The 61,487-nt window shown below is 47.1% G+C and overlaps 3 protein-coding genes and 1 long non-coding RNA gene across 4 annotated transcripts in view; 3 read left to right on the top strand and 1 right to left on the bottom strand.

Annotated features, from left to right (window-relative positions):
* Positions 1 to 5,526: 5,526 nt before the first annotated feature.
* Positions 5,527 to 23,037, top strand: LOC119450466 (fatty-acid amide hydrolase 2-like). The gene is made up of 5 exons (XM_037713910.2): positions 5,527 to 5,824; positions 8,908 to 9,027; positions 9,512 to 9,666; positions 10,584 to 10,679; positions 22,234 to 23,037. The coding sequence occupies exons 1-5, from the start codon at positions 5,743 to 5,745 to the stop codon at positions 22,828 to 22,830; spliced, it is 1,050 nt and encodes a 349-aa protein (XP_037569838.1). The 5' UTR covers positions 5,527 to 5,742; the 3' UTR covers positions 22,831 to 23,037.
* On the top strand, positions 13,384 to 15,811 carry LOC125944748 (uncharacterized). Its single transcript, XR_007466440.1, has 4 exons — positions 13,384 to 13,825; positions 14,709 to 14,780; positions 15,067 to 15,143; positions 15,341 to 15,811. It is a non-coding gene; the product is annotated as an uncharacterized LOC125944748 (long non-coding RNA).
* A 5,745-nt stretch (positions 23,038 to 28,782) lies between the features above and the next one.
* LOC119450467 (uncharacterized) lies at positions 28,783 to 29,887 on the bottom strand. The gene has a single exon (XM_037713911.2). The coding sequence runs from the start codon at positions 29,744 to 29,746 to the stop codon at positions 28,889 to 28,891; it is 858 nt and encodes a 285-aa protein (XP_037569839.1). The 5' UTR covers positions 29,747 to 29,887; the 3' UTR covers positions 28,783 to 28,888.
* A 22,787-nt stretch (positions 29,888 to 52,674) lies between these two features.
* The window catches only part of LOC119450465 (fatty-acid amide hydrolase 2-A), a 25,091-nt gene continuing 16,278 nt past the window's right edge, over positions 52,675 to 61,487 (top strand). Inside the window, exons 1-3 of the mRNA XM_037713909.2 lie at positions 52,675 to 52,913; positions 57,119 to 57,338; positions 59,906 to 60,115. Coding sequence (XP_037569837.1) covers positions 52,725 to 52,913; positions 57,119 to 57,338; positions 59,906 to 60,115 — 619 coding nt within the window. The 5' untranslated portion in view covers positions 52,675 to 52,724. The remainder of the gene's footprint in view (positions 52,914 to 57,118; positions 57,339 to 59,905; positions 60,116 to 61,487) is intronic.

The raw sequence follows: 61,487 nt of genomic DNA, 5'->3' as shown, positions 1-61,487 counted from the left end.
TAGAATACCGTGAAATCAGGGACGTCCTGCAGAAGGCATTGAGAGCTCGGTATAAGTGGAAAATAAAAAAGGAGTACCTAGGAGAAAGCTTTAGCTCGGGCCCACCCCAACACGGTCTATTCAAATACATGTAAAACGCAGAAAAACGCTTTTCTGAGATAACCCCTGGCCCGATTTTATTGAAATTTATTGAATTTGAGATAGAAAGTTAAATTCTAGTATTGTTGGTAGCGGAACTTCGATTTAGGGCTAAATTTTGTTTAAAAGTTTCATAATTCTAATGAATGAATGATAAACCTTATTTGAAGTAGTGACTTGCAGTCGAGGTGGGAGGGTCCCTTTTCCAGGAACCCTCTGGCTTGAATCGCCTTCCGGGCCCCGGCGACTTTGCGCTGGTCGACCAGGTCCGGCTTCGAAAGTTCGAAAAAATATATATAAGCACAAGGCTCACAATTTAATAGCTCTGCCTCAAGTGCAGATATCGCCGTTTTGTAACGGCATCCATTAGATCATTCAAAGCGGACAAATTTGAGGTGTCAATTTATATCTTACGCGAATTTGTTACGTTGCGTACAAGGGTTCTGCAAAATCTGTATTTCCAGATTACTATTCTTTTGAGATTCATGTGTAGTACATCAATTTTGTCCGCTTTACATGTGCTGTTAGATGCAGTTCTCAGCATTGTAATATCATTTTTCGTTGCTGAGTTAGAGTTGCAAAGTTGATAGTTTCGTTTTCTGATAATTTGCAATTTTTTGCAATTTTTAATAAACAATTTATGACATAAATCAAATTTTGAAACCAACAGTCACTAGATTTCAAGTTTTTCTTTTAAATGCAACAAATATCGTCAATTTGGTGCAGCGGTTGCCGAGAAACATTGCTATCGCAATAAAACGTATTCTCCTTTTCAAGTATTTAGATAGGAGCACTCGAGCTAAAGCTTCCTCTGAACTATACTTTCGCCACTCAACTAAACTTTAAATTACGCTGTACAAACTGTAATATCCGCTAGTAAGACGTAAATTATTTACCGAAACGTCTCACGTTTGTCTAGGCTCCGCGTTAGTGAGGAATAAACACTGAATTTACCAGCAGTGTGTTGTGGCCATTTACTTTACTATTCTACTTTTACATAACAGAGGATGATAGCTGAAATTCGGCGTTTACCCTGAGATTGTGATGTTGGAAATGCAGCACGACTCAAAAGGACACAAACACTATGATTTTGCTAGCACGCAAGGGCCCTTGACCCCACATTAAACGCTCACAATTTTATATTTCTCGGCACTTCTGATGCTCAAGGTTTCATGTCAACATGGCCATGACAATTACGTTATCTTTATGCAGGTCAAACACTAGGCTTTCGTCCTTGGTCAAACTGAAAGCTCTTCGCAGTAATAATTTGTCCAAAACCCATTGGATAAGAAAGCAGTGTGTTTAGGCTTACGTGAACGAGCCCAGCGGCTCCGATTTTATACGCCCATTGTACAGACGATCTAGCTTATTATTCGCTTGATGCGATCAAAATCTTATAATAAACTGTTAAAATGTCCACGAATGGAACGTATTAAGATTACTTTGATTAAATTATGGAGTTTTACGTGCCGCACCCACGATATGATTATCAAGCATACCATAAATAATTTTGACCCCCTGAGGTTCTTTAACGTGAACGCAACGCACAGTATACACGAGCGTTCTTGCATTTCGCAGCCATTGAACTTCGGCAGCCGCAGAAGGGTTTCATCCTGCATCCTCGGGACTAGCAGCGCAACGCCAAAGCCACTACGCCACCACGGCGGGCAATTGAACGAGTTTAGTGAAATTGCAGAACACGGAGCATTAAGAGCCCTTCCAATCGGTTTCGTAAGCAGTAATAAAAAAATCGTTTTTTATCGGTTTTAAAAAAAGAAGCATCAGTTGCGATAGCAAATTAGTAGAGAGCTATACGGAGTAGGATATTAGGTTATCGGCTGTATAAACTTGGACACATTCGCTTACTAACTGAATTAACAAGCATGGTCTCAGCGCGCAGAAGCAACATGAATAGATCACGCTCGATGACCGCAGACAACCACTGTCAAAACCGCTAGCGTGAACAAGCGCGGCTGGAGCACCGAGAGACAGTTCGTGCGGTCTATACTTCAACGGAAACTGAGCGGCGAAAGCACAGCGCATACAAAGTGAGGAGCCGTGTGCAGATCGCTTTCAAGATACGGTGCACGCGACCGCCCGCAGCCGCGCAAAGTACAAGTACACAGTTGCTGGCAGAGTACAAGCCGCACCCCGTCTCTACCGCGCTGCCTTCCCGCTTTCCTTCTTTCGCATGCGAGATTGAATCACCAGTTCCCCTTGCGCCCGGTCGCAAGATACGCAGTTGGTGCCGCAGCTCAACGTCGCCCACGCTCCCTCACATTCCCCGACGGCCTTTCGCGCGACAGAAGACGTCGCGTTTGCTCTCCGCTGCGCGTTCACTCTCCGTGAAAACGCGCTTCCCTCGCGCGCTTTCACTCGCACATACAGCATACGGCGCGCGGCGACGATTTTATCGCCCTTGGACTTTATACGGAACCTGACGGCGACGATGACGCCGACGGAAGGAGTCGGCTTGGAGGGTCGATATAATGGCTATCGCAATAAAAACATGTATTTTGTGAGCGCATCTGGGAATCCTATGAAGGCAATCATGGTTACAGAGCCCACGCATCATACAGCCAATTTCGGCCGCTCGCGTTATGCGTTTAAATAATAACGTGCGTTCGCGAAGGGTATTTTCGAAGCAAGTTTGAAGTCACTAAAATGTCGCCAATTGTTATGTCATATCGCTAAAAAAGTCGCCCGTCGCTAAATTGAAACATTTGTCGCTAAACAGACAAAGTCGCTAAACCTAGTGCCAAAATCACTAAAATGGCAAAACTGGTTATTTTTGTAAGTTGTTTATAATTGCTACATACAAAGAAAAGTCATTCAAAATTCCACTGACGGCGCGTGTTTTTTACTTTACATTTGCCCATTCTATTAAAAATGCCAAACGAATATTAGTGCTCACAATCTCAAAGTGGCTTTAATTTCAGTGGTACCCCTCTTTACGGCCAGCGAACTGACGTCTGTGCGGTGCCATTACATGTGCCCTGCATGGCGTGTTAAAGTTTATAGGGTACCAAGTGAAGCGGAAGGGTGCCGCATTAAGTTCACGCGCAACGCTAAACCTTGTCATCACCGACATTGCTTCGCAGTTCGGGCGAAACTGCGAATTCTTTTGTGGACAACTGCCTCCTGTTCGGTAATTGTGTGTCACCGGAATTTGAGAAGTAAAAAATTTGGGGCAGCTTCACACTAAGTGGTGTGAAGACTGTGCAACAGTGAAGCTGGTGGCCCTTCCCTAGCTTTAACTTTGCTTTCCTTTGCTTAACTTGGTTTGGCTTGGCTGGTTCTTAGCCAAACTTAGCAAAACAGCGAAGCTTTCTTCTAAAGGCCGCTTTATAGTCCGACGTAGCGCTGACGCGCGAGCGCGCTCAGCACGGCGACGCCACGCCAGCGAAAGCATAGTCTGGCGCGAGGCGCGGCCGACGTATCCGGCGTTTGTCGGCGTGCCCCGGCTGCAGCCGGCGTCGAGATGTGACATGCTGCATTTCGTGCCGGCCTCGTCACCCAGAATGAAACGCATCCGCGTCTCGTCTAGCAAGATGGGTTCGTCGATACTGGTGGCAGCACGTGCAGCGAGTTCGCAGTTTCGTATCATCCTGAAACTCCTAGTTTCGTATAAAATGCGCATGCGTGTAGGCGGCGCGGCGCGGCGCAGACGTTGGACTATTGACCCTTTTCGGGGAGCAGTTTGTTCTAGAGAAACGAGATGGCGCTTTCGGCGGAAAGCCGTACGTCGCCTCAGCGACCGCACGCGAATACGAAACCATTACCACTTCTACCTTGGTTCTGTGCGATCAGCTGTCGGAAATGCAACTGAGTTTTCGCTAAAGCACTGTGCTCCAATCATGCTGGATTTAAGACGTGTGATGCAGTTGCCTGAAAAATAGCGGCTGGCTTATTAAAGAAAGTAATTAATATGTGCGGCCAAGTTCGCGGGCCACTGCTGCAACAGTCCGTACGCTGTTACCGGCACTTCGAGATGTACCGCATTCCTCGAGATACATAAATTTGCTCATCAGCCTTCAGTATTGCTAGCCATCAGTATTGTTAACCTTCAAAGAAAGGACTTCAGCCCCGGAACGTGGGCAAGAGTGAGTACCGCTCGTTAAACAATGACGAAGGTAGTTGCGCCGTTTCCTGTCATAGTAGGCTATTGCACAGAGTATCTACGCACATCTACCCCAACTGGCACGGAAACTTACGCCCACTCTTTCGCTAACGTGTCGAGAATACGTGAATGGGCGCACGTTTGAATCTATGCGCACAATAAATGACGGACTACACCGATAGCGCACGAATGGTCTAAGCTAAATGTTTCGTGACAGTCCACAAGAGTGAGTTACTAACCATAATACATCTTTGCTACCAGGTATTGCAATGTACAGAACAGCTACGTTTCAAGCCTTGTGCGCAGCAAGAACAAATACATCGGAACTGAGCACACCCGCGAGCGATTAGGCAGAAAATAATCAGACAGTACCGCACCGAGGAACTTTACTGATTCAGAAACATGAAAATCCGCTGCTTCAAAATATTTGCCAAATAAAGAACGAAGAGCCAAACACACTAATCCTGATTCAATTCATGCGGAAAGTTTTGATATCTTGGAATATATATTTAGCCCCACTTTTAGAGCAAGCACCATATACGCTGCTCGCGCCGTTTGGACGCAGCTTAAAGCTCCGAAAGCGCTTTTGCATCTTCTCTGAAGCTGTGGCCAAAGCTTCGTGTCGTCCACCCAGTCACCGTCTACGATATCTCCCGGAACAGAGGTTTGCTAAGCCGCACCGGCGCCGTACACATCCAGTGTAAATACATGAGGCAACGGAGGCAGCTGAGGCACGCAATGGACGCGTCACCACGTGATCAAACACGGCAGCGCCCACGGGATCGCCGCGAACTGGGTCAATAGCGAGGTCGGTTTTCGCGCCGCCCTAACGTGACGAACTTGGCGTCGCCAACCTCCACTGACGCTGGCTGACGCGCACTCTGCATCGGACTATAAAGTGGCCTTAAGCCTCTCTCTGGTAGCGGCACGCTTCCTCTTCCTCGGGAGTGACGATCTTCTTCGGCTGTGTCATAATCAGGGCGATGTGCTCGGTGCGGTGGTGCGAGGCGTACTGTCGCCTCGCCGCGGTGACACGGAGCTTTTATCCTGTGAAATGACGTCACATCCGCAGTTGCGGCGCGGCTGTTCAACACCACCTAGACTAGAGTTTAGGTGGTGCTGGGCTGTTGCGGCGCGCGCATGTGGCGAGGGTGGTCGCTGGGAGGCTCCGCAATGCTTGGCTGTGGCGAGGGTAACCTGGGAGAGGGTGGTAACCTCGCCGAGCAATGACGTCACGTGCATCGCCTAGCAACGCCACGTACGTGACGTCATCGCTCGGTGAGGTTTTCAAGCGTACAACTGACGGCAAACGCCCAGGTTAGACAGCTTCGCTGTTAAAATGTGTTCGCCTCGCAGGTTTGCGACAGGACGCGGGCTCCCTTTTCTGGCACGGACGGCGAGCCGAGGAGGACGCCCCGAGCGTGGCGTTGCTCCGGGCAGCCGGAGCCTTTCCATTGGCGCTGACCAATGTACCAGAGCTGTGCATGTGGGGCGACTCTCAGAACCTGGTGGACGGCTGCACGCGGAACCCACACGACACGCGCCGAAGCCCCGGTGGAAGCAGCGGTGCGTACTTCTTCAGCGTCCATTCATCCTTTGGGAAAAAAAAGAGGACTCGACGACGCCTTTGGCCGCCAACAGCGCAGTTCCCACTTTGAGGAATACTTAGAAAACGTAGCAGCCTTCTCCTGATATGCTGTGCTAATCCGGGTATTAAGTGTTTTATCAAGCCCTGAGCTCAAGATTGACGTTTTGTGGTAACCGCCAGCAGTAATCTTATTTGACTACAGGCAATGGCGCAGTGTTTCCGTTGACCAGATGATTCCATGCACGTTACTGACGTTCTCGTTAATTCATCCAGTCGGTGATTTCTAGATGTCCTTTTAGGTATATAGATCAATCTAATTTTTATGTCAGACATGAAGCTTCGTAAAGATACCTGCCGCACAACGTCAACGACAGATACTGCAAAAAGGACATCGGGACTAGACAAAATAAACGGGTAAAAAGTCGGCCTTGTTGGCACGACATACTGTAAGCGAAATGCAAAATACAAGGACAGACGAAAGGTACAGCACATGCGCTAATTTCAACAAATGATTTATTTGCAACAGGGAGGGAGCATACAGGATGTTTGACGTAACTTGAACTACAGGCGTATCTACTGGGTGGGCAGGCAGGCACTTGACCCCCCCCCCCCCCCTCCGCTCTCAGAAGGGAGGGGGGGGGGAGTCAAGCTTACCACTGCCCACCCGGTAGATGCGCCTGTGGTTCAAGTTACGTCAAACACCCTGTACAGTCACACACGTGCCACTCAAGTGGTTTAGGTGCCATGCGCGGACTTATCAGCATTTAAAACAGGTAACTCTGTTTCTTACAAAGATATGGAGGGGATGCTCACACACTGAGAACCAAGACTATGAATTCTTGCAGTCTGAAATATTAGTCTAGTTAGAGCGTCTTTATTTCTTGTCAGAGCGGCGCAACTCTGAAATGGCGGACCCCCCTTAAACGTGCGGCAGTGCAATGCTAGCTAACCATCTCGACCATTTTTTACGTTTTTGTTTTGTCTCTGAGCCCGTCGTTTAGGCTGTGACCAGACTACCATGCGTAGCATTCGCCACAAGAGAGCAGGATTTGGCATACTACGTTCTATTTACGGGTCACATTGCTAATTGTGTGCCATTTGCTGCACAGTTGCCTATTGCTACTACATGGCTTGCTGATATTGCACAGCCTAGACAATTTTGGAAGGGGAGGAAAACACTACGTTTAGGTTTGAGCGTTTTGTTATACCTTCTTCAAGCCGGGTGAAATTTTGTGCAGGTATGGCACAACCGCAATTTGTTCTCGGGCCCTAGGAGCGTTCATAGCATTATCGGGCTCATGAGAAAGCGCTTGTTTAGCAAACATTCGGCTGTGCATAGGGTAAACCTGCATCCGAGAGACGATCAGATTGCGTGAACAAACTGTCATTAATGCAGTGACATCAGCATTTCTTCAGGGCATTACCAAAGCACAACCTAACAACACTTCGTTTTACGACCTTCGAGTGCGCCGACTTGTGGCCAGTCGTTTGAGTACTCGAAGTTAATAGGAGCAACAGGTGCGATCGGCCAGAAAATGAGAGACGATATCTAAAAACTTCGGATAGCCTCAGTGTGTGAGAATCTTTTTCACATCTGTCGAAAATAGAGTAATATTTTTGAAATGTTGGTTAGTCCACGCATGACATCAAAGCCACTTCAGTGTCACTTGTGTGTAAATATATACGCGTGCCCTGTTTCAAGTAAATCATTTGTTGAAGTTTGCGCATATGTTGTTCCATTCGTCTGTCTCTGCTTTCTGCGCTTCATTTGCAGTACACAAAAAACTTTATTGTCATTTTACGCATTACACTCTTATTTCTGAACTGACAATGTTACAACCAACCTGCTCCGATTCTACCTTCCCGTTGTTGCATTTAAAACAACAGGGGGAAATCTTAAGTGCGCGCCTGATGCTCTGTTGTATAACGAGTATACGGCTATAGCGTTTGAGATAGCTCACTCTGCCATATTAGTATAATCCATCGAACTCAAACCGCTGCTAATTAGGAGCTAAAGGCTTATAATTGCACATATAAGGTTCACGCTTGCTCCGTTTGGATGCCGCGTTCTACCCTAGCGCCCAAACACCCTCTTCAAAACACACGGCCCACTACGAATGGGGCGCGAGAACGACTGCAACATTAGATCGTAAACTCCTTACTAGATGCCGTATAAGCTAGGCATGTAAACACCTTTGATGCATAAGAAACGTAAGTTGTGTACTTGGTTACGTCATTTATGTACAATATAGCCCCCCATACACCCTCTGCAGCACGCAGAAGACGTTTCACGTACCCCACTACGACTGCGTCCCCGAGCTAATCCCGTAGCTAATTTACAAACAATTTTTAACAGCCAAGCCATTCTAGCTAACCGTAAAAAGTGGCGTCTGCTGTCGCAAAACCTCGCCGAGCTATGACGTCACTGCGTTGCCTAACAACCACCTCGCGGAGCGGCGTGTGCCTCGCCTCCTCTCCGAGTCGTGCACATGTTGCCTTGACATGGAACGTTAAGGAGATGGTATAAGAGCATGCACAGGGCGCGCGTAATGCTTGGGAGAGGGAAAAAGAAAATGAGAGTGAGATAGCGAGAGAAAAAAATTGTAGCAGCACCAACGAGGCAACGCGCAGAGCTGCTGCCGACGCCACCCGCGTTGCCTAGCCGCGCTTGCTCCGAAGCAGTAGCGATGACGTCACCTCGCGTTTCCTAGTAACCGCCGGCGCAGGTGCGCGCTCGCTTCTCCCGACACAGACACGGCTCCTGCCTGCCTGCCTGCCTACGTTTGTGGCATGCCAGGAACGCTGTCACTCGTAGGCGCCGACGCGTCCAGCGCTGCAGTCACGCGAAATGTCGCGAAGGGAAAGGTCCCTCCGAAAATGATCGCTCGAGAATAACTTAACTACATGCTTAGTTAAGTTAAACCAAGTTAATTCCTAGCAGCAACCAAGTTAATACCTAGCAGTAGCAGCCAGTAAGACTTGAGGATTGACACTTTCGCTGTGCCTAAGCTTTGCACGACCGAGTGCAAACTTGCCCGCTTTTTTTCCCCACAAATCGCAGGTGGAGAGGCAAGCCTCCTGGCTGCAGCTGGCTCACTGATTAGCCTAGGCACAGACATCGGCGGAAGTGTGCGAATACCAGCCGCCTACTGTGGGGTCTTCGGCCACAAGCCTACAGCCGGTAAAAAACTACAAATCGATCTTTTGCAATTGATGAATACAGTCATCTCTTTTCATCTACCCACCGTGATAGCAAATTGGCCATGACACCACCCTCGGGAGCGCGAAGTGGCATGTTCAATTCCAAACCTCACCTGCGACATTTTGACGGGGCGTGTGGGCAAGAACGCCAGCGTGTTGAGATTTTCGCAAGCGTTTGTGGCCCAAGAGGGTTACAATTAAAGTGACCCCGAATGCGAATACAGCTTTCGTTTGCCAAAGGGTTGATAATCAGCAACATATCCACAACTTCTTTCGTCACCAGTCCTCTCTCCTTTGCACATTACATAATTTTTTCTCCTGCTCGCAAATGGCCCCGAGCTTGCTCCAATCACGCTTTCGCTGTTAGAAGGAATGTTTTACATTTCCCAAAATGTGTTTAGATGGACGCGATGATGGTGCTACTATTGTTATGTTGAACTCTGCCCTTCTCACGCTAACCTCAGGAGTGGTGCCCAACACTGGACTACTGCCAGATGTTGGAGAAAATCTGGAGCAGTTCAACTGCGTGGGTCCCATGGCAAGGTTCGCGGATGATTTGCCGCTGATGCTCAACGTCCTGGCGGGAAGTGCCACCCATGGGCTTAGACTAAATGAAAAGGTGTGTAGATGTATAGGGTGCTGTCCTAGAGCGAGTGAACGAGCCGCCGTTCGTATGCACACAATGGACACAACAGTGAGCAAAGCGAGAAATACACAGGGTCGCTTCGTGCAAGAAATGCATGCAGTTGTCAGTGTTTAAGGAATAGAAATATTTATTGTGAGAGTACTATAAAACAAGCAGGCCAATCTAAAGCAATGAAAGAACTCTGATCGAACACGAATACGAGTGGAGAACTTTTTATTTCTGCTTGAATTTATTGTTATCTTTGCGGGATGAGTGCCAAACGCAAATGAGCCAAACTTGTCGATAGGGAAAAAGCAAAACAAACTTGACCCATCAGTATCCCTTCAAAACTACTATGAGTAAAAAAAAAAATAATGCAATTTTTTTTCTGCAAGGTAATTTCTTCACCCCCCTAGACGCCTACTCAATGCTTTGAAAAAGTGCTGATCGAATGCGAATATTTATGTAGATGAGACAAAAAAAAAGAAGAAAGGTAAGATTGCGTATCGAAAAAAAAGAAATTATTTCATGAATGACTCACCAAAAGTGCTTTATTTTATAAGTCGGGGAATCAGTGCGACATTAGCGTAGGTAGCTTTCTTGTCCTTCCGGCAACTAATTTCTCCAAACTTCTAGTTTAACTCAACTTATAGAGGCAGCCTCCAAAATGCAGATCATAAGGCAAGGTAGGATAGTTCAGTCCACGATTTCAAGAAAAGGAGGACACCGACACTGAGAACTTGCTAAATCAACGGCAGTGCATTTCTATACATTTCCTAGTAATTACTGATGAGGGTTAACGTGCATAGTTTTTATATAATACGAATGCAATATCGTGTCACCAGCGTATCTTGCATAATAAATGAAAGATCTTTACACCAATAAAATGCAAACGATATTTTTTTCTGCAGGTCAATCTGAAGACGCTTAAGCTGTATTACATGGAAACAGAAGGAAGCGTTTACATCAGCCGTGTGACCACTGAGGCTCGCCGGGCAGTTAGACGGGTATGTGCTTTTATAAGTTCTCCACGCAGAAACTTTGAACATGTCACCAGAAACAAAAGGACACGAGTGTTCTGTTTTGAGGGTATTTGGCGTGACATCGAACGGAATGACTGCCTGGCGGAGACCGACTGAACCACGCATAGTGTAGATGATGCCTAGCGATGTCTGCTAGCCACTACGTGTTCCCGTGTGCGCGTATGGCGTGCATATTGTCTACAGACTGTGCTTCCGTGGTTGTAGCCCCCCCCCCCCCCCCCCCCCCTAATCTTGATTCTTCGACACGTTTTAAAACTACCAAGAGAGAGCGAACATATATTTGGACCATCGAAGTCGTTGCTCTTGAGGTCGAGTGGGTGGTGTTCTCAATCCAGGACTCCACTAGGCCAAGTGATAGTGAGACGTTCTTACAGGTTCAAGTGGAAAACTGAGAAACTCAAGTGGTACTGGACGAAATCTTGAAAAATTCTGGTGAACTTCAAAAAGTTCCCCTGCAATCTGAAGCATTCATTTAGCAGGAACGTGTACCTTAAACACCGTCATTCATTGGCAAACAACACATGCAAGACACGTCCGGTTAGCGGCTACTCTACGAGGAATAATATGAGGAATCTTGGCACATGACATTGTGCATCAGTGAATCCGCGAATCTCGTTGACATATGCAGCACAATGAGAACGCCGTCGGAGCGAAGAAAAAAAATTACGGCAGAGCTCATCTCAAGCTGAATATCGATGTGAATGCGATTAGCACTGAAGCGATGTAGCGATCGACACACCGTGTCGCCACTACCGAAACGCGTTATCTATGAGGGCTGCATGCAGCCGTGCTCCTCCATCACCCTATGGACACGCTGCAAGCGAAATTTGGCGGCAGCACCGTCATGCATGCGGGTGGCGCGTATGTAAATATATATTCAGACAAGATATCCTGATTACATATGCTGTGGGTTTGATTTCGCCTAGCACCGGTTAATTCTTAAAGAACATTTTTGTCCTTGAAGAGCGACACATAACGAGTGACGGAATGTTGGCGTCAAATACTCATCGATGAGCGGCACGTACCTACTGCCATATACGCCCAGTGCTACATACGCCGTGCCACTTGCTCAGTGACACACGCTGGTGTCAAAGAGTTTCGTTGAAAAGAGGCACATGACCAGTGACCCACGTTGGCGTGAAATAGGTTCATTGGAGAGTCGCACAAGCCCTGTGATTCAAGTTGGGCCGATGGTTGATTTTGAACCCGGTGCCCTCAGCGTAGCAGCCTGATGCTCTACTCGTTGGACCATGGACTACGCAGTCGCCCAATTTGGCGGGCAAATGATTAGAGGCACTGACAGATAGCTACTAGAAAGTGCCTGAAGTATTCGAAGAATGCTAATCGGATAAGCATTTTGAGCCAACTCTGACTTTCTCACGTCTTGATAATTTTCGTACAGTGAAAAATGGTAAGGTTGATTTTGATGGGGTGATGAATGAATTAAAGGCTTTTGGGAAGCCGCTAGCAAATGTTTATTCAACATTTCGAATATAGGCGTAGGGTGTCGCCCATAGAGGCGCCACTGATGGACACTTAGCGGACGCTTTCGAAAGCACACTCACCGGCAGTAGTAGACGAAAACCCTTTGTAGCAAGGATGGCCGAAGTTCGCGTCTGCGAGTTAGCCTTTGTTCTGGTGGCAGACTGCTTGTTCTGTGGTGTTCTGTGGTGACAGCTGTAGGAAAGGCGCGGTCCTCCATGAGAGCAGTCATGTACGCGATGTTACCGGAGTTTGGGATAACCCAGACCGGCACACGTGTGAGGTGTGTTCCGCAGACAAGCGTCAGCCCAGTTACTAAGTGAAGCTCGTATTAAGTAGCCGGTTCGTTTTGTTGATCATCTTTCAATCGTTTTTTTTACATTCTATCCTAGCCGCATTACTGTTTCTGTATCTAAATAATAAGCGCACGTTGTCAGTCTGTGTCAGACTTGTACTTCAAACGACTCCGCGCGGCGCGATGCCGGCACAAGTTGAAGGGATCTCGCTACCGCTGAGTACACGTGACACCGCCGAATAACCACTGTGAAATTCGCCCCATGAAGATCAACCGGGAAATTCTTAATGGGAACGCGCACCACCGTCAACAAAGTCGCAAGAAGCACGGGTGAAGAATACCAGCGCGACTTAGCGCTGCACGGCCGTTGCAATTACGTTCTCGATGGTCAAACTGGTCAATGAAACAGTTCTACCGGTCGATGAACTGCCATTGGCGCAAATGTTTTCTCAATTTTAAATTCTCTTAGTGACCTGCTTGGAAACGTACAATGCAAAGATTTTACCAGCATTTCAGTATTTTTTAAATGCATAAGCATTTCTATGCCTACCCAACGAAGAAAACTGTCTGTCCGTACATCACGTAAGATGATAGCGTTGAAGATAGGGCCGGCTCCAGCAAGCGAATTGACCTTCGTGCTTCCACCTCGCTTCAACGCGAACTAAGCGGCGAGGACACAGCGCACACGAAGCTATCAGTGCTCGGTGTTGTCTGTCGCCGTCGCAGATCGCTTTCGCGCCGCCGCCGCCGGAGTATACGGCTGATCACGGTTCATAATGGTTCGACGTGGATGAATAAAGGCTGGAATACATGGAGCGAATAACCGGCGTCCGAGCGAAGAACTTCGTCGGGCGGCGAACGTCCGACGGCCGGCGTCAAGAAATTTGCCGTCCGCAGCCGATCCGCCTGTCCAGACATTTTCGTCGGGCGAACGCCGCCGCCGGAAGCGTCCAATGCGCAGCGGCGGACGACAGCCAATCAGGAGGCACCAGTTCCGGTCGCTATGCATGCTGGTCTATCACGCGCGGGCCGGCGGACCTTTTCGTGTCCTGTGCAATCGCGTTGGTGTTACCGTGTTCTGTGTTGCCGTGTTTCCACGTGTTTGCGCCGATCGAAGTACCCAACATGAACTCGGAGGAATCGAGAGAGGCAATAGAAGTGGCGCCTAGGCTCAATTTAAAATCGGCGCGGCTACAATATAATGATAAACTGATATCAGCCGTTCAGAAGCGCCCCACAATATGGGATTGCAGGAGGACCGACTACAAAAATCAGAGAAAAAAGACAGCTGCGTGGGAGGATGTCGTCGCTGAGATCGGTCGCGACCCAGAAGGTAAGTTTCCCATATCGCATTGAAGTGACATTTCCTTTAGATAAGCGACTAATGCATAGAGTACCCTCCGGATGCGGGCTGCGCGGACAGGTGTCAGTGTTTGTTTGGCCCGTGTCTTTATGGAGCATGTAACAAAACGTTTGCCGCGAACCGCCTGCGATGCTCTGATTTTTTTCCCGCGTCACTAGTGCCGATGCCAAAGTCGTCGGCGAAGTTTCGTCGAGTCCGAGTTCGAAAACGAAATGACAGGGACCGTGAACGTCCCGTACCGGTCGCGCCGCCAACAACAGCGCAGCCGGTCGCCACTGCCAATGCTGTTGCCTTTGAAACTCTGTAGCGCGTGCGTGCGCATCTTTCTGTACCTGTTTATATGTTATTCAGCAAGGAAAACGTATATATGTCAGGGGATCGGCAATTATATCTGACCGCTCCTGGCGTCTCTTTCCTTTCTCGAGTTTACAGACTCCGCGCCGCGTGTGCCATGTACTGTACCTTCGATATAGGTTTCTTGCGTCCGTACGACCGCTTTGTGGTGCGTGAACAGGCCGCGGAAAGTACGCTTCGAACGAAGTCAGCACCTAAATGTACGCGACCAAAAAGCAGTAGCTGCTTGCATAGAAAGGTGAAGCCTTGTCAAAAAAAAAAAAAAAAGGGTACAGGCGGAGCGTACTCGTGTAATCGGAAAGGCCAAGGCCACTGACTAATTACTGGTGCTTAAAACTTGCATCAGGTGATAATATGTTCATACTGTGCCATAGCACCTAGATGTTGCTCGAACACTCCCTTCTGCACATACACACTGTTTGCTTGCATGTGACATGCATCTCTTGCGTGCATATTTGACCTTCCTCTATTTTGACGGTGGCATATTTTCATATATTAGGTTCCACTGCCCAAGCTCGTTGGAAGAGCTTGAGAGACACGTTCTCCAAGAAACACCGCACCTGGAAAACAGGTGCGCCAAGTGATTCGGGTGCTAGCAATGGAAAAGAAGTCCGCTGGCCTTATTTTAAACTGCTCCTGTTTTTAAAGGATTCAGTCGATGTCGGAAGGTAAGCGTTAAGTTCAGAATTTTACGAGGTGGAAATTGGTTCTACTACATATCATTTAAATGTTGATGAGCTTCTAAGCGTTATTACGACATTTACCTTCATGTGACATTTCCACAGGAGGCACGAGACAGTGTTTGTGTACACTGTAATAAATAGGTTGCTAAGCAGCAGCTTTAATTACTTTTCCAGCACTACAAGCAATCTCCCGCAAGCTGAGCCAGAGAATGCAGAAGCCCTCCTGATGAGCATGTGTCGCCAAGTCGAATGTAAGACATCACATTTATTTATCACTTCAAAAGCATATCAAATTACAGTGCATATAAAAACAAACTTGCTCAGGGTTTGCATGTCGTCACGTGTCACATAATATTGATATACATATTTGTACGCCTGAGCAGTTCCTTAGAGGAAAGGAACAACGATTCAATTTAGCTGCTTTTTAAATAAAATGCTTTTCTTGCAGACACACAAGACGAATCTGGATCCCATGGCAGTGAGTCGCCTGTGCCTGGGACTTCCAGCACGACTGATGAAAAGACGCCAGTTGAAGCATGCCGTAGTGTTACTCCAAAGAAAACACCAGCAGTCACGGTGAAAAGAAAGCGACAGAGACTTGATAAAGAAATTTCAAGTGTAGACAACATCCTTAAAAAAGATGAAGATGAGCCTGCCGTACTTGGGCAGCTAGTCGCGCATAGATTGAGAAATTTCCCTAAACGACAGCAGTCAGAATTACAAGTTGAAATACTACAGTTGCTGAACATGCACGACTACAGTTGGAAATAAAGTTTTCACACCTGTTTGTTCTGCTACCTTGTCATGTTGCACACTTATAGTCAATGTTTCTGGCACAGTCAGTATCTCCTGCAACAGAGCTGCCCAACGTATGGCGCAGAAGTTCTCACACGTAAAGTACATCAGTTATAAAAATTAAAGCACAATAAGACTTTTGTACAGGCGAAATTACGCATTGCATGGGGTCGGAAGGTAATATGTGCCCACTGCCATGGCACAGCACCTTCTGCCATAAAGTACTTTGCAAAGAGGTTGCGCGTCTGTGCTGCATCCACCGTGTAATTTCTTGACGAAGTTCCTTCCAAGTCGCACAGCTCATTGACCTGAGCCTCTTTCCTCCACTGGCCTGGATTAACATTTCCTTAACAGTCTTCCCCGTCTACACATCCAGGTGGGGAATATGTAGCTTTGCTCGTTGAGCACAAAAAGTTATGCAGCGCACAGCAGGCCAGCATAACATGTGTTGCGTTGCTTGGCAGGAGGTTGAGGCGGCCAAGATGTACTCTCCATCGTGCCACGAGAATCCCAAAGGCATTTTCGATAATGCGCCTGGAACAAAAACATTTAGCAGGTTAATAATCTGCTAGTCCCAGGCTGTCCAGCCATATAAATATTAACAAGCATGGCTGTCTCATTTCAAACACAAGCTCAACATTGCAACCAAAGTAATTATTTTCATGTTACCTTGCCCTGCTTAGCCTATAGTTAAATACTTTTTGGCTTGGCTGCAGTCCTTTTCCATGGTAGGGCCGCATAAAATCCGGCCTCAGTTGAAATGCTTCATCGCCCACAAATACGTGAGGTGCCACCTTGTTGCTCTTCGGGAGGCGTGCTGGGGCTGGCAAGTTTAGGCAATTTTTCATAAGGCCCTTGCCGAATGACGTTGCCTTAAACATACCCCCATCACTGTGCCGGCTTCGAGCCCCGACATCTACCATAACGAACTTGTAGCTGTCGTCAGCCACTGCCATCAACACAATGGAGAATGTTCCCTGAAAAAAAAAATGCAGAAACAGCGTCTTCACATCTGATCAGAATAGCCCGCATGCATGATATACATACCTTATAGTTGTAGTAATTGCTACCAAAGTTTGGAGGTGCCTTTATCTGTATGTATTTGCCATCTACTGCTCCAAGGCAGTTTGGAAAATTCCAACGCTTCGCAAAGCCTTCTGCCACTTCCTGCCAGAGCGCAAGTCCTGGCACCTGTGTCACGGAAAGAGATGAGCACATGTCAAGGTTTACAGCACATTTAGTTGGCGACTCGTGCATTTCACTTCAGTTTGTTGTAGCCACGTCCTCCACTGTCGTCACCGATACTCCCCAGTGTTGCCTAAATGCGCTGCACCCCATCAATTACATTAATTAGGCCCATAATACCACACAAGTCCAGCTGTTGATTTGTTTGTTCGTAATAGCTTGTATAGCATATACTCACAGGCAGATAAAGTGGCTTTAGTCGCTTACACAATACTCTGCAAGTCTCATGAATGACCAGTCGACAAGTCGCAGGTGCCACTCGAAAAACCATTGCGACTTGCTTTATGGCCATTCCTGAAGAGATGTACCTGCATGAAAAAGTGGGTTTTCACATAAACGTGGAGATAACTGAGATATAATAAACATTGCTTTAATGCCTTGCTATACCTGATGGTAATGGCCAACCTCTCTTCTGAGCAGAGTGGTTCTCGGCACAAAAACTGCCTGATGAGGTCGTTCATGACGAGCCGGTGCAGGAAATCGAACTTGTCTGGCGACATCCTATAATACTTGAAGAACATTGGTGGGTCCTTCCTCATAACCTGGAACTGCAGTAAAAAAAAAATCTTGAACTGACCTCTTTCACACACATTTCTTTACATGCAATGCAGTATTTGTGTCGCATTTAATTAGTGCACCTCGATGAATGCACTGTTCTCTCGTTTTTTGCAAGGTTAGTTAGATTTGGGTCCCATTTGCAGTGGCTTATTGGTTTCAAATTGCAGTATTCACCTCTGATCCAGATTGCCAAAAAGGAACCCCATCTCTCGAATCATTTATTTTTCGTCAAATAGCGCCAGCACTCGAGAAAAACTGGTATTGCCGAAGGGAAGTTGAGTCGCTTCACTGTGTACGCATCGTCTGTTTGGGATCCAAGCTGCCAGCTGCGTGAAAAACTTCATGCGGGGTGCAAAGCGATGATTGAATTTGGTGCAGTTTGCGCATCTTAATGGATGATCAATTCTGTCCATATGCGACCCAGAACTCACAGCAATACGTATATTGCTTGCAGTGCTTCACCAGATATAAGACGTGTACTGTTGAAAAGCTGTGATTGGCAACTAGTAGCTGATAGAAGCACCGCTGACAGTATACGGCTGTCACACGGCGCACTTTCGATTGCGATCAAGCCCGATCCGGATTGAATTTCTCAGTCGCAATTGGCTCCTTTACGCAAGGTGCGTAAGGGAGCATATCGCGGTCGAAAAATTCGAACCGGATCGGGCTTGATTGCGATCGAGAGTGAGCGTGTAACACCGTTATTACATGGTAGGAGCGTTGGGAACAGCTATTATAAGGTGATAATTATTGAGCAAACTGAGCGTTACCCACCGCAGTGTGATATTCTCCTTGGTTCCTCCGTTGTTGCCATACAGGGTGTACCCATAGCTTTCTCTTTCTCTTCTTCTTCTCCTCGAGCTCGCACAATTTCAGAAGCAGCAGCTTCTTTTTGAGGAGCAGAAGGCGCCGGATGACACCCATTGTGACGCTGAACGCAGCGGCGTGTACTTCGAAGCTGGTAGTACGGACAACCTGACGCCGTGGGCTCTTCACACTTGCGCAACAGCAGAATGGCAAAACAACACTAACCTGACGCCCGTCTCGCAAGCGCAACCAGTACAATACACGCTTTTTGCAAGCTTCGATGAACAACGGCAACCACACTGCACAATGTTGGCTGATAAAACAATGAACACGCCATCTCTGCATTGCATTACGCAAAAGAAAGTTAAAACGCGATAAAAATACTGAAACATTTCATATTACTCTTTATACGCATTTTTTCAATTATAAAAGCGCCATATGACACCTTGAAAAGCGTTTATATTTATTTCGTGGTTTACTTCAACGCATGTGCCCAGCCTGATAACACTGGCGTCAACAGGACGAACGGCCGGCGGCGGCCGCCCGCTGTTCGCTTGATGTATTGCAACGCCTGCAGCGAACATTCACCGTCGTGCCGGCGGGTCCTTTTTCGCTGCGTGGTGTTCGCCGTGAAAGTTCGCTCCATGTATCCCGGGCTTAAGGCGCTAAAGAGCGATAACCACTCATAATGACCGGAAATCAACAGCGCACCTGGCTCCGCCACTCGCAGTAGTTATCTCGCGTCATCGATTCACCTTGTGCCGCCGTCCGCAGCGCTGTCGTTTATATACTGGTCGGATCAAGTTTCGTAATATAGATAATGACACCGGGCTGCGTGGAGATGAGTCAGTTTCTTGATGTTAATTCCTGAACCCGTTACTTGTGTGCTTCAATGCATAGAACGACGTTTTGTTGAGAAAGTAAGTGGAACTGCAGTGCATTTTTAGCGCAAGTATGACGGCGCATATACTTCGTAAACGGTGTCATTCACACAATCCTTTTCAAGTGGATGTGCCTTGCAGTCTTACCCGCTAGAATTTGTGAATTGCAATATGTGCGATAAGGTAATTAGTTAAAAATTATTTAGTAAACTTTTGGTAAATAATTATTTATGCATTTCAATTTTTTATGCAAGTAATATCCGCCTCTTCCAGTAGACCAGCTCATGGACTAGAATTGTGCTATCTGCCATAGGCAATTAAAAAAAATTGAAAGTTTTTGCTGAAACACCGTCTTTTTAGAGACGAAGAAAGAGAGAACGTGCTTTTTTCTTCTTAAGGAGAAATATATAGGATCGAGGGCTGACATGTTGCTCGTCATGTCTATCTATCGAACTAACTTCGTGAATTTTCCTTGTGGCTTGTCTGTTCCTTCGTCTTTGCATCGAAACAAAAGAAGACACTCGTACCGTGAGCAGTGATGGGCCAAATTGTGTACACTATACTATAATAAGTATTATTCATTCTCAGTTAATCTTATGCCCCTTCTTCGCTACTTCTTCTGCATGATAAACCACCAACTATCTCACATATTCAGTTTAGCCTAGAATTAAAAGATCTTCCGCTTTGATCAATATACACTATTGCGGAGGGGAAGACACGCGATACACATTGTTCGTACTGCTGCAGAGGTAAATTTGTTTTATGGTGCATCCTGCCGGCTTTCTTGCGGTTCGGATCGCAGAACTTCCAAATCTCATAAGCTGAACTGGTTACCGCAAGACCAACAGAGGAATTAGTTTGTTGCACAGTCATTTTCAATTCATGTGACGAACAGTGCATGGAGAGAATAAGGCTACGTTCACACTTGGTCTCGAAGCAGGCGGAAGCGGCAAAAACTTCTAAAAATCCGCCCGCCTAGGCGGCGAAGCGGGCGGAAAACCAGGCGGAAAGCAAAATCGGTCTCGGACCGATTTTTTCGCCATGGCGAGGTGGAATCGCCGCGGAAAGTCGTTCCGCTCGACCGGAAGCTCCACTAGCATGTAAACATCCGGTCGTAAAATTGTACATGGCACCAAACGTGTAGGCTGCGATGGTGCTCGACGCGATCTAGATCCACCACTTTCTCTACGACAAGAGTGGTACTAAAACGTACTGTCTGCAATACTCGCGATAGTATTCAACGTCGCGCGACCGGAGGTGCAGCAACGAAGCCTTGGGGTGACCCAACTTCTCGCGCTTTTGCAAAGCTGGGCGAACCCACCACAGCCGCTTCCGAGGTGTCCGCTCCTTCCGTTTATTCAATGTCCATTTCTAGGAAGCAAGTAGGTAGAAGTATAAAAAATAATTTCTTCGCCCACTTCTGTGGCAGAAAAAAGTTGGGCAGATTCTTCGTTGGCGCTCCGCAATTCTCCTCGCACGTGCACGGTATGTTGCAAAAGTCGCAGGGCGCTTTTTTCGTTGCGCGGTGGTTTTCTCGTCGCGACAATAGATTGGAAGCATAGGTCTCACGTAGGACGCGCAGGCTTCGGCGAGCCCCAACACAAGGGCCAGCCCGGGTTTTAGCTTTGGTGTACTGGAGGCACCGCCAATAATACGAAATGATGAAATGTTATTACAACCTGTAAATAAAAGCTATTAAAGAAATATAATCACGCCTAGGCACCAACCTTTGACTCAGTGGTACCATGCCCGTATGAGGAGAATTACGGAACGCCTACGAGGAACTTACCGAAGGTCGCAGATGACACGCAAAGTTGCGCGAAATGAACACTTTTGATGACGGGTGGGACAATGAATGAACATACCGCTCGAAATGGTGCGATAATGAGCGCCACCACGCCGACAAACGTACGCAGACTAGATAGATGTGGGCGAAAGCGGCAGCGGTGGCCGCGGCGATAGCAAAACAAATGTGAACAACTTGGACATGCGCGGAAAAGATTTTCCGGCCGCTTTGGCCTTTCCGCCCGCTTGCCGCTTCCCGAGTGTGAACGTAGCCTAACAGGACTTGTGTATGTGCATCTGCTGTACTTTAGCGAAATTTCCGAAGACAACAGAGGTATAGCTCTACCCACCGTGGTTGCTCAGTGGTGATGGTGTTGGGCTGCTCAGCACGAGGTCGCGGCATCGAATCCCGGCCACCGCGGCCGCATTTCGATGGCGGCGAAATGCAGAAAGCACCAGTGTACTTAGATTTTAGGTGCACGTTAAAGAACCCCAGGTGGTCCAAGTTAATCCGGAGTCCCCCACTACGGCGTGTCTCATAATCAGATGGGGGTTTGGCACGTAAAACCCCATAATTTAACTTTAATTTAAGTATAGCTCTTACACAGGATGCACAAAGAGCAACAGTCTCTATGCCTTGCCACTGAGATAACCTTTACTCACCTTCGCGGAAGTATACTGATGAGGTGCTATAGTCTGTAGATTTAGTGCTTTCGACGAAGCCGCGTTCACTCATTGCACTGCTCTGAATGTAATGCGTGAACCGTCCATACCGTCCGCGACCGTTTCGAAACAACTTGCAATAAGCATGCGTTGCAAGATGGGCTCGTCGCATCTGTTCCAGCTTCCCGCTTTGTAAGAGGCTTTCGCTGCTCCATTTTATCAGCGACACTTTATCGCAGCGATCTGGGCAATCGCCAAAACACAAGGCGACATTGTAATCTACCGTCGCGCGACATACCACCAACTCAAAAGGCTGTCTTCGAAGACCAGTTAGGCAAAGGACGTGACTAGCAGGGGCCCCCCACCCGCGCACCGCTTGCTTAAAAGGGTATTTTTCTAGACCCGGCGACATGCATGAGACAGCACATCTCCTCGCTTCCGTACCCCGCTCACGCACTCTGGAGAAGTGTGCCGTGGGCTGTAAATGCTTTTTGTATACCCCAACTTTGTGCAGCTCTTACAGCCTGACTTCTCTTTTCTTGCTATAATTCATCAAAGTAGGTGACATTATTTTCACAACGTTTTTTTGTCTTTGTACTCTACGCAGGTGACCCAGTACCTAAGCGGGGCGCACGGACTCGAAGCGCATCGGCTGCACCTACCCGAGATGCGATTGGGCATGGTTATGTGGTTCAAGGTGGCCGCCGCCAAGGAGCCCAAGCCTTTGCCCGAGATGTTCCGGCCCGGCGGCTTCAACACGTTAGTCGAACTGCTCCGCCACCTGGTGGGAGCTGGCCGGCATACACTTGCAGCGTTGGCCACGATCAGCATGGCGCCGCTTTTCCGCTTCGGTTCGAAGCAGCAGGCTGCCGACTACGTGGCCTCCTTAGACATCGCCCGCGACCGGTTCGAGGAGACGCTGGGGGAAAACGGAGTGCTCGTCCTGCCCGCGGCCACCAGCGCTGCCCCGTTCCAGAATCAGGACTTGCTATTCTTGGATTCGCCGGGCATGACAGCACTGTTCAACTTATTCAAGGTGCCCGTCACGGTGTGCCCCGTAATGTGGTCAGCGGAGAGATTGCCCCTGTGTGTCCAGGTGGTGGCGAAGAGGGGAAACGACAGGCTATGCCTGGCTGTCGCCAGGGAGATCGAGAACCGCTTTGGTAGGCTTGATCCTTCAGCGAAACTGCAGGGGCGAGTCTGAGGTCCGGGCAAATGACACTTCATTATAGCTGGCCCTTCTTGCCAGCGCGTTTTATGTTGGCTAGAATTGCAAGGAAGCTGTTTCCAAGTGTGCGCAACGGCAAAGCAGATGACTCAGATGAGTGCCTCAGGTGCAATAGCTTGTACGTGTGCAAAATATTTTGTACATTTGTTATCGTGTGCATTGAAAACATACGCCGTAAAGAGCATGTGGCATTTTCAAAAATGATGCGTCACGTTCTCGTATAAAAAGATTCTCTTTGTTTTATTATTTTAAATCGTTGCACAGAAAGACTAACATTACTAGCAGCTTGTTTTGCAGGAAGTTTGAATAAAAGAAATTGCAACATTTGAGGCCTTATTCCCCGCAGGTGTCCCTTGCGTCAAATCCGCGATGTCAGTAATTATGCATTCAAATTATTTAGTCGCAGCGTCTGACAGAACTACAGTGCCGTGCCGCGAAATCAGATCGAGTGCTCGCAGCTGCCTCAACGGCCCCTAGACTGTATTAGAGACGGCTCGAGGAATCAGGCTGTGCGGCCCTAAGGTTTTTTTTCTGCGCGCCAGAAGACTGTTAGCAGCTTGTACCTGATGAGCCGTATATTGCCAAAAGACCACTGGTGCCTTTTCTTGCATGACTAGTGTTGTGGCCCATTCTATTTTTCATTTTAACAGCGAAGCTGTTTAAGCCAGTCGTAAAAAGTACACGTTTCACGAAACTATCATCATCAACATTGGCTCGAGCGTCGTCTTCTTCCGCAACTGGATCGTTCCCTCGGTTAGCGCATTGTGACGCGAGGCTTGCTGCTTTACGAGAACCGCCGGCGCAGGTGCGCGCTCGCTTCGCACGACACAGACACGGCTCCTGCCTGCCTGCGTTTTTGGCATGCCAGGAACGCTGTCGCTCGTAGGCGCCGACGCGTTCAGCGCTGGTCAAGCAAGGGAAGGTACCTCCAAAAATTATCGCTCGAGAATACCAAAAACAGGAGGCGAGGACACTTTTTAAGAAAGCAGCCTGCATAAGAGAGCAAGCGTATATAGCCATCTTCTTCGTCTTCGGATCTTCCAATCTATACAAGAGGCGGAGTCCGCGCTAGAGCTCCCGAATCTAGGTTGAACTTGGTAGCAGCTAGGTTCGGCCTTGGCTATGCCTGAGTTGAGCTTGGTTATGCCAGGTATCTCTTAGGTTATGACGCAATAGATCGGCCAGATTCGCTGTGTCTCGAGCTTTGCGCGGCCTGTGCAAGCTTTGCCTTTTTAGATGCGAAGCATCTTATGGTCAGGGCTATGTCACTCCTTCCCTCCATCCATCCGCCGTGCGGCGTCCACACCCGCACTGCGCATGCGCATCCTCCTCCCCCTCCTCTCCTTGTCTCCTCTCCACACCCGTACTGCGCATGCGCATCCTCCTCCCCCTCCTCTCCTTGTCTCATCTCCTCTCCTCTCGGCATTCCTCCTGTCCTCTCCGACGCTCCTCTCCTCTCCGGACTGCGCAACGAATGGCAACACCTGCGGCTCCGCGCACGATAATGCGAAGCAGCTTAGGTTAGAGGCGAGGCGCGACGGTAGGCGCGGCTTACTCCGCTGGGGGGCGCCACTGTAGCTCGCGGTATAATGACGCGCGCGCTCCGCTCCTCTCATTCTCCTCCCGCAACGTCGCGATGAGTGCCACGGACAGCGCCAGCGTCAACGCCAGTGTCAGCGCCGTGGACAGCGCCGCGGAGAGGAGGGCTCGAGCCGCTGCCACGAAACGGCAGCGGCGACAGGCTGATCTGAAAACTAATGGGAACTTTAGTCGACCCCATGGCTGCTTTGCATACTACTCAGGGTTCCCCTACGGGAAGATGGTGTAATTTTTTTTACTGGTCTCACAAGACTAGTTGGAATGCCTTATCAAACGAGTCGATTCAGTAGAGATATCAGCAGTCATAGAGGCATTGCGTAATCAAGGAGTGGAGGAGGCATACGTGAATATCTTGGCAAATATCTACAAGGATTCCACAGCTACCTTGGTTCTCCACAAGAAAAGTAGAAAGATACCTATCAAGAAAGGGGTCAGGCAAGGAGACACAATCTCTCCAATGCTATTCACTGCATGCTTAGAAGAAGTATTCAAGCTCTTAGACTGGGAAGGATTAGGAGTGAGGATCGATGGCGAATATCTCAGCAACCTTCGGTTTGCAGATGACATTGTCCTATTGAGCAACAATGGAGAGGAATTACAACAAATGATTGAGGACCTTCATCGAGAAAGTGCAAGAATTGGGTTGAAGATGAATATGCAGAAGACAAAGATAATGTTCAATAGCCTGGCAAGGGAACAAGAATTCAGGATCGCCCGTCAGCCTCTAGAATCTGTAAAGGAATATGTTTATCTAGGTCAATTACTCACAGGGGACCCTGATCATGAGAAAGAAATTTACAGAAGAATAAAATTGGGTTGGAGTGCATACGGCAGGCATTGCCAAATCCTGACTGGGAGCTTACCACTGTCGTTGAAAAGAAAAGTGTACAATCATTGCATTCTACCGGTGCTAACATACGGGGCAGAAACTTGGAGGTTAACAAAGAAGCTCGAGAACAAGTTAAGGACCGCACAAAGAGCAATGGAACGAAAAATCTTAGGAGTAACGTTAAGAGACAGGAAGAGAGCGGTGTGGATCAGAGAACAAACGGGGGTAGACGATATTCTAGTTGACATTAAGCGGAAGAAATGGAGCTGGGCAGGCCAAGTAATACGTAGGATGGATAACCGGTGGACCATTTGGGGGGGACAGAATGGATACCAAGAGAAGGGAAGCGCAGTCGAGGACGGCAGAAAGTCAGGTGGGATGATGAGGTTAGGAAATTCGCAGGCGCAAGTTGGAATACGCTAGCGCAAGACAGGGGTAATTGGAGATCGCAGGGAGAGGCCTTCGTCCTGCAGTGGACATAAATATAGGCTGATGATGATGATGATGATGATGATGATGATGATGATGATCAAACGAGACCGGGACCGGCCTGAATCTATCGAACAAAAGGCAATGCGATCCTCTCGTCTCCCTCCCTTCTTGATCTAACACTCGTTTCTGCCCTTCTAAAGGACGCTTTGCTAAACTGACGACGAACTAGTACCAAGCACCAGTAGCAACTTGAATTTAAAAACACATATCGTATGAAGGAGTGCATTCACTTAACCAAAATGTCTCTAGCAAATGAATTCAGTCGAGAATAAGCTATGGTGCTAAGCAACTCTGGAAGCACCGTTAAAATAAATGAACAAGAGGCAACGGATACTCCTCAACTTGTTTCTGGAGTCACAGCTTTTAACAGCAGCATAGGCGGAAAGTTTTCATTTTTCCGGGGGGGGGGGGGAGGGGGGCTGGGGCCCGACCAGCTCTCCGAAACCTACCTATATATATATATATATATATATATATATATATATATATATATATATATACCCTCTGCTAACAATTTTCTGTTTCTAGCTTTATGGCAAAAGCAATTAAATTGGCAAATTGTCGCGGTTATCGTCGCCGTGATGTTCCGAATTAAATCCAAAAGCCATATACATGAGCGGCCCATACCCTGTGGGTGCGGGAAAAAGCACGTAACAGGGAGCCGAAAAGGTTGGCGGCTTGATGGGCATGATTTCTCACGCGCTCAATATTCGAGTCAGTTGTAGGTCACGTAATCAAACGCGAATGGGACGGAGAGCACGCGTCTTCTCCTCTAGCCCTGCCGTAACTGTGAATGACTGTGCGCGGCTGACGATTATGGGGCCCGCGTGCCATATCTAATTGTTGGTAATCGTTGGTGGATGCAATGATAAAGGGCAACCAGGGATGGCTGCTAACTTCATGCCTGCTGTCTGCCTTGCTGGGCTGTTTTTCTGCGCCCCTAGTGTTGCAGAGTTAAGAGACAGAGGTCATCGCAGATCACTCACAGAGGCCGTCAGTAGTGGACATAGAAATAAACAGATAATGAAGATGAATCTAATTTTCGGAGTTGCAGTGAATCGCGCGGCTGTACGAACCGTTTGCCTCCGCTCCCGGCGTTCTTCACAATGCTTGCTTTGTAAAAGCGAGTGCTCGAGGTCATCCAGTGAGGTATTTACAGGTTTACATGGTCCATGCTTATATGTCCACTATGTCCACTATGCTTAATATTTTAACTTTAGGTGAATGTTTACTACAATTTATATGGCCACTATAACTCGTGTAAGCCACACTTTTCCGTCGCGATTTTGACGAGTCTTTCATAGGACCAGGCCATGTGACCTCATTTTTCCAACTACGCGTATGAAATCCGCCGTAAATCTCCGCGATCGCCTCTTCTCGACATCCAGTAGCGACGCGCGAAAGTACGCTGCGCGTGACAATTCGCTGTTGAGCCCGATCAGAATGAACGCACGGGACGCGATTGCTTCTCAGTTGGATGTCTTTTTTAAAAATATTGGCTGTCAAGTTATGGGTGCGGAGCTTACAGGGGTGCGATCCTCACAACGATTCACACGGTAAGAATCTTCCTTCGTGTAATTGTCTTCTACTTCGCTATCACTAATACTGCTTCGCCTTCCCGGCCAAACTGCACTCTTTTTATTTTTTTAGTACTTTGAGTCCGAGTATAAGCGCTGCTGCGCACGACTTCTAGACTTCTATTTATTCTCATTTTGAGTGAATCCAGCTTGGCATCATTTCGGTTACTGAGTGAATTCTATATACAATTAAGGTGTTTCAGCGAACAGTTTTCAAAATTTTTGAAGGTGGCCTGTGGCAGATAGTACAATTCTTGTTCATGAGGTCGTCTACTCGAAGAGGCGGGCATTACTTGTACAAAAAAAATGAATTGAATAATCGACTAATTAACAAAATTAACCAATTAGGTTTTGTATCTAATTACCTTATGGCCCATGTTGTCATTTACAAATTCAAGCCGTGGAGTGCCGATCCACTTTGAACTAATTCTCAGGCAAACACCAGTGTCGAGATATTAATTCTCTAACTTTGCGGAGAAATACATTGCCATACCAGTCACTTTCTCAACAAAACGTCTTTTTATGCATCAAAGCACAAAAGTATGAAAAGAACAAATTATGGGATTTTACGTGCCAAAACCATGATCTGATTATGAGGCACGCCGTAGTGGAGGACTCTGGAATAATTTAGACCACCTGGGGTTCTTTAAGGTGCACCTAAATCTAAGTATACGGGTGTTCTAGCATTTCGCCCCATCGAAATGCAGCCGCCGTGGCCGTGATTTGATCCCGCCACCTCATGCTTAGCAGTCCAACACCATAGCCACTAAACAGCCACGGCGGGTAAGCGCAAAAGTAACTGGAACGCCAATCCATTTCTCCGCAATGTCGGGAATTAATATCTCGAAACTGGTGCCATCGTGAGAATTAGTTCCTTGTGCATCCACCTTGCGAATTCCACGGCTAGGATTTGTAAATTGCAACACGGGCCATAAGTTACTATGTTAAAAACCTAATTGGTGATTTTTTTTAATTAGTCGATTATATATTTCATTTTTTGTGCAAGTAACGTGCACCTCTTCGAGTAGACCAGCTCATGAACTAGAGTTGTGCTATCTACCACAGGCAGCCTTTAAAATTTTAGGGGCGAAGCTCCTTATAGCGGCACCCGTTCGTCCCCGTCGTAGTAGGTAGCCACGTCTAGTTTTATGAATTGCTCAATAGATGGCGTTGTGTGTCCGTATATGTATGTATACCCATATATACATATATATGTATACGTATAGTATAACCGCAAGCCGACTTCCGCTTCCGTTTCCACTTCCGGTTCCGGAAGCCAGCTTCCGGCTTCCGGAGAACGCTTCCGGCGTTTTATGAAAAAAAAAATCCGGAAGTTGTGTCCGTAGCGCGGAATCGAACCAGGGACCCCTCGCTTCCGAACGCGCGGCGCTAACCACTACGCCACGAAGCGCTTTTTTTTTCTTTCATGGTATTTATTACGAATACGTAAGATATTTCCATAGCGGCCAAAACAGTCAGCCGCGTCTACAAGCACAAAACAAACACTTCACAGTACAATTATTACGGTAAGAGTTCTCTAAAAGGGAGGCAAAAGGATACACTTCAACAACAACGGATACCAGTCTGGTTGGGAGTCTCTCTGATCATAAAAGTCTTTCAGCTGTGAAATCATCCGAATGAAATGTGACTTCGAAGATACAATTGGTTCTGCATTCCGATCTAGCATGCGAGTTTTCCATAAACTGTGCAACGCCATAAGCAGGAGCATATCAAAAGGCACATCGTCACATTGAGGTTGTATCAGATATCGTATTGTATAAGCATTTATATCAAAATCCTTTTTTAAAGTCCTTTGGAGAACGTCCCAAAACAATATGGCATCCTTGCAATCAATAAAACAGTGTTCTATGGTTTCCGGTACATTACAGAGACGACAGTTTATCGAAGATACAAAGATTCCTTTCCGATTTAACCAGGTTTTAACAGGTAACGTTTCAGTGTGCACTTTGAAGAAGAATGTTTTAGTGTGAGGAGGAATAGGCATTTTACAGACCCGTGTAAGGACGTCATCTCCAGGTAAGCCGATGTACAGCGATCGGTATAACGGAGGTTTAAAAAGCATATCAATTAGATCTTTATACAGATTTTTCCTTGAGATAGAGAATAAGTACTCATTTGAGAACCTCACTGCAAGAAAACGCACTGAGAGACACACTTCACGCATGAATCCCTGCAAATATGGATGTGAAGCAAAATTTGTCGAAATTACTAAATTTGGTAAAACGTTGACGAGATTAACTTGCAAGAATGCCCGAAGTAATGGATGAGAACAGTCGCGAAAAAAGACGAAACGAGACACTAATTGTCTAACATAAAGGTGAACCAGGCCAAGACCGCCTGCACTAACCGGTCTGAAAATATTGTCACGCCTCATTGGCTCATAAGATGATGACCAAATAAAGGTTGCAAATATTCGGTGAAACTGCTGTATGTAAACCCTGGAACAATGAATTATTTGCAGCACATAGAAGAGTTTTGTTGCCAAAAATAAGTTGCACGCTTTAGCTCTGCCAAAGATTGAGAGATTATGTGGAACGAATGTTTGGGCATAGCGTCTTAGGGTTGGTACACGTTCTCTCCAGTAATGTGCACTTGACTTATATGCATCCAATGGAACGCCCAGGTATTTTGGTGGTTGACAAGTCCACTCAATCTCAGCAAAATATGTCGGTTTAAATATCCATGAGCCAAACCAAAGCCCCAAACTTTTAGCACGGTTCATTCGTGCACCAGAAATTGCTCCAAATTCCTCTATTTTAGACACCACATTTGTGATGACTGGGCTTGTCCGTGCAAAAGAAAGCGAGGTCGTCTGCATATGCCAGAACTTTCACCTCTGTTCCAAAAACACTGAAACCATGAATATTAGTAGAGTGAATAACGTTTAAACAAAGTGGTTCCAAGTAAAGGGCAAAAAGCAATGGCGACAAGGGACACCCTTGCTTCACAGAGGAATGAATTGACACAGGCTTGGACAGGTGACCATTGACAATCAAACGAGTTGAACAATCATTATAACACAATTTCACACCTTGAAATATAACGGAGCCTACGTTAGCATGCTCGAGAAGAGAAAAGAGAAAAGAATGACGAACCCTGTCAAAAGCCTTAGCTAAGTCTACTTGTAGCATTGCTAGCTGATCATAAGAACTGGAACAATGTTCCAGTACTGTACGGGCGATGTGTATGTTTGTTTGTATTGAGCGGCCTTTCAGGCCGCAGGTTTGGTGAGAACCAATAAGAATAGACATTGCAAATTGTAGTCTGTTTGATAATACCTTTGCAAAAATTTTATAGTCTACATTAGACAGTGTAATAGGTCTGTAGCCTTCAACAGATCGCAGTTTCTCTCTGTCGGTGAATTTTGGAATGAACACTGTGTGGCTTCTAGTGAATGACTGAGGAAGAGTATCCAGATCAAAAGCAAGTTTGAAAATCTTGAGTAACATGGGAGAAAGTAGGAATTTAAAGGCTTTATAAAACTCGCCAGAAATGCCATCCGGACCCGGCGTCTTTGATATCGGTAATTGGTCAATAGCTAATTCTATTTCTTGTTGAGTGAAAGAACCACTAATGACAGAACACTCTTCTTCAGTTAAAGGGGTTACAAAGGATACAAAGCGTCTTACCACATTATCATTTTGTTTATCAGAAGGGGCGTTAAACAATGCCGTGTAGTAAAACTCAAATTCCGACATTATTTCCTTTGTATTAGAGACCAGAGACCCGTTCGAATAAATATCTGGTATTAGCCTGCTTTTTGCATTGCGGTATTCATCAAGTAAAGTTTGACGTGTGGGTTCCTCAGAATATAAAGTACGATTATTACGCGATCGAACACGGGCACCTCTGTAGCGTATTGCGTCATATTCCTGAAGTGCACATTTAGCTTTAGTAATTTCGTCCACATAAGAGCCAGGTGCCTCACATTCTAGATCATAGAGATTATTAAGACTTTTCAGTAAAGTATTTTCTTCTAATTTTCTATAGAACGACCTCACAGACCCGATTTCTATCGCGATTGACCGAACGTCTTGTTTGAAAAGCTCCCAAGAGGCAAATAAAGGCGTATCAGCAGCCAAACAAGTTTTGAGTGCCACCCGCACACGAGAAATGAAGTCCCCATCATTCACAAGTGAAGAGTTAAGTTTCCAGAGCGCCCAGTTCGGTCTGAAATTTGAACGAGTGTTTTTTCCAATCTGCGTGGTAACAATGCAGTGATCTGAAAAAGAAACAGGTTCTGCTTTACAGGACATTTCAGGGGATATAAGAGCCGATGAAACATAAATGCGATCAAGTCGTGTGTGGGTACTTCCTTGTGCATGTGTATAAGAGGGTAGGCTACTCGATGCCCCTGTGTCTATCAGTCCAGCCTTCTCAACTATAAGAGACAACACTTCAGCACTCCTATCACTACGACTAGGCCCAGTACGGTCATTTCGATTGCACACACAATTGAAATCGCCCATGAACACAACGTTACGGTCACAGTCAAGTAAGGTAGCTATGTTCTCAAAAAGATTAATGCGTCGCGGTGCATCATTAAAGGCATATACATTGATTAGGCGCCATGGCAAGCCATACAACATAAAATCGCATTGTATAAATCGCCCCTCACTGTCAACATTATATTCGACAGCAGAATATGGTAAACTCTTCCTGAGAAACAAAAGGCAGCCCGCCGAAAGGCCCACAGCATGTGACACAAATACATGAAATACAGAGAGAAATGGCTTCAAAGCCTTCTCAGTGTCCTCATCGCTGTCTATCTTCGTTTCTTGAACGGCTACGAAGTCAAAGTGTCTGCTGAACAGCAACCGGCGTAGCTGCACCTGTTTCTGGCGGGACCGGAGGCCACATACGTTAAACGTTGCAAAAATAAGTTGATGGGACAGCGCCATGGTGACTACAAGGTATGCCTCATTACTGCATGCGTTGATCTGGCGGGGAAGGTGGAGGCGAATCCTCCCCCGTACCAACTCCAGGTCTCCTTGATCTCGAGCGTCTGCACTTTCCAGAATGCTTTGATGTTCTCCGACGACGCGACTGTCTAGGACCGCTTGTTGAGTCACTTTCTTCACTCGTAACCGTGTTGCACGATGCAGGGCGCTTAGTTGCAGGTATTTCGGTGCAGACATGTTCGTCTGCAGCAGTGCGTGCTGTAAGATGGGGCTGTGTACTAGGCGGTTCCGTCTTCGAAGTTTCTGCAGCAGTAGCCCGACTGAGGTTATCCTGTTCTCTCGCCATTGGCTCAGAAGCAGTCGGCGTTGCCTTCACACAGTGGAGCGTCATATCTGCATTTTCTGCCTTGTCTTCAGATATCGCCGCGACTGTGCACTCACTTCCCGATGCCTTGTCGACAGCGTTGGCGTCAGACACCACAGCACCTGGAAGGTCACCCGTTGCATCTAAGACTTCAGTAGCATCCATGATATGGTCCTGCAACGCATCGTCGGGTGGTCTTGTGCGGTTCCGTAGTTTACCGGCGTATGTCACCACACATTCTTCTGCAGAGTGTCCGAACCGGTGACAATCCTCGCATCGTGGCGTACGGCAGTGTCGACGAATGTGCCCGACTCTGTGGCAGCGTAGGCATAACGGTGGCCTGCCAGGAATGAGTACTAGGCTCTGTAGGCCACAAACAGTCAGTAGATGCGGAATGTCACTGACGCGAACTCCATCCGCCAGTGACACTACGACGTCTCGATTAAGTGTGCGCATCTGTTCCATATCGGACACCCTCCAAGTTTCTGCAGATATGGCTTTAATCTTCCCAAATGACTGAAGTGCTTCATGTATGTAAATATCTTCCATGCGTTCAGGTAGCCATAGCAGCTTCATCTTAACTTCTGTAGGCTCAGGGTCTATCACAACACAGCGGCGGCCTCGAACCAGAAATTCACCACAAGTGACTAGCTTGATTTTAGCTAGCGCTGTCTTGCAAGTCACCATCCACACATGTGACATTTGAAATTGACCAATCGAGCTTATGTCTTTGAGATCGATAACGTTCCGGAGAGCATCTCTAAAGTCTTGGGCCCGGTAAGGACGACCAGCGAGGTCTGCATGCAGAAAAACGGAGTCGGCGACGAGCTTACCGGAGGGCAGACGAGGCAGGACGATACGATAATCATTACTGCTGGTAGAAACCTGTGCAGTACCTCGGCTTGATGCCGATTGATCCTTTGTGGCGGAGAACATCAAAAACGCGACCGTTTAGAACGGCGTCTTCGTCTTTCTTCTGTATCTGTAGTGTAACGCCACGAAGCGCACATAGACACACGCACCACGATGGCAATAAATACCCAACATTAACGAAAGGCCGCGTTTCTAGCCCGTTTCTAACGCGTTTGTGCTAGCGCGTTACGGCCCGTGTAAGAAGCTGGTGTAAGACGCTGTGACCTCTCCGCCTTAACGCGTTTCGAACGCGCTGCCCAAGGCGGTGGCAAGTCAAGTTCAAGTCGAGGAGCGTTTATGAATACGGGGGGTATACTCTCTCAGCAGTCATGTGATGGCGTCGGCAAACGCGGTGCACGTTCCGGCATGTGTAAATGGCTGCGTAAGACGCTGTGGCCGCTCCCCCTTACTGGAGAGTACTGCACGTTTCTAACGCGTTTGTGCTAGCGTCCCCTTAAGCGGGAGAGAGAGAGGAACGTGGTGGGAAAGGCAGGGAGGTTAACCGGAAAAGATTCTGGTTTGCTACCCTGCACTGGGGGAAGGGGAAGGGGAAATGAAAGGCGGAAAGAATAGGGAAGAGAAAAAGCAGTCACGAAAAAAAAATTCAAGGAATTAAAAAAAAGAAAAAGAAAAGGAGGAGGTTGGAAACGTCTGTGAGAACTATAGTCTTTCAGATAGTCCACTCGATCGCAAGAACTTCAAGAGTGCCTTGACTGACTTGTTGTGTGACGACTGTATAGGCCGGCGTTCCAGGACTGTGCTCCGAAAGCGGCCGGTCGTGAAGACGTGCCAGCGCGGTCGCGAATGACTGTCTATGTGCGCTGTATTGGGGACAGTGACAAAGTACGTGCTCGATTCTTTCCTCGTCGCCGCAGTGGTCACACGCAGCACTATCCTTCCATCCAATGCGGAAGGCAAACGACTTTGTAAATGCGACACCAAGCCACAATCGGCAAAGTACTGTTGTTTCGGGTCGGGATAGTCCAGGTGGAGGTCGAAGTCGAAGACAGTGGTCCAGTCGATGCAGACGTGTGTGTTGCAAACTAGGTGTGCTCCACAACGATTGTGTGGCATCGTTTGCAAGCACTCGAAGTTTCGCTGCTGCATCTGTTCGTGACAGCGGGATTGGTTCCTGTGCGCCGTCTTCATGAGCAGATCGAGCAGCTTCATCAGCATATTCGTTGCCCATTACGCCACAGTGGCTAGGGAGCCACTGAAAGGTGACGTCGTGTCCTTGCTCGACGAGGCAATGAAGGAGCTCTCGGATTTCGAGGACTAGTTGTTCGTAGGGTCCACGGTGTAAGGCGGAAATCAAGCAATGTAGCGCTGCCTTGGAGTCACTGAAAGCACTCCATTTGTTAGGTGGTTCCTCACGAATTATGCGAAGTGCGCTACGAAAAGCAGCAAGCTCCGCGGCTGTCGATGTCGTCTGGTGTGATGTCTTGAATTTCATGGTGGAGACTTTCGCAGGAAAAACACTGATCCTGCAGAACCGTCCATGGTGGTTGAACCATCAGTGTATAGATGGGTATGATCACTGTATTTTTCGTAGAGCATGATCAGCGAAAGTTGCTTGAGAGCTGGTGATGAGAGTTCGGCTTTCGCTCGAATTCCAGGCACTGTCAGTCGAACTTGTGGCTGAGCCAAGCACCAAGGAGGAAACAAAACTCTCGTTGCAGCTGTGTAACCTGATGGAAGGTATATACGATAAGGCAGTATTGTCTGACAAAAAGAGGCACGTGGTCGGTCTTCTGGCAGTGAGGCTAGAAAGTGGGAAGGGGCGCGAGCAAGGTGCCTGACGTGTGCTCTGAGCGCTTCCATAATAATGTGAATCTTGGCTGGGTAGTCATGTGCAATTGCAATGGTTTCTGATGTTGATGTACATCGTGGCAACCCTAGACAGACCCTAAGTGCCTGTGCGTGAGCACTTTCGATTGTACGAATGTTAGTTCTACAGGTATTGGTCAGCACTGCCAAGCTGTACCTCAGATGCCCGAGAAACAGCGTCCTGTAGAGTTGCATCATCGCGTGTACTGAAGTACCCCAGGATTTTCCTCCAAGAAACTTGAAGAGATGAGAGATGGCTGTCAGGCGCTTCTTTAGGTTGGTGACATGGGGACTCCAACAAAGGTCACGATCGATGATTACCCCTAAGAACCTGTGCGTTCTAACGTAAGGGATATTTTGTCCATCGATGGTTATGGTGTATGGTGTCATTCGTTTCCGGCTAAATGCGATCAATGCGCATTTTTTCGGGGAAATCTTGAGGCCTTGTTCATTAAGGTACGTCGCTATCAACGCCGCAGATTTTTGGAGCCTAGCACGTACTTGAGGACGCGTCACGCCAGATGCCCAGACGCATAAGTCATCCGCATATATTGACAACTTCACCGTATTTGGTAGGCATTCTACGAGCGCAATGAACACAAGATTGAAGAGTGTTGGGCTCAACACACCACCCTGTGGTACTCCACGGTGTGTATAGTGTTGAGAAGTTGGGCCGTCTTCAGTATTCACAAATAGAGACCGCATATGTAAATAACTGCGTGTCCATCGATAAAGCCTACCGCCGAGGCCAACCATTTCCAAAGCCTCTAATATAGCCTCATGAAGAACATTGTCATATGCTCCTTTGATGTCGAGGAACATGGCGACAGATAATCGCTTACACGCCTTTTGATGTTGAACGTAAGTAACCAAATCGATGGCGTTGTCAATGGAACATCGGTGACGTCGAAAGCCAGCCATTGCGTCTGGATAAACTTCATGGCGTTCCAGGTACCATTCAAGTCTGGCGAGGATCATTCGTTCCATCACCTTCCCAATGCAACTGGCCAGCGCGATTGGGCGGTAGGAAGTAATCTCTAGAGGAGACTTGCCAGGTTTGAGGAGTGGTACCAGGCGGCTGGTCTTCCATTCTTGAGGAACGTTTCCATTCTCCCAGGACTCATTGAAAATGTTCAGCAAGGCACTTCGTGCTAGTTCACCGAGGTGGCACAAGGTACGGTAAGAAATACCATCTGGTCCAGGTGACGACGACCGATTACATACGGCAAGTACCGCGTCGAGCTCTTGAATGGTGAACGGCAGATCCATGCGTGAGTCCCGTGTGTCCGGAACGTAGTCAAAGGTAAGGGAACTTGATCCCACTGACTGGCCTGTAATCATGGCACAGAAATCTTCCGCCATGTCGAGGTCTTGTCGGCGTTGGAAAAGTGCTAGTGCCTTGAATGGAAAGCGTTGTTCCGGAACGGAACGTAGGCCTCTCACAGTTCTCCATATTTGAGACAGTGGCTTGCGGGGGTCAAGGGACTCACAATACTTTGTCCATCGCTCCAATTCAAGTTTATCTGTGCGGCGTTGTATCTTCTTTTGAGTGCGCCGGGCTGTCCTTAGATCGTGACCCTTAAGCGGGAGATCCGATGATTCCCTCCGGAGCTTCGCCCACTCATCATCATTCACCCCGTGGATATGCTGTGATTTTTTTTGAAAGTGTTTGCTGAAACACCCCGTATTTATGGCCTCTGCATGCAAGAAGCGATGTTTCCATCCCTAACGGGTAAAAATTGTAAATAATTAGAAGAGCTTTTTTTTTCTTTTATTTTGTCGGCAGTCGTTAGCATTGCCTACTGGAAAGAGAATCAATATTGAGACACATATCACTCACGTGCTTTTCACACGCCGTTGATAAAAGACTCTACCGAAGGGGTCACTGAAGTCTGCAGGTTTTTTTCAGGGTCAAAAAAGCACGCAAAGTAATTTGAAGTGAGGTGAACATACATCAACATATTCATTTTCTAGGTATAGGCTATCCATTTAGTTGGATACCTCCTTCTCTTTAAAAATATAATCAACTTTGTCCTTTGTATATATTTAAATATATTGTGTCTCTGCGTGGTGTTCTCAGGGAAAATAAAAAAAAATGTTAAAGTGAGGAAACACGGATGAGGTAGCCGCCGATGGTGCTTGTCCTCCTATTGTCAGAATTTGCCGAAATAAAGCGAAAGTATAAATTAAAAGCCGTGCACGTCCGCGCGAACAATGGTGCCGTAACCTTTTAGCCACAACAAAAGTGAAAATGTGGAGACACGGCCACTCGATGAAAAACACACGGTGCGGCCTGCCGCGTCGCGGCGCAGGCAATGGGCGAGAGCGTGGAAGCGGAGTTGACAGTTGTCGCCGCATTTCGCTAGGAGGGCGCCAGTAGTAGGGGAGGGATCCACGCGACGCGCGGGCGGGAAGGAGCGCGCGTTCAGCGGGTAGGTCTAGATACTGGTTGTTTTTCTCCACATGAATCGCTCGCACTGAGTGTCACTCAAGACAGTTTGCGCATGTGTGATATTTTATGCATTAGGCAAAATGCCGCGCAACTGTTGTGTGCCGTTGCGTTCCACGAATGCATCGAAGGACCCGCAAACACGCTACCACGAGTTTCCCAGTAACGCAGGACGCAGGGCAGCATGGCTGCGAAAATTTCCCGTGAAGGACCCGGCGGGAAGGGAACAGTATGGCAGCCGAATGACAGGTCCCTGGTGTGCGCCTTGCATTTTACGGAGCAGGACTACAAGAAGACCGACAAGTTGAGGATACTTTTGCCAACGGCTGTTCCGACAGTGTTCCCCGGTTATCCAAGCTACATGAGCACGAGGAGCACGCCTGCTCCGAGGAAGAAGCGGCCACGCTTGGAAATAGAAGACGATAATGCTCAGTCGCGTGCCGAGCGCTCGGGCAATGCTGCTTCAAAAGACAGGCCTGTCATTAGCCAAAACGGCTCTTCAAGTGACAGCACTGAAGCCACGACGCCCAACAACTCCGAACTAGGGAATGAAACGTGTGTAGAAATTGCAACATTTTCAGATGCATCATGTCAAACTACATTCGACCTTGTTAAACTGACAGAAGAAGCTAAAAAAAAAACGCACTGCTTCCAAGTGAAGATCGCTCGTATGAAAGGAGCACTGCAGGCCCTTCAACAAAAAGTGGATGAGGCTGAGGAGCGCGCACAGTTTTATGAAAATAACAGGGACATTGCCTGTTTTATGAAGGTGCTCAATGGTGCTGCGCAAATTGACAAGACTGCCGAGTTCGTTAGAAACCAAGTCCGCAGTTTCTCGACGAAGAAGCCCCACCATAGTGACGTCATTTTAAGGGAATGTGTAATTTGGAAGGCATGCTCCAACAAAGGTTATGAACATGCAAGGTCCAGAAATCTCTTTAAATCGCTCAACGCTCCGGAAATATGTAGGCCATTCAGCAGGTGAAATCGGCGTCACTTCGTTGATAAAGCAGCGGCTGTGCATCGAATTCAAGGGTCTTACTGGTCTCACTCTTACGAGCGCTTCTTGCCAACTGGGCAGGAAATGTTAATGTCTGTTGAGCGTCTCGTACGCTTGGCTCAAAAAACTTTGGCCAGGAAAGTGCTGCGCCTGTGATTACAGTAACACAGTGATCCTTTTTTCACGCACGTGCAATAAAGCAATTATGACTCCCCTGATGTTCACAATGCTTTTGTTTCTAAGGTGTGAGCAACAATGATTCCGGAAATAGAACCGCACCTGTCAATGAGCGACTCTCCTGTTGCAAAAATAACTGTAGCACAAACATACATTATCGAGGGTGAACAGCGCAACGGCAACAAAACAGAGAAAACATGACGCGAAAAATCGCAACTCGCACGAGCAACCACTTCAGATAAAACTAACACTTGCTATATTTAGGTTGAAGCATCGCCGACGCACATTCGGTAGGACGATTACCAATATAGTTAACGCAATAGCAAGTTTATTGTAACCCTTTAAAAACTAACAAGCGCATAGCAGCTGCGCTGTCAAGCCGCGATAATTCCGGAGCTCTCGCTTTCGGTCTACCCAGAGGCTCCCCTACTGGTGGCGCTGCGGCGGCAGCCCGGAGCACTAGGCGCGCCACGCAGTATCCGCTCCACGCGGCAGGCCGCAGCGTGTGTTTTTCATCGAGCGGCCGTGGTGGAGACACCGCAAGAGAATCCTCGAGTTATGTGGGTAACATAACTCCGGTAATGACATTTTAGGGGCGGGGGGTCGGCTTCGGATCTCCGGGGGGGGGGGGGGGGGGCTCAGCCCCCCCGGGGAAAATCCGGAGGGGGCTCGAGCCCCAGAGCCCCCCCCCCCCCCCCTCCGTAGTCGGCGCCTATGAACAGCAGAGCTGTTTAAGCCGGTCGCAATGTGTGCCGCCTGCCACAGCGTTGCCTAGAAACCATCTCGCGGAGCGTCGCGCGCTATGCTCTGGAGAGAGAAAGAGAAAATGAGACCGAGAGAGAGTGCGCGCGTCGCTCGCTATGCGTCGCGCGCTATCCTCGGGAGAGAGAAAGAGGAAATGAGAGCGAGAGAGAAACAAATTGTAGCAGCACCAACGAGAACGCGCAGATGTGTTTGCGACGCCATCCCTGCTTCGCCGCTTCCCCGCATTAGCGCCGAACGCTCGCGGTGTCCGTGGCTGCGGCAAGCGTCTCTGGCGGTTCCCATCAGCTGCGCACTGCTGCGCATGCGCCGTAACGTCATCCCGTCGTGTCGTCTGCTACGCGCCACCTGTACACTGTGCATAGCTTTCGCCTCACTTCTCCTACGTGTGCTCGGACTGCACGTGCTTCGCGTGACGTTCCCCGATGCCACGGACCACGAGGAAATGCTTATCCACTTCCTATACCTTAGCATCACTTGGCATTACTTCGTATAACTTAGCATCACTTCATATAGCCAGGACCAGCGAGGAACCGGTCAGCTCCGCTGTGTCTTCAGCCTTGCGTCACGGTGTGCCCAGTAATGTGTCATCGGCGAGATTTTTTCCTGATGAGATTTTTTCCTGATGACGAAGGTAAAGCGCTAAATTTCAATCAACAATGCACGTCCGTCTTTTGGTTTGGTATAACTGCGTAACGATGCCGACAGAAATTTCCCTCAAGAAGGTATAAGTGCCATGGATGACTCCGTTAAACATGGCATATACTTATTGACTACTTGTATAGGTGATGATCCTGAGGGCTTCACAAATGAAGTTTTGAAAATTTACGCAAACAAATGCCAGTTTTTCTTCAAAGACTAAAAAGATCAGTGGCAGAAACCTTGCTTTGAGAGATTGAGACTGAGGGATAGCCGCAGTCTTCTTAGTCAAAAAAATCTTGTCCACGAAGTAGTGTCCCCGATTATGTACTACTTTCTTAGCGTGTCGTAGGTGAAAAGTATTACAGTGCATATTATGCGCAAATATTGTAGCATACATGAATCGTTGTTCAATATTTATGTACACTCTACTTCTCAGAAACAATTTTTCTTGACTCAACTGTATAACTACATATACCAGTGCCATGGACGAAAACTTTTGTGCGATAGACTTGGAAGAAGCCAAGTCTATCGCACACCCGAAGTACATGTTGCTGGGCTAGTCGGTTCATATTGCTCAGTAGACCATACGATTAAGGTCGCTTAGCGCAAACAAGGAAGGACGGAAGGGGACAAGGGGAGAGTGTAATTTTGATTGCGATAACAATTATATGGACACTTCAACCGGATTTCTGACGTCGGCGTCGCCGTCGCCGTGAGGTTCCGTATAAAGTCCAAGGGCAATAAAATCGGTGCCGTGCGCCGAATGCGTGAGCGGGGGACACGCGCTATCACGGAGAGCGAACGCACGGCGGAAAGCAAACGCGACCGTCGTGCGAAAGCCCGTGGGGGTATGGGAGGGAGAGACGTGGGGCGACGCTGTGCTTCGGAACCAAAGGCGTATCTTGCAACCGGGCGCAAGGAAAACTAGCCACTCAATCACCCACGCGAAAGAAAGAAAGCGGGAAGGCAGCGCGGGAGGGAGGGGGGTGCGCAGCTTCTACCCTGCCAAAAACTGCGTTCGTACTTTGCCCGACTGTGGCGGTGGCCCGCACCGTCTCTTATCTCCACACGGCTCTGACCTTTGTATGCGCTGTGCATTCGCCGCTCAGTTTCCGTTGAAGCGATAGACCGCACGAACCTTCGCCCGCTGCGGTGGCAGCGCTTGCTGCCAGCGTTTTGACAGTCGTCTGCGGCCCACGGTGTTAGAAGTAGCTGCAGCCATTCAGTGTGATCAATTCGTGTTTGCTTGTGCGCGCTGACACCACGCTTGTTAATTCAGTTAGTGAACTAATGTGTCCAAGTTTATGCAGCCGATAAAACTACTATCCCTACTCCGAATAGCTCTCTACTAATTTGCTATCGCAATTTATGCTTCGCCTTTCGGGCGAAACTGCGACATTTTTTTTTTTTGCTAGCAGAAAAAAATGACCTGAGAGCAGATATGCGCAGTGGAAGCGAGCTGGGCCCATAACCCAGGTCCGCGGATCGTAACCACGCTCTGATAAAAAAATGTCACAGTTTCGCCCTAAGGGCGAAGCAATGAATGCGATAGCAACACAGCAATGTCATACGAAGTAAGGTGAGCGGCTTTGGTAGCAATATGAATTGTATTAAACATGAGCTGATTAAGTAAGCAGGTGTGCTGCGGCGTAAGTAGACCGACATGAAGAGAGACTCGATGACCACGAGAAGGCGCGTGTGAAACGGTGGTGTTGATGAGAAGCGGTTCCCGTGGGCAGCACGTGCGAAGGGACACACCTGTAGCGCTGCACTGCCGATCCGGGCAGCATTGCATGTGTAGCGTGCGTTGGAAAATGTGGCCCGACTATTACTAACTGAATGAACAAGCGTGGTGTGAGCGCGCACAAAGTAACATGAATAGATCACACTGAATGACTGCAGACAACGACTGTCAAAACGCTGGCAGCAAGCGCATACGCCGCAGCGGGCCAAGGTACGTGCGGTCTATCGCTTCAACGGAAACTGAGCGGCGAATGCACGTCGCATGAAGGTCAGAGCCGTGTGGAGATAAGAGACGGTGCAGGCGAGCGACGAGCGCGGTTGTTGGCAGAGTCGAAGTGAGCCCCCCTCCCCGCTCCCGCCGGCGCTGGCTTCCGGCTTCCTTGCTTGCGCGTGGGAGATTGAGTGCGGTCGCTCTCCGTGATAGCGCGCGTCCCCGCACGCTTCCGCTCGGGCATGCGGCGCGCGGCGTAGATTTTATCTATAGGGAACTTCACGGCGACGGCGACGACGACGGCGACGCCAACGGCAGAAATACGGTTGAAGTGTCCATATAATTGCTATCGCAATAAAAAAAAAAGGAAAGAAAGAACACCGCCCAAGCACTCCGTACAGATGGTTAACCAGCGAAGCTGAAACGTGCGGCCCCGGTGTTTAGCAGTGGGTTAATCGCGACGCTGTATTGAAGCGTTTCTCAATTATTGGTTACATGTTTGTGTTTCTAGTGGAATGCAAGCGCCAAAGGTGGCGGATGCTGCTAACCACGACGCCTAGCTAACTCGAGATATTGAACGCATGCGACAATGGCGAGTCGAGGAAGCGGCGTTGTGGGCAGAGCAACGTCAACGTGGCAATGGCGGGAACTCGTACGCTAACGACGTCACTAATGGTGCTGCCACTGGCGCGCGCGCTTCGGTGCGACGTAGACAACGACGTAACTGACGGCGCAGCCAATGGAGACGTTTAGAGAAACATGGGACGAACGGTCTTTCGTTTCCCCTAGCCATATACATCTTTCACTGTAAAACAACACCGCATATCCACGGGGTGAATGATGACGAGTGGGCGAAGCTCCGGAGGGAATCATCGGTAAACCGTGAATCTTCCGTGTAATTCGCCCAGTCTCGCCGCACTAAATCGAACGATTGACTTCCACCAATGACACGCGCCATATGTGACGTCATTCCTATTTTATAACAGCGCCCTTCATTATAATTGCACCATCTCCCGCTTAAGGGGACGCTAGCACAAACGCGTTAGAAACGTGCAGTACTCTCTAGTAAGGGGGAGAGGCCACAGCGTCTTACGCAGCCGTTTATACATGCCGGAACGTGCACCGCGTTTGCCGACGCCATCACATGACTGCTGAGAGAGTATAACCCCCGTATTCATAAACGCCCCTCGACTTGAACTTGACTTGCCACCGCCTTCAACGCGTTTCGAACGCGCTGCCCAAGGTGGTGGCAAGTCGCTTTCCCATTATCCCCTTCCGTCCTTCCTTGTTTACGCTAAGTGACAATAATTTTTAGGATTAACTGAGTCTGTCGCACACGCTGCACGCAGAACTGAACTCGTCCTGCACGGTTGTTAACAAAGCATTTGTTTCCAGCTGTAGACCACACTTGAAGCCCCTACCACAGGGAACAAGTTTCCGGTGCATTTTCACCGTCGGCGTCGGCGCCGGCAGGTGTCGTCACGAACAATGCGACACTACGGGCGGCGCGCTTTCGCCGCTGAAGTCGGCCACATCACAGGGCCAACGGCCAAAGGGCCAAGATTGGCTAGCAAGACATGACACTTGACCAACGCCACGTGACGCACGCCGGCGCCGATGCCAAAAATATGCCGGGAACTTGCTTCTTTACGGTTCCACTGCTGTCTCCTCTTGGCCAATCGGCATCGCCCATCTTCGCTTTTACGCGCAAGTGCGCCCTCACGTTCCGAGGCATTCTCTGTTTATCGACGTTGTTCCGCTTCGTGTTTCCGGCAGAAATGCTCACTACGCTTCTCGAGGTGCGCATCGCCGCCACTCCAAGCGGCTCCAATTCGTGTTTGCGATTGTATGATGCGATGCAATGACGACAACTGTGTAATGATATAACGACGAGGGCAGGATGGAGAAGGAGTGATGACAACTGCGTGACGATGGCGTGAAGACGACGGAATGACGACCGCATGTTGACGGCAGAATGACGAGGACAAAATGACGACGATGGATTGATGACGATGGATTGATGACGACATGATGACGGCATGACGATGATGGAGTGGAAACGACTGCATGACAACGTCGCAACGACGACGACAAAGCGAGGACGACCTAACGGTGACGACGGCATGACGCGGCGATGGAATGACGACTAAGGAATAGAAGTGACAAAATGACTAGGCTGGATTCATCACGACGGCGGCCCGACGGCAGCTTGATTGTGTTGGCTCTTCGATTGGCACCATCACCGGTACTCCAGGGCCGGTTCATCGTGCAAGACAACGCCATAAATGTGGGGAGAAGGGCCAATGAAATGTGTCGCTTTAAATCTTCACACTGCAACATGGTCTTCCGACTAGTTATGACTACGGAACAGTATGTAGGTTTAAACTGATCCGTGTCTTCGACTATATAAGTGACTTCTGGCGCTCCCTGGGGTTTCAATTGCGGGTGACAGCACGCTGCGGGTCACAGCACAGTCACAGCACGCTGCTATCGAGAAAGCTGAGGACAGTACACAAGGCGATGACGCAGAGCCGTGAATGCCATCTTGTATGTCGCTATATTTCTGGTTGACTTCTGTTGTAGTCGGTCTAGCTCTGCGTAAATTAAACTTTTCAACTACAATAGCTGCTATTATTGCCAACTCACGACTTTGTTGCGATAGCAATTATATGGACACTCAAGGCGCATTTCTGCCCTCGCTGTGAGTTTCCGTATAAAGCTCAAGGGCGATAAAAGTGTCGCGGGGCGTCGTATACTGTATGTGTGAGTCAAAGCGTGCGAGTATGAGCCGGTGATAGCGGCTCAATCTCGTGCACGAAAGGAAGAAAAGCGGGCAGGAAGCGTGCCGTCTTCCGTCGCGTCAAGGCTCCAGGGGGAGAGGGGCGCGCTCTACTTCGGGCGGCCCGGGCGGCCGCGCGCATTCGCTCGGGCCGCTGTATCTTGAAAGGCTTCTGCGGAGGGGATAGAGTCCGCCGGGCGCTGTGTTTTCGCGGAATAGTTGGTGTTGATGCGAGAGGCAGCACGAAGGTCAATTCGCTTGCTGCTGCGGCCGCGCTTACTCACTCCAGCGTTTTGACAGCGAGTTCCCGAGGTCATAGAGGGAGATGTGCGCACGTGACACCATGCTTGTTAATTTAGTTAGTATGCCTATGTTTAAGAGTTTACATGGCCGATAAACCTATTATCCTTACTTCCTATAGCTTGCCACTAATTTGCTATCGCAATCAATGCCTCGCCTTTCGGGCAAAGCTGCGACTTTTCCAGCTCTTCCCTTTCCACATCTAGTGATTTGCACATGCCAAAACTCTCTCATTCGCTAGTTCTCGACATTCTACAGTGTGTTAATTTAATTTGGTTACCTAGTAATAAAGGTTTGTTTTTAAACTGATCTGATGATTCACTCGCCAAAGCGTCGCATTGCGGCCCGGTCGTTCCATTTTACCGCTGACGCCACCCATCGAGGTGGCTACATTTTGAGTGCGCACAGTTATGAAAGCATTTCTAAATATTGTATTCGCTGCTTGTGCAGAATTATAAGCACCTAGTTATATTCACCTGGCGGAGTGAATTCTGCCACACTTAAGACTAGGTTCCCCTCACGAAGTTACGTTGCCACACTCCCTCCCTAAACTTTTACGTATGTAGGTCAGGTTGGGTGTTGTGCCCACTGCGCGTTTTTTTTTTTTCTAGTAAGGAAGAAACAATTCAACAGTTATTTTATCTAGTTGCCGCTTCACTGTTGCCAAGAAAAAAACTTGGAGTACGCTTAAGCTTCGCCTTTAAGAGTGGAACGCGATAGCGTTATTGGACGCCGTTGACGCTGACACCGTATTTTCTGCGACATGGGGCCAGGCCAAAATTTAGAAAGGCTCGGTTTTCAACATTCCCCTTAATGTTGCCTAGAACCAAAGTACAGCGAAACACCATCAGAATTGGAGGGCACTTAAGCTTCGTATTTAAGAGTGGAACGCGATAGCATTCAAAGACACCTGGCTGCTTATCAGGCTTTCTTCTCGTATATTCAAATTACAATCCGACGCTACCACGTCTGTAGGTTGTGGTTAAGTCGTGCTTTACAATTTTTCTGAAGGATTTTACTTTCAATTTTACTTCAATTTTTGTTCACTAACGCCTTGCGCCACCCCGGTCGGGGTGGTTCGGGATGATGTGGTTCGGCATGATTATTTCCGCCAGACGCCGATGCTTACGCCGACAACGACGCCGACGACGCCGACGCGGGATTTTCTGCGATGCGGAGCGCTTAACGCTGTCGCGTTAGAACAACCTTGGAACTACCTCTTCGAAGACCTGGCCTGGGCTCAGCAGATCCTGTTATGTTATTCATTCGTTTGGGGCCTGGACTCCGGCATTGAGCAGCAGGGAAGCTCGCTCCGCCGTCCAGGAATTCATTCCTGAGCACTACCAGTTGCCCTGCTAAATTTGCACTTCTTCTTTTCTGAATTCTTGTACTTTTCAATTATTGGTTCTGGGTGTTGCTATGCTTCTAATTTTAGCATATTATTATCATTTTTACAGCATTTGTGTTATATCAGTCCTTCAATTTATTTCTGAATATAACTTGAAGTAATCGATCCATAGCTGGGCCAAATCCTCTCGGTAGGCATGAGCCACATTTTCACGGCACAAAAACAACAAAAACGACAACGATGACGACAAGAAGAAGGATAACATTAGCAGCAAGAACATAATTATTACTCATTCGATATGACTTTCCTGATTTTATTTTAACAGATAATTCCACGCTATTCAATATTAATTCTATAGATATTCGGAAATCTATGGTCCGTAATTATTTGGAATAACCCACCCATTTCTTGGCAAATCCCCCATCGTGGGTAGGTGTTGCCTATCACTCACACACGTGATAGGCAACAACAACAACAACAACCCTTCAGAGCAGGTGCCATGCTTTTGAGGTTGTTGTTGTTGCCCTGAGTGGTTGTGAGGTGATCATAATATCGTAATCGTCACGTCATGATCTTTGCCAAATTTTGCCACCTTGTACTACATTTTTGCAAACACATATCTCGGCAGCAACAGTCATGGGTTCACTATTGAATGAAAGTGAAAAGAAAATCGTCGCAGGGAAACCCAGTTGGATTAAGTTATAGAACTACTGCTTTCTTGGAGTGAACGAGCATGGAGGGAGTGGTGCAAACACATTGGACTGGTCGAACTTGTCTACAGTACAGTAAGCGTTAAGAGAACTTAAAATGAAAGCCTGTCCTCCACAGCCTGATGGAAGGGTCACACGGTGTGTTTCCCTTGCTTAGTTAGGCTTTCGTGTTGCAGAATTTCCGAGGTGTCAGGATGGCAGAGCGGTCCAAGGCGCTGCGTTCAGTTCGCAGTTCGGTCTTCTGGGGCCGTGGGTTGGAATCCCGCTCCTGACATGCTTCTTTTTCGTTACTTTTCTTTTCTCGTTCATACATTTATAGCATTTACAACTTTGGAAGTATTATGTTGGTGATTACAAACTATTGCTACAAGAGGATCGGAATACATTGATAGGCAACTTTGCAGAAGCAGAGTTGACCTCATGTTAAGATATTAGTGGTCAAAGTATCGACCAGCGCAGCGTACGGCGACATAATAAAACATGCATTGATTAGTAAGTCGCAACCATTGCATAGCTCACGGCCCCATTCAGTATAGAAATATGTACGCGATCTAGAACAACCATCACAGGTAGAGCAATACAAGTGGATTCAGAGCTTGTGTACTGAATGTAGATGTCTTGAGTGGAAGCTTTAGTTTGGGGGATCCTATCTAAAGTATATGAGAAAGGAGAAACAGTTTTTCTCGGCAACAACTGCACTACATTTGATTATGTTTATTGCATTTAAACAAAATCTAAAGCGTAGTAACTGTTGGACGCAGATTTTTGATCTAGGCCGTCAATGTTTTAAAAAAAATGCTGAAAATTTCAAATTCTCAAAAAAATTATCAAGTTCACAACTCTGTAACTCAACAATAAAGTTAGATATCACAATTCTGTAAATTGCTGCTAATAGTATGTATAAAGCTAACAAAATTGATGCGTTTTAGACCGCTCTGCAGTATGGCGTTCTTATGTGAGCATGACTTCTGCAGAACCCTTGTAAACATTGTGACAAGTTCATGTCAACTCGTAACTTATACATCAAATTTGGCCGCTTTGGATGCTCTAACGGTCGCAGCTTACAGATCGGCGATTTCTGTTTTTAATGTAGAGGGATAAATTTGTAAACTTCCGGTATTCACGTTTTCAAACGTACAACTATTTAAAATACTTGTAAAAACTTTCAAGATCTGAATTACAGCTTTGTTTCCAATGGTCACCAGAAACTAAAAGGCAACAAATTTCATTAAAATCGTCCCAAGGTTATCTCAGATCAGCATTTCTGCGTTTCACGTGTATTCGAATAGGCGTCATTGGAGTTGGATCCGAGCTAAAGTTTCTCTTAATGCAAATCTTCAAAACTGCTTAGCACAATTACAACACCTGTAAATAATTAACACGCTTTACCATGACAAGTAGCCAAATGTTTCCATGACTTCTGCTGAATGCATATGAGCACGTGACTGCCAGCTGCACATTTGTGTTATATTATTTAAAATACATTTTTGAACGTTTTATTGAGCAGATGACGCTGTATTTGATATATGCTTGCAAAATCTTGCACACATCTACTGTAGGTGTTGCGGAGTTCCTCAAATATCTTTTATTCATCCACAGGGTTGCGAAAGTGAGTTTCGTGATCAAGGATGAGGAGGGAGATATATAAATGTGGGATGGTCATTAGGCTTTATCTGACAGGAGCCACAAATTACTCTGCATTACTTAGTCTGCATACTCTGCATTACTTAGTCTGCATACTCTGCATTACATATTTCCAGAATAGCGGACTTAAGCGCTTTGGATACAAATATTGCTAGGCTTCAGTGCACACGAAGGTCTCCTAAAGTGTGTTCTTGGTTTTGCGTTTGCATTTGACTACATCGGCAAGCTCCAGAATCAGTGCGAGTCATGTAATGTGGTAGCGACCCGGAAAACGATCCGGTACGGCTTACGATGGTTACGAAAGAACTCATCTCTCATTGATTTGGCAAGGAAAAAAATGACTTACGCAAGGAAAAACTTTCGTACATAGCATCTTTCTCTCAGCATCCCCACAGACTCTGATTTGCCTCCACAAAGTCATTGCATCAGTGTCACGGTCACGCTTACCAGCTATAGGCAACTATGGTCAATTTGAAAAAGAAGCCTTGGGCATTATTTGCATTAAAAGAAGATTTAAAGTATTTGCATAATCAATTGTCGTGATTACTGATCGCCTTCCACTGATCGTCTTAATGTATCCGAAATGGCGAGGCTGTGCTGTTGCTATCTAAAAAGTCCGCTGCTAATTTGTAACTTTAGCAAACTATCCCTAAAAAATGGCGCCTTGGACACATAAGCCTGGCCCAACGACTGGCCCCGTGGGGGCTATACCTAGACTGTCATTGCTAGAGACAAATGAGGAAACGGAGTATTTTTGTTTTGCTCTACGGAATGATTTGCCTCTTACAGCATAAGGCGAAAAATGCGAAACCGTGCGAGATACGCGGTAATCTAGTGTTTAGCTCCTCAAATGGCATGGCCGGCAAAAAGATGTACCAGACGACATTATGACTGTTTCAAACTCCAAGCTTTCATTTGTCTCTTGACGGAGGTTGCATTGTGTAGATCAGGAAAGTTGTGCGCAAATGTAGCACTAAACTTGCTTTGTGAACACCTTTGAATTGTAGAAGTAGTGTGGTAGCAGCATCTGTGGTACTCTGGAAAGCCCGAGCAAACTGTGTGAAAGTGCGCAATTTGCCAACGTATTCAACCGAATATACACCCAGCCCAACTCTAATCATGTAAGCTATACGAAACTACCGGAAAAGGTATGATTATACAGGGTGATCCCAACTATCGTGCACCAAGATTTAAAATTAGGCAAGTGCCACGTATCTGGGCAGAACCAAGGTAATGTTGCTTGCCGTCGCTTGGAGATACTCAAATTAATTTTTTGCATTCCGCCTAATTACATAATTAGTCTTAATTAATCAACTTCTCAAATATTATAATTAAATGAAAAGTGTCAATGAGAAAATTCTAGAGCAGCACGAAAGACTACTGATATAATTTACTTATTTTTTATGATATACATCTTGTTAATAAATCTTTTATGCGTGAAAAGTTCACTCATTTTGCGTTCTGTTTGTGTATTACTTTAAATATTGAGTGCAGTAGTTCCTTCAGAAAAAAAAACATCTGCCGTAACATACAAAAAAAAACACACCCTATTTTCCTCATGGTAGGGAAAGAGATAAGAAACTTGTTCGTTATATTGTCACACCAAGGTGCCGAGTGCTGCTTTCTTTTTCCAATCGCAGCGATTAATTCAGCCATCGTGAATAAATCGTCGAGGCCTGAATGGGTGGAATAAACTTTATTGTGACGACGAGGCTCGTGTTGGCCCAGGTGAATGGCCTCCTTATTCCAAGAAACAATGACTCTCTGCCGACGGCAGAGAGTCATGTTCTTGTGGTGTATTCGGGTTGTTTGTGTACCCCCATACCATGTGGAACAATGAGATAAAACAGAAAGGAAAAAAGCGCCCACAATACAGACAACAATTGCAAAACATGGTCTTGTACGACCAACAACAAACGGGTTACCCACACCCTATGCAAGGTGGCAGAGATTGGCCTAGTTTATGCTACCGTATGTCTCAGATAACGTTAAAACAGACTGAGCATTCACGGTGCTAGACACGATTATAAAACATATGCTGTTCGGTCGTCAGAGGTCTGACAGCCGAGCAGCACAGATCTTAAAATTGTATCTTGCGCCGGATTCCTTCTATCCGTTTTTTTAACAGCTTGGCTAATGTTAGCTTGGACACCCTAAATATGATGCGGCGAAACACACGCGACAGAAATAAAATTTAGCCGTGCAAACAGCAGGCAGAAAACAAAGTCTCTTACGGACAGTAAGATTTCCCAGCGGCTCCAGCGGCCGGTCAACGTGCAGATGAGCAGATTCCGTGCATATACTTTCGAGCGGTGATGCCAGTGGTCGACGTTAGGCTTGACGAAATGGATTGCAGCACTGCGGAAACACACGACCTGCGCGATCTCGACTCCGACTGAAACTCACGGTGCAACTCTTCTTCCAGTTGACGTTTCTTGAAGGTTGCCCGCTACATAATGTCGACCGGTAACGTTCTACCCGATGGAGCGGACTGGTGCACTAGTGCGATATACACACACTTCGCTGCCTCCGCCTATTCGAATCCGCGACGCTGCTCCATTCCGCACCAACCGCTGACCCACTGTCGACTTCCAGCACAGTCAAAAATTGTCTAGCCCCTCTCTTATTGATATCAGACTCCAATTGCACTCCCTAGGCGCAAGAAAAGCCAAAACCTCTAGAGTCAGGGACGAAGGCAGGGGGCCGCATAAAAAAAAGTGAAGGGGTGATACAGCCGCGCACAAAAGGCGACGGAATGCTCCTACGATTGTTCGTTAGACGCACTTTTCGATGAAACGTGAATGTGTCACCAGAAAACCGTGTCAACCAGCAATCAGTATGTCCGAAAATATGCGCACGCTATAGTGATAGACGGGTTAATAACAACAGCAGAGGTTAACTAAGCGAGTCGGTTGGTATGCTACTGCAGGTTTATTACATTAGTAAGGTTGAAAGAAACAAAACGCGCACAATGGCACATGCACAAACCCGTTTACGTCGGCCTCTGTTAGCACCATTCAATCAACGCATTAGATGGTGGATCGAGCTATATGGCAGCGGCAATAAACAAAATGTTTTCTATCTCTGCAGTGTCCCGTTGGCACCATCAGTGCACATTCTGTTTGACAACACCGGAAAAGCAAAACAAAACAAAAATCTACTGATGGCCTTAGGAATGTGGGTGATGAATTATTTCACGGAAAACCGCAATATCTTAATCTTTTCTTTCACTACTGTATATTTGTTTAAAAAGAAGCGATACGTGCCGCAGATGACACCTAGCCACAGCAACCTTTTGCGATACTGATACGGTTTCCAAAACATAATATTTCTTGTACTCCCTCCCCCGCCCTTCCCGATAAGTGAGAAACTTTGTGCACTCTCCGCAGTTCTGCGGCAGCCGCAGCGCCTAGTCCTTGAGCGCCCGTTATCTCCGCGCTAACGAGAACGGCTGATACGAAAGTTCACACTCCCCACCCCCGTCTGGAGCATGATATCGCGAAGCCTCTTCAAAGCGAATGTGTAGCGATAAGCATTATACTTGTATACGCTGGCGTTTGTCGCACACAGCGTTTCTCGTGCCATGGCTTCCATCCTGAAGAGCTGTCGCGAGTTGCTAGTGGAGTTAGGCGCATACTTGTGGTGTATCGTGGCCAGGCTGGTATTTGCACTGCGGTTTTCCTGGAAAAAGCCTCTGCCACTGCCAGCTACCACTGACGAGCTTCTGCGGCGTTCGGCTACATCTCTTGCGGCCGACATCAGAAATGGCAAGGTGAGCGGCCTTTTCAACGGGGCCTGCTTACCCCAATGGCATTCGCAAGTGTTCTACTGTTCTTTTTTTGGAATGCGCTCAAAAACACAGCAAAACATAATAACGACGCTATCGCAAGAGTTTTAAAAAGTTGATAAGGAGAATGCGAAGCAAAATATAAGGCGAGCAGGTATGTATTACAGATTTGAGCGCGTTCATTTGTCACCCCGCTGTGGTAGTCCGTGTATCAGCCGCGTGTTGTCGCATTCTCCTTATCAACTTTACATATACGACTGTAAATACAGTAACTATGTTTCATGTGCAGATAACCCCACTCTGTGGCACGTTTTGCTTTGCCCATTACCGATTGGTCGCGAAGTGATGCTCGCGCACGACTATACACGTGTGTGTGTGTGTGCGTGTGGGTTTTTACGACCGTCAAAGTGGAAAAAAAGTGTATGCGTGTGAAGTGTGGGAAAGTGGCCACGAACGTGTTAGAGGTACGTCTGTGGCTATATATATATATATATATATATATATATATATATATATATATATATATATATATACAGGGTGTTTCAGTGAACACTTTCAAAAATTCGTAAAGGTTGCTAGTGGCCGATAGCACAATTCTAGTTCATGAGGTGGTCTACTCGAAGACGCGGACATTGCTTGCACAAGAAATTGCAATGCATAATTGAAGAATTAACAAAAATTGACTAATTAGGTTTTTAACTAATTACTTAATGGCCCATATTGCAATTTACAAATAGTAGCCGTGTAGTTCGCAAGGAGGATCCACTTGGAACGAATTCTCGGGATGACAGCAGTTTCGAGATATTAATTCCCGAACTTTGCGGAGAAATGCATTGGCGTTCCAATTAGTTTCTTAACAAAACGTCGCTTCATGCATTGAAGCACAAAATTAACTGGAACGCCAATGCATTTCTCTGCAAAATAGGGGGATTAATAGCTCGAAACTGGTGTCATCCCGATAATTAATTATAAATGGATCCGCCCTGCGAACTCCAAGACTACAATTTGTAAATTGCAATATGGGCCATCAGGTAATTAGTCAAAAACTTAATTAGTGAGTTTCTGTTGATTAGTCGAATATGCGTTTCAGGTTTTTGTGCAAGTACTGTCCGTCTCTTCGAATTGAGCAGCTCATTAACTAGAATTGGGCTATCTGCCGCGGGCAACGTTACATAAAATTTGAAAGTGTTCGCTGAAACACCCTGTATATATATATATATATATATATATATATATATATATATATATATATCGTGCACCTGATGGTGGCCTGGTGTCCCGGACCACCGTCAATTGCACTGCACTCCTCAAAGAGCCGGGACGTGCAGTGTATACGATAACTTTCCTTCTGGAAGGTTGGCGCGGGATTAGCGAATGTCGCTGAAATTTAGTTTTTATCAACTGCAGATATTTCAATCTCACAGTAAAGATTGTAGTTTTTTGCGAGCTCGCACAGCAACTCTAAACAATGTTCACGGCTATGTAATAGCCATTTTGACCTGTCTCATTGACGAGATTGTCCTGTAGGTATCAGAAGGTGCAAAGAAGAGCGAAACAGTGTGACTGTCGATGCAGACGAGGAGGACCTTCATACCGGGCGCCTCAACTATCGTGCACTAAGATTTGAAATTATGCAAATGCCACGTAGCTGGAGAGAACTAAGGTAATGTTGTTTGCCGTCGGTTGGAGATGCTGAGATTATTGTTTGCATTCCGCCTGATTGCATAATTTGTCCTAATTAATTCATTATTCAACTTCTAAAATACTATAATTAAATTACAAGCGTCAATGAGAAAATTCTAGAGCGACATGAAAAACTCCAGATACAGCTTCTTGTTGCTCAATACGTGCTACATAAAAGTGTTTTTTCCGAGAGTAAATGAAGCCCGCGAATATTCGCAAAATTGCCGCGTGACTGGCCGCTCGAGGTACTTTGGATGCATTCGCGGGCTTCTTTTATGTACCACGTATTGAGCAACAGAAAGCTGTATCGGCAGTTTTTCATGTTGCTCTACAATTTTCTCATTTACACTTTTCATCTAATTAAAATATTTGAGATGTTGCATAATAAATTAAAACTAATTACATAGTTAGGCGGCATACAAAAATATAATCTGAGTATCTCCAAGCAACGGCAAACAACATTGCCTTGGATCTGTCCAGCTACGTGGAATATGCATATTTTTAAATCTTGGTGCATGATTGTTGGGCCACCCTGTATATCCGTCATATTGCACCGCGTGTCAAAGCAAGAAAACAAGTGTTAGCGTCCCGAAAAGAAGCTAAGAACGTATCAACCATACAACCTCTCAAAAGGTCAATCAATCAAGAAATAAATCAATCAAGCGAGCAAGCAAGCAATCATTTATTTAACGTGCCCAGAAACAACCCTTAGGTCTGAATGCGTTAAATGCGAAAAATCAAAGCAAAAGTGCAGAGTAATATAAGCAAAAATACACAATAAATAAAAATAACAATTATGAAAAGAAGATCTACGAACAACAAAACGCAAGGTAAATAAATCTTGAAGAAAAAGGACAAGAAAGTGCATTTGAACGATGCGTAGAAGTATGAAACAAAACGCAAAGTTTGGAAAAGCACGATGAAAGTGAGTTGTGAAAATTATAGAGATCGTGAAAATAAGCGTTGTAAAGACTCAGTACTCTGTGGATGGTTAAGTGTTGCTGATGACAGGCTGGAACATGGAAAGGTCTGCGTTCTCCGGTGGTCGTGCGTGGATTACGAATCAATACAACTGACGAATTCGGTGCAGTTTTGGCTACCGTGAAATAGTCGTCTGCACTCTGCAGCGAATTAAGCGTAATGACAGTAATCTAACAGTGCTAGAACAAAGTCTAGTATCCGTATTAGCAAAGCAGTATATGTTTAGAAACTTTTTCGGGACCCGATCTACAATGTGACTGCTGAATATAGAAATGCCATTTCAGACGACCGATGTGTATTCGAGTTGACGAAGACAGATTGTTGTGTAGTACTTGCGGAAAGGTTTAGAAGAGTTTAATTCCCTTGATAGTCTGCAAACAGAGCCCAGAGAGCGCATACCCCGCACTGCAACGCGTTTACTGTGAATACATAGGTGTAAGGTTGTATCAAAGAGTACACCAAGATCGTGGATCTCACCGACCTTACATAATGGTACAGAATCTACAGAAAAAGAAAAAGAGATGCTTGTGCTTTGCGAGTGAAAATTATGCCTTTGGCCTTAGCATCATTGCAAGCGATGTTATTTGTAAAATTCAGAAAAAAAGCAGGTCGGACTCCAGGATGCGACAGTCATCAACAGTATGAATTTCCTTTAAAATCTTGATGTCATCGACCCATAGAAGATAAGAAGAATTTTGAATAGGTGGAAGAAACGTCATTGATAAAAAATTTAAAAGTGTGATCCTAATACGGATGTTGAGGGACGTCATTAGCTGCCATGTAAAAGAAAGAAGTTTGGCCATTGACGTTAACGTAACATGATACATCAACAAGATAACTGCGCAAGAGAGTGACAATTGACGAGTCAACACCAAATTGCGTAAGCTTGACTAGAAGCAGTGAGTGGCTGACTACATTAAGAACTTTGGTGAGGTCACAGTAAATGGCGTCAGCTCTCCCCATCTGAAGAACCAGCGCGGCGATCTGCGTCATCAGACTTACGATATTCGTGATAGTGGAGTGGCCATAGAGAAATCCATGCCGATTAGGCATCAATGAGTTCTCGACAGCAAATAGCAATATGTTGTGAAAAGCAAGCTAAAGAATCTTAGACGTGGTACAAAAGAGAATTCGAGCGATAATTCGAGACCTCGGTTTTGCGATCAGGCATAAGTACAGGGAAAACACAAGCAGTTGTTCACATGTGAAGGAAAGTGGAAGTATTCAAATAGTTATTAAATATAGGCGTCACTACTGGGGCAAATATACTGCTGCCGTGGGCTGTTACATTATCGGAGGGGATGCTATCAAGACTGCAAGATAGGGACGGCTTCAAGCGCCTAAGGCCTATTCGCTGATGCAGATATAGATTTAGACAGTAAGATAAGTGCACCATTAGACGAATGAGCATGCTTTTGTTATTATTATTCAGTCTTCTGTGTTGTGAACCTTGTTTTTTGTTTACTTGTTTTGGCTGCCTCAGTCAAACTAAGTCTTATATGGGATCCTATGCCTCATCCTTGCAGGTCAAAAGTGTTGACCTCGTCTCGGCCTACATCAGGCGCATCCGGGAAGTGCAGCCCATCATCAACGCTGTCGTCGAGGAGAGATTTGAGGAAGCACTCGAAGACGCCAAGGAGGTTGACAGACTGGTGGCATCGGGGACCTTGAGCGCAAGCCAAATGAGCAAGGAAAAGCCGTTGCTGGGGCTGCCGTTCACTGCCAAGAACAGCATTGCCATCAAAGGTTACTTATTTGTTGCTGGCATGCGACGCCGGAAATATTCTCTCCTAAAGGGATAGACAACTGTTCACAACATCAATCGAGTTAGTCCCGCTGATGGAAAGGTCGTGTCTCGTTTTGATTGAAACGAGCACTGCTTTCCTCATTAAACGATGATTTATGGTTTTAATTTTTCCCAGTCGGGAAAAATGACGTTTGGCGCCCCACGCGGCAAGAACATTAAAACAAGAACATTAAAACATCCGGGGGTGCCATCAATCTTTTCGTCATTCGAGGCTTCTTTAGCTAGAAAGGAAAAATGAAAAGTAGATGGCCTTTGAAAAGGTCACGCTAGCATCCACGCTAACACCCTCGAGAGCCCACGAGTCCCTACTCCTTCGTGATATGTTTTCAGGACGTCCCGTTTACCATCCGTAGCAAAACTCACGAGCATTGCAAGGCACCATCCCAGGGACATCCAGGCATTTGGAAGCTTCACAGCAAGAGTGCCCATGGGCGAGTAGAAGAATATTGACACTGGCCAGTATTGTTCAACTTTTTCATTTGTACGATACTTGTAAGGGGACATACGAAGTAACGTTATACAATGCCAAGAAATTGACGACTTGAAATCGTTTACTGCTGCATGTAATAGCTACTGGCAACTAAATTAATGATTTTTGTCAAATTGGTGATCTGTCACGGCGAGAAACAGCGTCTAAAAGGGGGGATATAACAAATATAGCACAAATGGAAGTGGCCTTTGAGTTTCTTTAATGATGTCCTTTTTGTATACGCTGGTCTCGCCCACCTAATAACGAAGCAGCCGTGCAATCATGGCATATATTTCTGCACAAAGAAGCAATAAGTAGACTTTTCATTCCACTTATTCAATAAACACATTTATTATTAATCGCGATACGTTTACCATACAAACCGTTATCATGAAAACATTAAACATTTTGGTGAAGTGTAAACGAAACACACACACTTTCATTTTTAACACAAATATCGTGGTGTAAATGCAACTATAGGCCACATAAGAGTAGAACAGAAGTAATGTCACGCGAACATAAGATGCGACATGCTTAGCAGTGATCATGGTGATTGGAGGCAAATAGTGGAACTTGAAGACGGCTAGCGGCGCTTAAATGTAACTTGCATCGTTCGAAACTAACTTGTACCAGTTGAAATCAAGCCGTAGCATTTGGATAAACCTCACAGTTACGCGGTATCTGGTGCCGGGAACGTTCCGGGGGGCGATGGTGACGTCTGCTGAAAGTTTTCGAAAGATAGGAAGCGTAGGTACGAATAAGGCTTTAATAGTTCCCAGGAGCTTTAATAACCCCCCCCCCCCCCCAGCCCTCTCCTCCTGGTTCTTCGAGCTGTTTTGAGACTACCATGTGATCGTGAGAACTTTTTACCGGTATACGTGGAAAACTGGGAAGCTCAAGGGGTGCTGGGCGAAACCTCGAAACCTCCTGGACGACTTAGGAGGTTCCCCCGCAATCTATGAAAGAAAGCATTTAGCAGAGGACACATGCAAGACGTACACGCCTGATTAGCGAACATTCCACGATGACCCGGAGCAATCCTGGCACATTGCCTTGCGCATTTGCTTAGCGAATCCGCGAGTCTCGTCGAAAATGTGCGCAGCGCAATGTGAAAGCTTCTGAATCAAAGGAAAAGTGCACTTGTGGTGTACGAGGCGGACTTGACGGACAACAGCCGCCATTTCTCTTCAACCTAGCCAACTTTAGCGGTACGGTCATGCATAGCGGATTGGTAATGGCCGTAGTGTTTCGAATGCTGGGCTAAGAAACCGCGAGACTTCTGGTCCGAAGCAAACATTGCCGCTCGGACATCGGCTTATTTATTTCATATTGCGTAGCTGCCTTTGAACTAAAGCGTGACAAGCGAGCGTACGAACGAATAATCGGCATATGTCGTAATTTATTTTTGCTGTGTGAAAAAAAAAACACGATTTAAAAACTTGTCTTCTTTCGGCTTTCACTGCTGTGTGTGACTTGTCTGTTAAACATTCTTCTATGAATATAGTGGCAAAAAAGTAATTTTTCAACAGCTGCATTCTAAACTTCATAGTGAAAAACCCATCATGCCATTACCGCACGTCCCACCTATGTCCAATACATTTAAAAAAAACGAGCGCAGAAACCAGGGTTAGAGTTCTGACATAGGTATGACGGTGCGTGCGCCTGTATAAGTACATACCGCCGTCACTAGGACTGTTACGCACGTTCTCGCGTTCTGCATTTGCATCCGGAAAGCTCCCCTAGCATATGCGTTTTGCGCTTTGTAGCGAGTGCGCGGAGAAGGACGTTGGAAGAGAATGACAACCTCACTCTGTTCGAGAAACACCGCATCCATTCAGTCCGCAATTCAGCCGATTTCATTGCATGGTGACCTTGATTCTGGCCTTACAATACAATGACTGTACATGTCTGTGTTTTGATAGCAGAAACTGCATTGCATTACGGTCATGCAAAGAGGACCGGCTTTAACCGCTGCTTCTTGTCGCGAAATTTCTGACACCCGGATTTTTAACTGTAGATCCGTGTTTCTCTTCGCAGGCTTACGACAGGATGCAGGATCGACGTTCTGGCACGGGCGGCGTGCCACGGAAGATGCCCCGAGCGTAGCGTTGCTCCGGGCTGCCGGCGCCATCCCGCTGGCCCTAACCAACGTGTGCGAACTGTGCATGTGGGACGATGCGCTGAACCTGGTGGACGGCTGCACGCGGAATCCGCACGACACGCGCCGAAGCCCCGGTGGAAGCAGCGGTGTGTGGTTGGCGATTATGTCTTCCGGGGCAGCTTCGAGTATCGGCCGCGACGTTTGTAATGAGCCGCGATCTACCGTTGTTCTTTTTTGACGCGACAGCGTTAAGGGCCCCGTGTCGTAGAAGATCTGGCGTCGGCTTTGGCGTGGGCACGGCCGCACCGGCGTCGTTGGCGGAAATCATCATCCCGAACCACCCCGACCGCGCAGGCCCTCCGCGTGGCGCAAGGCGTTAGTGAACAAAATCGAATTTCTCAAAGTAAAATCTGTCAGAAAAATCGTAAAGTACGACTTAACCACAACCTACAGACGTGATAGCGTCGCATTGTAATTTAAATATACGAGAAAACATGACTCTCTTACGCCGAAACTCAAACACAAACCCCTCTTCCAGCATTCCTTCAATTCATACAGCGGCGCGCCGCGGTTTTTCTTCCTTGCAAAAACACCATCTAGATGGCGCTCGCCTCCTCGGCGGCCGCGTGTGACAAAAAAGCTCCAGTTTCCGGGAAGCCTGATAAGCAGCCAGGGATCTTTCAATGCTATCGCGTTCCACTCTTACAGGCGAAGCTTAAGCGTCCTCAATTTTTTCCGCCGTTGCTTTGAAGAAAAGCGTTGTTCACACACAAATAAACTTAAATTCATACGTGGTCGCTTCATATTAGGTCGTCTGAACGGCTGCTACAAAGTAAATTGCAGTGGCCCCTGTACAGCCTAAACACGTGTCTTGAAGGGACAATGTTGCGAAGTATTCGTGCTGATAACACACCTGGAGGCACTGCAGATTCAAGTGTATACGAGCCAATTCTCTCTCCAGCGCTTATAATACTGTAAAAGCCCTACCCAGCCCACCTTAATCTAACCCAATGCTCATGCGCACGAGGCAAGTAACGACTCAGATAAAAAAAAAAAAAAACATATTACCACATACTTCGAACGAGCATGCTATATAGATATTTTTTTCAGGTCCTTGCATATTGCTATTTGTACCGCGCCATGTACAGCTAAGTTCTGATGTATGCTGTGAGACAATTAAAATTAGCCAAGTGAGGTTGGAGACGCTGCACTGATATTCTAGGGTTATCCAAGGTGAAGTGCGGAAATTCGCAAGAAAGCGTCGGCGCAACAGCTCAGATCTACAGCTAACAGCTACAGTCGACGTGCTACGCTTTGTGTCATCCGCTACTGCAGCTACCTCGCTAACTCCAAGATTTGCGTCTATTCAATTCCAATATTGCGTTGCATTTACGCCAATTTTATTTGGAAAACGTTCTAGCGGCTACTAAAGCCTGTTTCACATACAAGCGAAAACGCTCGCGATTCTTGCCCCCGCGGCGCAGAAACCGGTTTCGAGCGGCGGCGGCGTCACTAGCG

This window comes from Dermacentor silvarum, chromosome 4 (genome assembly GCF_013339745.2).
Source record: "Dermacentor silvarum isolate Dsil-2018 chromosome 4, BIME_Dsil_1.4, whole genome shotgun sequence".
In the NCBI taxonomy this organism is placed as follows: Eukaryota; Metazoa; Arthropoda; class Arachnida; order Ixodida; family Ixodidae; genus Dermacentor; species Dermacentor silvarum.
The sequence above is the reverse complement of the archived record's forward strand: the minus strand, read 5'-3'. Positions and strand labels throughout refer to the sequence as shown.

Bases quoted from the DNA above. Each gene is read 5' to 3' on its own strand.
- LOC119450466 (XM_037713910.2), top strand. From the start codon at position 5,743: ATGTGGGGCGACTCTCAGAACCTGGTGGACGGCTGCACGCGGAACCCA. The intron at 5,825-8,907 runs GTGCGTACTTCT...CACAAATCGCAG, and splicing joins AAGCCCCGGTGGAAGCAGCG to GTGGAGAGGCAAGCCTCCTG. The intron at 9,667-10,583 runs GTGTGTAGATGT...TTTTTTCTGCAG, and splicing joins GGCTTAGACTAAATGAAAAG to GTCAATCTGAAGACGCTTAA.
- LOC119450467 (XM_037713911.2), bottom strand. From the start codon at position 29,746: ATGAGGCGTGACAATATTTTCAGACCGGTTAGTGCAGGCGGTCTTGGC.